We start from the raw sequence: 72,089 nt of genomic DNA on the forward strand, positions 1-72,089 counted from the left end.
GAAAGGAGGTCAGCAGGTACTGCTGGAGGTTGGGATGGAACTGTGGGCCTGTGGGGTGGTCCAGGAAAGGAGTCGGTGATTGACAGTGGGGCTGCCTCTAACAGCTTTTGGCTTGCAAGTCTTCCATGGTGAGGGAGACCAGGCATGGGGTAGGGAAGACGAGGAAAGACTCACTGAGTAAATGGAATTACTGTGTGAGAAAATAGGAATGGAGTGTGGTGTCCTTTAATCCCAGCACTTGGGAGTCAGAGGCAGGTGAATCTCTGAAAGTTCGAGGCCAGCCTGGGCTACACAGTGAGTGAGAGATCCCATAATGGAAAAGGAAAACAGGAACGTTTTGCCGCCTAACTACCACGTCAAACACTCTAAAACACAAGCTAACAACGGTCATTGTCGTTGCATCCCAAAAGTCGGTTACGAGCCAAGTTCTGGAGGAGACACCCTCTCCCCAGTTTCTTGCCACTGGCCTGTATACAGCCACCGTCCAATAGAGGCCAGCACTGAGCATCCAGTACTTCACCCGCTGAACCTCTGCTCTTCCTCACACCCTGACAAAATGGAAAGCACCCCATCTAGAGCATGCACAGGAGCATGCACTTGGGCTCTGCACCCCTGCAGGGCAGCTTAACCTCCGCTTCTTTGTTCCCATTTGCCCCCTATCCTCCTCACTTGCCACTCTTGTCCACTCCTGGGGCGCAGCCCATCTCCTGCCTCCCCTGTGAGCCACCCTGGTGTTCCTTCCAGCATCTAGACTCCTAAGTGCTGATACAGCCTTAGCTCTCCCAGTGTTACCCTCTCCTGTATACAGAAGTCATGTCTCCTTACTGGGATGTCTCATCCCTAAGACCCTGACCACCAGTTCTTATTTGTCCTTAGCTCTGCCACAGCATAAAAGGGGGTGATGGAGAGTGGGCGTGTCGCTGGCCCAGCACCTGAGCTGGGATTTCCGTTCTGCCACACTGGACAACGTGGATCAGTGGTGACATCTATGGTCAGATAACGCAAGGTCCATGATTAACCAGAAGCTGCTGTGGCTTTCCCTCATCAGAGTTAAGGGGTTTGAATTCTAATGCTGCTACCTCTGCTGCTCCCAAGGCCATTTATTTAATCTTAACTTCCTCATGTGTAAAATGGGGATAACTATTAATATTGCATCAGACTGTTAAGAGAATGAAAAGAGTTTGTTTTTATGCAAAACACCCAGAACAATCCCTGGCACCTAGGAAGTGCAAGCAAGGGTGCCGTCTTTACTTTCTTGTTATCTTAGGACATGGCCCAATGCACCACACCTACTCTAAGTGTTCCTGTGAAGACCAATGAGATCCCATGGAAAGAGCCAGGCACATCAGGCTTTCCACAGGCCACCCTGCCCCCATCCTCTTCAGCCTGGACCTGTGCCAGGCAGAGCCAGAGGTTTGTAAACATTTGTGAACAGTCTGACACCTTCCCAGAGCCCTGTCTTTTCTCACTTAAAGGATACAAAGCTTTTCTTTATACAATTCCTGTGGTTGCTTATGCCCATTTTTACAGACGGAAGCACTGAGGCCCAGGGGAGTAGTTAATGGACTAGGCCACTCAGCTAGCATGCGTCAGACACAGGGCACTGCCCATAGCCGATGCTTTGAAACCTGTGCTGGTAGTCATACACAACCCAGCCAGCCTCCTGCCAAAAATCCCCAACCGAGGGCTCCAAGATATCATTTGCCACTGAGTTCATCATTTCCTGAGTCTCTTCTAATGATAAACATTAAGTTTGGGACCAGGAAATTACCAGGTGCCAAGTCAGCCAAGGTCCTCAAGCCATAATCGAGGGACTTTTCTGGAAGGTGAATGTGCACTGTCTGTCACCATGGGGATACCCTGTTCAAAGACGGTGAAATCCTCTTGCCAAAGCCCCTTTGATGTCAGGGTGGGGCCATGAGTATCTGTTACCTAGAAGAGCCCCTAGGAGACCCAGGGGCTGGCAAGGAGGGGCCGTCTGGGAAACCAGGACTGTCCGTTGGAAGGTGGCCAGCTCCTGAGCCATCATGTATCCCGATCACCCTCATGATGCAGAGGACCCATGGAGAGCAAGAGAGGTGGAATGTGGGGTGGTGGGGACAGTGGGGACAGCAGGGAAGCAGAGCCACCGGGGAACAGAGCCAAGTTAGCCTCTCACAGAGAAGTCCAAGAGTAATTTTTTTTTTTAAATGGCGAATTACCTTCCCAGAGCCTGCCCACTGCAATCCACTGACAATGTTTGTCAAATGAAGAGTCAAATAGGCAATAACAGGCAGCAGTCTGGCTATGAATGAGCCCAGCATCTGCCTTCCTGTTCATTCCTAGGGTCCTCATCATCAGGCTCGAGGGCATGGGTCACCTTCTCAGTCACTGGTCCCAAACCCCACTCACTCCACCCCCACTGATGAAGGAGGCACCCGGGGCTCACCCTTACTTCACAGCCCTCTGGATAGGTCCTGAAGCTCTAAGAAAGAGCAGAGCACACAGCCTATCAGAGCCAGGGCCCAGGAGCACTGGAGGAGATCTTGCCTTCCTCCCACACACCATCAGTCAGAGCTGACAGCTTCCAAAAATGTTTAGCAAGTACGGCATCAAGAGGGACATGCTGATGGGTCTGGTGTGGGAGTCTGTGTGGGGAGGGCTTTCTCTGACTCTGCGTTCCAACAGTCTGTCTCCAACCAGCTCCTAGCTCCAGATCCTCCAGCAGAAAGCTCGGAATGTGTCGAGCGTTAAGTGCGATCAGAGAAAGCTACAGAAGGTAGAGACGGTAAGCAGAGAAGTAGGTGCCCAAAAGGTCATCTAGTCAACTGCCACTTCTCCCACACCAGCTCCAAACTGTCTCCCTCTCTGGCTTCCCGAGGCCTCTCCTCCCCTCACAGTGACAGTCACATCCGTCAGGTCGGCCTGTCCCTAAAAGTCCCTGCTGACTGGCAGCCAAGAAAATACAGCATGCCCCTGTTCCCTCTTGCCAGAAGAGGAGGAAGGCAGAAGGCCAAGAGAAACTGATTGGCCCTTAAGGATTTCCTTAAAAGAGATTGCCTGGCCAGGGCCTGTCACCCAGCCCAGTGGGGGAATGCCTCCTCTGCCCGGAAAGGTAGAAGTGGCCGGTCCTCTTCCAGGCATTCTCTCACCCTCACCAACATCTCCCTAATCACCAGAGCCACCAATACTGGCAGCATAGATTACCCAGGAAGGAGGGGCTTAGCTTCGGCAGCCATTCTGAGACATCCAAGCCACCCCTATGGCAAAGGCAAGCCCAGTCCCTGGCTGCTCCAGCAAGCTAGCAGTCAGTAGCACCTGGCCAGATCCTTTCTCCCTACGGATGGATAGGAACAAGCCTTCTTCAAGCCAGGAGGCGGGCAGGTTCTGAGCAACCACCCTTGTCCTGGATCTCATAGCTGGGCCAGGTGGTATCCAGTCTAAAGGGACACCAGACCACCCCTTTATGGGTTACAACACGAGGAACTGACACAGACACACATCACAGCAGCAGATACTGTCTCATTGGAGTCAAGCACTCAGTGTTCAGGCCCTACCATTCCAATGTCAGCATGTGCTTTTTGAGACCACCTCTACACCTGCTTCAAGCCCAAAGAAGCCGCAAGGCTACCAGCATCCCTTAGCTTTGCAGAGCTCCTTGGGCGAACCTCTGGCACCCTGGCCACACCCACTGACCAGTGTATCCTTCCAATCTGCCAGCTAAAGGGGTATGCTTTTTCTTCCCTACTACGTTATGGTAGTCTCTCCTCCAAGCAGCCGTGGCCCTCCCCCGTGAAGGACCACCCATCATCACCACCCCCAACAGTGCCCGGGCACACAGCACCTCTCACCTGGGTATCGAACCCGTTCTCCAAAGAGCTGCTTTTCCGCAACGGGAGCCCCTCCCCTGTCGGCTCCTGCAGACCCTGTGATTTCAGGGGAATCTGGCTGGTGTAGGCCGTCTTGCTCACCTCCACCTTGCTTCCCAACTTAAGGTAGCAGGGCTGAGGACCAGTCCGGGCCGGGGGCACGTGCAGGATGGGCGCGGCGCTGTGCACGGGTTTGGGCAGTCCCGACTTCATTTTGGAGGCTACCAGGATGGCCGGCATCTTCTCCCGGGGCTTAGGCTTTCCCAGCACGTCCCTGGCAGCGGCTGCGGAGGCGACCGCTAAAGGCAGCGCGGGCAGCCGAGTAGGCGCCGGGCCTCGGCCCACGAGGCGCTCACCAACAGTAGAGGGAAAAAAATAAGAACAAAATCCCCAGGTTGGGGAGCTGGTGAAATCCTGCGAGCGCGCCGGCGGGGTGGCGGACTGGCGGACTCGTCACTGCCCTCAGCGGGTCCCACCTGCGCGGATGTCGCAGCGGGCGGCCTGCTCAGAGGCTTAGGGAGGGCCGCCTCTGGCAATTCTTCTCCTGGGAAACCGAAGCGTGGACGCCCATATTAACTTGTCATTGCATCTCCGAAGTGAGGAGCTTCCTTAGGAAAAGACAGGCTAGGGACGCACACGTCGCGCTCCGGAGGCTGCGGGTGTGAACTGCGGAGCAAATGAGCGGAGGATGGGGAGACTGAGGGAGCACGGAACGCAGGAGGTCTCAACCGCGAGGCGGCTGTCACCCTGCAAGCACGCCGCAGTGTCTGTCACCCGCGCCGAAGCGGTCGCGCGGCGATCTCCACGGAAAGGTCTTGTCTGGGCGTGACAGCCGATCACCGCTGTTCACAAGCCCCTGGAACATGCAGCACCTGAGCGCCTGTGGATCTGCCCATGCTCCGTGCGCTCAAGAGCAGCACGGCGGTGGCGGTGGCGGTGGCACTGGCGGCGGAGCGCGGGCACCGGGACACGCAGTTGGCCCGGCTGTTTGCGCCGCGCAGCGCTGCGCTGAGCTCCCGGGAAGGCAGCGCGGGCTGCAGGGCTGGACGCAGGGGAGGATCGGCTGCGGCGCGCGCTGACAGCCCGGGCCGTTCCCGCGCGGCCATTGGTTCGCGGCGGACCAATCTGCGGTCGCGACTCGCACTGCAAGGGGGCGTGGCTTCAACTCCCGGGGCCGCCACCGAAACTCTGGGGCCGCGCTTGGCCGCAAGTACAAAGCGAGCTGGTGGCCGCTCTGCGGCACGGCCCCGGCGCGCGCCTCCCTGCGGGCCGCCACCCCCTCGTCCCCGGAGCCGCCCGAAAACGCCGTTGGAACGCAGATTCCCGCCTTTCCCCTCCCCCCTCCGCCCCGACATGTGTAGGGAAAATCGGTTTTCCTTTTTCAAAATGGCTTGGGTCATCTCAACGGTTCCCGGGTTCCGGAGGCACGCCCCAGCCTCCCCTGCACCTTCATAGGGATTGACAGGGCAGGTCTCCTTGTCCCCTGCCTGAAGGACACTCCAGTCATTTCTCCTTTCCGGGCAGGCTCAGGGGCCTCCCAACAGCTTCCTCTGGGACATTCAAAGGTTGCACATTGCACTTAAGTATTTGAAGTATTTATAGGCTGATACAATGGCCGGGGAAGCTTCGCGCCCCAAGACAGCTCCTCCCGCCACCTACCACAGACTGTAATTAGAGTGGCTTGGTGACCCGGGCAGGCTGAGGCCAATCCTGCCCCGGTTTCGTGGTTTCATGCAGGCCTGCCTGCCTGCCTGGTTGCTCCTGGGACTTGCCAAGATCACGGATTCCTCCACTCCTCTTGGAATCGCTGGAGGATTCCTTCCCCTCCGACAAAGTGTGAGGGCTGAAGGGAAAATAGATAGATGGTCCAGGCAGGCTGCTTCGGGGCTGATTGTGGAGGAGGCCCACCTGGAGACTGGTTTGGATTTGAATTGGGAAGTTTCTCCACCTTCACAGACCTTCTAAAACTGCGGGTGTTTCATGCAGTCAAGTGGAGGTTTGAGTATATTTCTCAAAAAAACTCTGTCCGGGCTAAATGAGATAGTGTCTGCTAGTATAGTGGACCAGAAAAGACTGTCACTGTTATTTCTGTGCCTGCCAGCATGCCCCACCAGCATCTCTATAGGCCACTTTCTTTGAGTCTGGGATACAAGTTGTCACTTCGTTCCTACCCTATAGCTTGATCTACAACATCCACAGAGTTATTTTTCAATCATTCTGATGCTATTAACTACATCTGTGGCAAAATTCTAATGTGTCCAGAAACGGTGTTGCAAGCCTACAATTTCTGCTACTACTGAAGCAGGAGGATCCCAAGTTCAGGGCAATTTTATGAGATTCTTGTGTCCAAATAAAAGTAGGAAAGGCCTGGAGATGTCGCTCAGTGGTAGACAGCTTGCTTGCTTATCGTCTGCAAGAATCTGATTTCAGTGCCCAGCACTGTAAATAAGCATCCTGATTCTGGATTTGTATCAGGCAGTGGAGCCTTTGGGAGGTAGTGAGTACCTGACCAAGGAATCCTCATGAAGGATCAATGCCCGTGCTCTAGGAGATGGGATGAAGATAGATGATTCCTTTCTGGCAGTGAGATGGCAGCCCTTGACAAGAATTTGACCATGGCTACAGCCTGGTCTTAGACCACCAGTCTCTAGGCCTAGGAGAAATAGATGTTTGTTGTTTAAGCTGTCCTGTCTACAGCATTGTTGCTATAGTAGCTTAAACTAAGACCCCAGACCAAAGTCAAAGTTCAGTTTTAAAATAGCCTCAATGAGATGTGAGATGGTACTGTACTCCCCATCCGTTCTGTTTGCTGGGCCTTTTTACCCTCACTGGAGGAAGATGCACATGACCTGTTTTAGCACTTAGTTCTGCTCTTTGAAATTAAATCACAAGTGGTCCCTGGCACAGTGCACTCTGACCTCGCCCATCTGAATGATCTCCTATGTTATTGTCTTGCTTTATTCAACTTATTTATTATTTCAGGCGTTCTCTTCTAAAGGAATAAATGTTTTGAAGAAGCATATTTTTGACTTTGATGAGATTCTATCAGAACTGAACAGAATGCTACCCAAATTGTTACTGAATGAATGCATGGTGAGATTGCCTTTTAATAGGAATATACCAAAAGGAAAAGGGCTTATGCTACGTTCCGCCTTGAACTCCAGTTCTCACAGATGTATGAAGAGTTGTAGAAAGACATGGCCATTATCAGCTGTTAAGGATTGTGGGACTACCCCCAAACATCCCCAGAGCTCAAATGCAGTGAGTGTCCAAAGTCCGCAGAGCAGCGGCAGAAAAAAAACCTCTAACTCTGACACACTCCACCCCACCCCATTCTGCTGAGTGAACACTCCCAGAGTAGGGAATGGGGGACTGGCAATCTGTGTTTTAATAAATTCTTAACAAGGGCATTTTGATGCGTACTAAAGCTGAGAATTCTAGGCAAAGGAAATGTGCCTTCAGTGCACTTCCGCTCCCCCCCCCCCAAGTCCTCATATGCATAAGAACAACAGATTCCAATTCAACAGGTCTCCAAGAGGTCTGGCTTCCAAATGATTCCCAGGTGATGGCTATCTCTGCTGAGAGTCTGGAGATTCACACTGCAGGCTGTAAGGTTAGGCCACTGTCAGCAGGGGTGTAGCAGCTCAAGACTCAGCTGAAGTTAAGTGGTTTTTGTAACACTGCTCTAAAAAGCCTCAAGGTGCCTCCAGCTAGCAGGAGACAGCAGCCTGGTCCATTGACAAAGTGTCCCACAGACACAGAAATGGAAGTAGTGATGTCTACAATGTGTATTTGCCAATAAAGCAAAAAGTGAATTCCCAGTTAAATCAAAACTGCCACAAAAAAATTGCCAGCAAAGCCATTTTGGGGGTTCAGAGACAGTCAAATATGTACAATATAAAAACCAGTACATTCTTTGCTTTGAATTAAAAGCACTTGCAGACTAAGGGATCACTCAATAGGCAAAATGCTCTGCAAGCACAAAATCTAAGTTCCTGCTTGTTTTTAAAAAAAAGTGTGTGTGTGTGTTTTAACCTCTGCCCTCCACATGCACACACACATAGACACACACTTCTGCACACACTTGTGCACTTGCACACTCCAAACCACTCATAATGTTATTGTTTGGTAAGCAAAGGCTCACTATTCGCCTTACCTGCACATTATCTCTAAGACTGAAGTCTGATGAGGTCTCAGATAACCGAAGCCACACACATCTTCCTGTAAGCTTCCCAATGTCTTCCTCAGCTTCCTCACTCCTTCAATAATTTCAGTTGTCTTTTTTCTTGCAGCTTCTTCTCCGTTTTTTCCTCTCTTTTATTTTTTTCCTACCTAAAGTAAAATATCTTACCAATTAGGCAAGGGAGGAAAACTGTGAATGGGAGGCCCAAATGAGGGAATTACAACACGTCTTTCCTAGTGAAACCAGATTATGGCCAGTTACAAAAATATTCTGTAAGTATGCTGCTTCCACACGGCTATTATGTTAGCATGAGAAAAGGTAACTTTAAATCAACGCAGTTAGCAAGCACTGGTAGCCTGAAGAGTCAGTAGTTCAGAGAACAACAAGCTGGTCTGGAAAGAACATCCCATAATTTTAAAGAACATTTGTCCACTTGACATGCAGTATAGACAAAGATGCAAAACTGAAACAGGCCCTGTTTTAAATCCCCAACATCGACAACATTTTCTTTTTGTTCTCCTACTATAAACTTTCAAAATTGCCCAAATGTCAGCCATAGGCCAGTTTGAAACCTACCACCAAAGCAGTCAGGACCACTGGAAGATCTTGAGTTTGGATGTCCTCTAGGGGCAAGAGCTGTCCTCCAATCAGGAAGCACCAACTGTACCCCTCCCTCTTGATCCTCAACATCAGTTACTGGTGGTTAGCTAAGTGGGTACAGGGCTTCAGTGTTGACCTATATGTGACCAGCCCCATCAACCCATCATTCATAGAGTTACAGACCCCATCTGTCTGACCTCCCAAGAAGACTGTACTGCAAGGAGCCAAAAACATCTTAAACTTCAGCCTATGGCGGGGAGGGGATGCAAAGAGAGTCAGCTGTCCCCTGCAGACTCTCGGCTGTAAAGGAGAAAGACAATTGCAGTGCTCTAAAGAAATACAAAGAGCAAAACATTTTGTAAGTCTATTTGGGAATTTTTTTTTAAAACATATTTGTCCCTAGTTTCCTAAGGCATAAACTGTCAGTTTAGGACACATATGCCAGGGATGGCACAAATGTTCACTCTCAGTAGTAGTGAGTGAAGAGCTCACCCATCCTAGACCAGGGAGACTCAGACCTCCAGAACCCTGCCTATCTACAGGTAGACAGTACTGTCCTAGTACTGTGGCCGTCTTTGTAAGACCAGCTGTATCTGTTTGCTTTAGATCACCACAGCTGGGCTTGTTAATCCTTGACATTCTCTCACGGAAGGGGGTGGAGTAGGGAGAGTCACTGGACCTTCCTGAGTATTCAGCCACGCCTCCCAGCCTGTCATCTGCAACGTTGCAGTTATGCACATGGTCTCAAGGATCTTGGAGAGGGGGTGGAGTATATAAGCTGGGAAAAGGAAGAGGCTCCATCTGCACAACCCTGCTTGAAGGTCTTTTTTTTAAAAAAAAAAAATGATTTATTTACTTTTATTGTATGTACATTAGTGTTCTGCCTGCATGGATGTCTGTGTGAGGGTGTCAGATTTCCAAGAACTGAAACTATAGACAGTTGTGTGCTGCCATGTGGGTGCTGGGAATTGAACCTGGGTCCTTTGGAAGACAGTCAGTGCTCTTAACCTCTGAGCCATCTCTCCAGCTCCACTGCTTGAAGGTCTTGATGCTCCCACCCATAACCACACACATGATCCCTAAGTAAGTCAAATAAAATCACTGGTTCCCCAGGTTCAACCAAAGCTCACATCCAATGAAACAGTGGCTAAAAACAAATAAGAAGTATTGTAATCGCCATAGAAAACATGTCTTACTCAAAACTTAGACTGGCTATGTTGCCCCTGTAAGTGGAGAAGTGACATAAATGGGAACATGAGCCACATATCACTTCCTCCCTGACAATGACACTGGTAAACCACAGGAGTCTGAGAGCTCATACTTGCTGGTCCAGGCTGCCCAAGAGTGAGCCTCTGGATGCATGGCCTCAGTGACTTTTGAGTGTCTTGTCATCTGAAGAGCGGGCCCCAAATGCAGGGGTCAAGCCGTTGTCTTGTGACTCCGGAGTAAGAACTATTCTGTTCCCTGACATGAAGGGACTTTGTAAGTCAGAGCCAAGTGCAGACTCCTTTGTACCTGAGATAAGACAACTTGAAAGGAAGGTTTGTTCAAACTCATGGTTTTGAATGATTGTACCAGTGGTGTTTTGGTCCTGTTAATTTGGGTTCCAGGTAGCATAGAACATTGTCACAGAGTGTTGAGGGCCAAGGCTGGTCAGAGTGGCCAGGAAGCAATGACAGAGAAGAGGATAAGGTCCTGGCCTTCTCAGTGACCTGACTCCCTTCTACCAGGCCACACCTCTGAGAGTCTGTGCCCTCTCAATGGTGACACAGGCTGGGGATGAAGCCTGCAACTCACATCCTTTGGGGGACACTTGTCCCCACCACATCACAAAGTGAAGCCCCGTACCAAGCTGTGACTCTGAGTGACTACATCTTTCCTTCAATCGAGGGGAACTACACCCCATGTATATGTGAATGCCATAAGGAAAGCTATTATTTTGTAAGCTAGTTTAAAGGGAATTGAAGAGAACTATAAACAAAGATCCATATGTTGAGTCTGGGTTTGTTTAGCAGCAGAAGGACGAGAATGGGAAAAAGGAACAGACCCAAGAACAGCCCAGTTCTAATGGGAACAGGAATCAGAATCAGGGAAGCCCAAGGATATAAACCTGGGCTTGCTCCCCACCCATGTGCTCCTCACTCCTGAGCTGCAGAATCCTGGAGTCAAGTTTCCTGTTGGGCTTAGGGCAGGATTATCATGGGGATCTGTCTTTCGATAGGGGCTGGGATGATGGATGAGTGGTAACTGTGTGAGAGAACAAGGAGGTAAGAAAGAGACTACCCACGCGGCAGGCAGGCTGAGGCTGAGGCTGCACTAAAGGCCGCACATTCAGCCTCTTGAATTCAGGGTCTCCACCCTCAGGAAGCAAAGGTGAAAAACAAATCGTCTAATCTGTCCAGACCTAGGCTGATCCCACCTGCAAGCGTTTTTGTTGCTTTTCAAAGCTTTAATTCTCCACCTGCTTTTTCACAATCCCTCTTAAAAATGAGGAAAAAATATTATATATATGTGTGTGTGTGTGTGTGTGTGTGTATCATCAAAGGAGAGGCCTATTTCATTCAGTTTCAAACTTTATTTGGTTTTTGTTTGGTTGGTTTTGTTTGCTGTTGTTATTTTGTTGAGATAGGATCTCATGCAGCCCAGGTTGGCTTTGAACTCCCCACATAGCTGAGAGTGACCTTGAACTTCTGATCTTCCTGCCTCCACCTCCAAAGTATTGGAAAACAGAGGTGCACCATCACAACCAATTTTTATGTAATACTGGGAATCAAATCCAGGGCTTCATGCATCCTAGGTAAGCACTCGACCAACTGAGTAACACTGCTGACCTTCAAACTGGTCTTCTAACAAATTGTCCCTTCTATAGTAGCCATGCTTCCCACACATCAGTCTCTACTACCAGAGAGGCCCAATCAGTGATGCTGACACTGGTAAGAAGTACAATCTGTGTGGCCCAATCAGTGAGGCTGACACTGGTAAGAAGTACAATCTGTATGGCCCAATCAGTGAGGCTGACACTGGTAAGAAGTACAATCTGTGAACCTTTCTTACTCCATGCGGGGGACCAAGGTCAGCACTGTGCACACATTACCTCTGATTCTCCCAATGTCCTCATTGGATGAATGGTTTTTGTCATTTTCATCTATAAAAGTGGAAAAGGGCCCAGAGAGCATCTAGCATCTCCCCTAAGCTACTATAGATAACTAAGTGGACTGAAATCACCCCAAATGCTTGGACCCTGAATACCAGGCAATGTACTATCCAAGGAGGGACAACCATGGGCTAATGACAGTAAAGTCATGCCACAGCTCGCTGCTTCTAGTGAGTCCCCATGACACTCTCTTACAGTGAACAATCCCCATAGCACCCTGCAGCTGAGACAGCAGACTAGAAGGCCAAGGAACCACACAGGTTGTAAAGGGCAGAGGCCTTATTATGTTTAATTTTACTTAATTTTATTTTTTGTATCTGGGTGATTTGCTTGCATGTATATACTACATGTGTTCCCTATACTCATAGGAGTCAGAAGAGGTTGTCAGATCCCATGGACTTTTTGGAATCTGCCACTATGTGGATGCTGTGAATTGAACTGGAGTCCTCTGGAAGAGTGGATAGTGCTCTTAACTGTTAAAGCTGCCTCTCCAGCCCAAGGGCAGAGGTCTAAAGCTAATAGCAATCAAGGGGGCATTTGAGAGTTGCTCAGTCTCCGAGACAGAGCTTCTTGCTGCTATTCAATGGACCCAGACTCTTTAACCGTGAAGCTTGACAGTTACTTGGGAGAGTGCTACAGGCCTTATGTCCTTCCAGCATGCCTAGAATTCAGACTCTAGGCATCTACATTTAAAACAAGCCCTCAAGTGACTTGGAACAAACGAGTCCTTACTCTCAATATGAAGCCTTGGTCAAACATTGCAATTCTCCTGAGAGTTAAGAAAAATCAAAGCTTCCAGGTAGCACTGCGCACCAAGGAAGGCAGCTCCTCGGTAGTGTGGCCCAGGCAGTGGCATGATGTGAAACATACTGGGCAGTGCTGCTATAAAGGTGGCTGGTGAATCAGGCATGTAGCTTAAGGGCTGAGTCCTTGCTAATACGCACAAGGTCCTGGGTTCAGTTCCCAGTCCTGCCAAAGGCAAAGCAGCAAAATGGAGATGGAAATAGGGGTGGGGCATGCGTGTGAGCAAAGTACGTTGTATTCTTGTGGAGGTTTATGTAGATCACCAACTTGGTGGAATCTAGAATTTATTATTTATATAATTACCTCCAAGAGTTAATCTTGGAGATAAATGTCTTGGCATGTCTGTGAAGGGTTTTCCAGACTAAATTAGCTGAAGTGGAATGACCCATCCTAAATGTGGGCTAAACCATTGCATGAGCTGGAGCCCTGGACTGCATAAGAATGAGAAAGTGAGCTGAGTACCAGCATCCATCGCTCTCTCAACTTCCTGACCTCACACACAATGTGCCCAGCTGCCTGCTCTTTGGCTCCCATGCCTTTCTTACTATGATGGACTGTGCCCTTAAACTGTGGGTTTATGTAAACTCTTCCCCTTTAAGTTGGTTTTTTTTTTTCTGGTCAGGCCACAGCAATGAGGACAGCCACTAGTGCTACACATGAATGAAAATGTCACCGTGAAATCCATCATTTCGTGCAATTAATATAAGCTATTAAAAGAGAGGAAGATGCTGCAAAGGCTTTATTCTCATGGCATTTGCAATGGGGGGTGGGTGGTACCAAAGCTAAAGCAAGATAATTTTAATTAGCGTTAAAAGCCAATCTGAAAAGCTCCAGGGTTTCTGTTACTTCCTGATTAGATTTGCTACTGGAGAGAAGACACTCAGCCACAAGTAGCCCATGCAAGGACAGCAGCCAAGCGGTGGTACCCCACAGCCTGCAGTGGCTGGGTGCTCAATGCTCGGTAGACCCCCATGCTCCACTCCTCCCCCACCCCCTTGACCACACTTCCTTTCTGGTTACTGCTGCCCTCTTGGAAGCCTGTGTGCCTACCCTCTGATGGCCAGTGTGTGACCTTCAGGGGTGGGGGAGGGAGCCGAGGCAACAGGACTCAAAGACAACTCTGTAAGTTAACTCTGGGGGAGATCCACACTGATAGAAGGGTTTGCTGGTGCAAAAAGGTCTCTGCTGGATGTAACTGCTAAAAACTCAGAGTACCTTTTGATTCCCTCCTTTATTGGAAATCCTGGTTCTCCTCTTGTTATTTATATTCTATTGGCTTACTGAATGCACCAAATTGTTTCCTGAAGTATTCAGATTTGCCTAAACTGTCTGATTGTATATGTGGACATGATTGTATAAAGAGAGGGGAGAGGAGGGGGCGCTTACACCCATCCACTGTAAAGAGCTTACTTCTGTGATGTGAGTTAGCGTCTGTATTTATTATCCATATCGTTCTTCCAAAGGCTCTGAATTACGGGGTGACTTTCAAGTACTCCTCAGAGGGATTGTCTGTGTTTTTTCAAATGCGTTTGTTTGAAACTTTCATTTATCTAAGGAACTCTCGGTAAGCCCCATCTAAACCAGCTGCTGTGCCAGTATTGGCCTTGGTGATGAGTACACAGCTTGCTTTGTGTCTGCCTTCTATCTTTTCAGGGAGCCGCTTTCCACACCCAAACTGGCCAAACCAACAAAAGCACAGTGGCAGTTGTCCATGTACCAAGGTCACTAATAAGGTCTCTTTCTGTAAGACACAGAAAGACTTATTCTGGAAGCCTTGCCTGAAGGTGGTTCTCAGAACCGTTTTTCCTTTTCTTTCTCCCCCTTCCCTTTATCCTCTTCCTCTTCTTCCTCCTAATCTTTATTCTTGAAACAAAGTCTCACTATAAAGTCCAAGCTGACTCCCAGCCAGCTCTTTCCTACCGCAGCCCTCCCCAGTGCTGGTACATACAGGCACCATCAAGCCTGGGCCCCAACGGCCTCATTCACTTCAGAAGTTCCAGGGTTACCCTTGAACAGAGAGGCACTAGAAATAATTCTAGTCACTCTAGAAATAATCGTCTGTGACATCAAGGATGCTGGCCACAGAAGAAAGAGAGAGACAGCAAGGATGGTGAGCCCAGAATGCCAAAGAAAACCAGGGCAAGTGCAGAAAGGAATCCATTACCATCGCCCTTGGCCAAGCTCCAGGGTGGGCTAATACTTGTCAACAAAACAGAGACACCCATGAGGATCTTTGCACTCCGAGATCATCTCAAGCTGTGTGAAGAGTCAAGATCACAAACAGCTGCCTTGGTTTCCGCTCCCTTCCCAAATGCAAGGCAAATAAAACCCTGGAGCTTGATGGTGAGAAAGGACAAACATACAACGATTGCCTTTTATATTTTGGCTTAGAAAGACATTGTTTCTCAAACCAGGGTGGGCCAGATACTATTACATTATTTTCCAAAATACTTGTCTGGCAGTGTTCTTACAGCTCCACGTGGCACAAGAATGTTAGACGTTCACAGACGAATTGGTCCGAGTTTTCTCCCTCCAGGCAGTCTGGCAGTTGGCTTCCCCGAGGCTGTGCCGCAGACTAACAAGCACCACCAGCCCGCCTCCAAAGACCATCTTTGCAAACCAGGAATGGGAAACGACTTCCCACAGTCTCCAGCCTGCCAGGTTCCATCCTCAAGTACTGAGGAAAGAAGGGAGTGGAGAGGCGCGTCCGACTAGTGAGGGACTTCTGACGAGCTACTGAGAGGTCAGAGAAGCTTTCCATAGCCCTTTCTGCATCTGCCTTACTGGGATCCTTTGCCCTGACTTTTGGTCTTGTCTGGGCTCCTCTTGCAGGAACCTAGCAGAGCTCCTTACAACCTCTCTTTCCTTCTGAGTGAAGAAAGGAAACACAAAATGTTGGTGTCAGGCAGGGCTTCGGGGGAACCCTGACTTCACCTCTCACTTCTTGATCGAGGTCACCTCACTTCTGTGGTCCTCAGTTCCTTCATCAATAAAATGGGGACAAATGCCATGGTTTAGTGAAGTTGTCACAAGAATTTGGGATGACGAGATGACAGCCAGGGATGAATCTAGAAACTTACAGATCCATCAGTTCAAATGACAGTTTAGTGCTAGCAAATCTAGGCACCTTGCTAGTCCATATAATAATGCAGCAAAAGTTCTTTTATTTATTTTATGTATGCATAGGTTTTGCTTGTGTCTAAGTGTGCCATGTGCAACCCTTGTGCCCAGGGAAGTCAGAAGAGGGCATCAGATGCCCTGGAACTGGAGTTGTGGATGGTTGTGAGCTGCTTTGTGGGTGTTGGGAATGGAACCCATTTCCTCTATAAGAATAGCAAGTAAACCTTCTTTTCCAGTCCCACAAAGTTCTTTCCGCAGGAGTTTACACACAGGGAAATAGACAGGAATTGCACGAAGACAGAAATTGCACGAACATAATAGTGACTATGTAATCACTAAGTAAGGGAAACATTTATCGGTAGATAAAGGTCCCAGACCCCTCTGACCATGGAAGCTGCTGAGACCTCCCTGTAGAAATGACAAACAGGGTAAGATCTGAAAGGCAGAGACAGGAAGGCAGAAATGGACCGTTCCTTTCCGTCTGCCAGTGTGATGAGGGTGGGTGGAGGTTTGCACAGGAGAGGGAAGACAGCTTGGTCCCTAGCCCCTTACCTATGGGGTTAAGGGCTATGTCAGAGTCTGGAGTATCTCTCTGGAAGTCATTTAGGGGAGTGAAAATCACACAAGTGTGCACAGGCATTCAGCTGGTGGAGGCCTATGAACAGTTCTGGTTGTCAACTTGACCAAACTTACAGTCACCTGAGAAGAAGCGATTGAAGGGTTCCCCAGCTCCAAATAGCCTGTGGGGCATTGTATTGATAGCTGTTGTTATAAGAAGGCCCGGCCCCTATGGGCAGTATATATGCAGGTGGTCCTGGACTATATGCAAAAACAAGCAGAAGGAGCCAGGAAGCAAAGCAGGAAAGTGGCTTTCCTCCGTGGTTTTTGCTTCAGATGCTTGCTTTGAGGGACTGCCCCGATTTCTCTCAGTACCGGACTGTTAGCCTTGAAGTGTAAGAGGAAATAGGCCTTTTCCTCCCCTAGTCGCTTTTGGCTAGAGTGTTTTATCACAGCACCAGAAAGCATTCTAGGTTTGGATGTGCCGACTCTGAGCCTTGGTTCTCACTATACCATCAGTGAGGTGTACTCCTTAGGATATGGAGGGGAGATTCAGCAAGGACAGTCCACAGAGGAGGGTTTTACACCGTGAGTTTTGTTAGACAGAGTTGGGCCCTGCCTCGAAGTCACAACTTGACCTTGGACAAGTTACTAAACCCCTCTGTGCCTGAGGTTTCTCGTCTGTAGAGTGAGGTTGATAACAGCACATCCCTCTTAGAGTCTCTAGAAGGATTAAATGCGCTGTGTTTTCAGCCCTGTTACCATCACAGCCAACACATTCCCGAGCACATCACCTTCAAGCCCAGCTCTTTCCTTGCCTTAATCAACCAGAGTGTGTTCTGAGTGTGTGGAAATTTCCCTGTGGAGACCACAAGTTGAATACCAATTAATTAACATTTTTTTTGAGACAAGCTGGAACTCACTTTTGTAGCCCAGGCTGGACTTAAACTTGTGGTGATCCTCCTGCCTCAGCTTCTCAAGTGCTGAGATTACAAGTATAAGTTACTGCACTGGGCTTTAGGCCCTAGACCTGGAGATCCCTGGCTTTCTGAGAGGGGCTGGGGGCATCATCTAATATTCTGGGAAAGCCATCTGTATCCTCAGACTTGGGATATATCCAGAATGATCCAGACAGGGAAAAGAGTCCCCCCCCTCTCTCTCTTTCTCTCTCTCTCTCTCTCTCTCTCTCTCTCTCTGTGTGTGTGTGTGTGTGTGTGTGCATGGTGTATTAAGGACCCTCTTTATAAACATTCTGCTGGTGGATTCACCCACAGGTCAGACAGAGCATTGAAAACATTCCACCTCCCTCCTTGGAGCCCCAGATGCATCTGCCCACTCCTTCCTGGCCTCTTGCCTGACTCCATTCATAAAAGGGTGTGTGGTCAGGCTAAGGTCTGTTTTATCCAAGGAATCAATTCAAGGTGCTGCCACTATCCTTACACCTGAGTGTCAAATGCTAATATTCCCATCTTCCCCCAGCCGCTGAGTTAGTCCCTAATGCCTGAGGTGACTGAGACTCACCTCAGGGAGGCAGAGCAGCTGCCCCCCCCTTTTTTTTTGAAAACAGGAATTGTTTCCAACATTGTCTCTTTATCTGTTTTTCTGATGCTCCCAATAGTGAAAACCAAATCACCAGGACCCACACACTGCAAACCACTGGAAGTGTCAGGGTTTGGGAGAGAGTGAAATAATTATATGGCAAGATCTCCACCTCATTTATTTCTTCAAGCAATGCTTGGAAATAGTAAACCCCCCCCCCTTTTTTTTACAATGAAGAAACAGAAGCACTCTGGTTAAAGAGGTCACTTAACTGACAGCCACACAGTTAGGGAACAGAAGGCCTGGAATTCAAAGCCTCAGTTGTCTGAGTCCAAAGTCTATGTTTCCTCCTGATGCTGCACTAGACACCCACAACCTGAAGCTGCTGCTGCCTGTTTGCTGAAGACTGAGCAAATCTCTGCCCTTGTCAACAGGGGCGTTGATGCTCACAAGGGGGCCTCAGAGCAGGGCCTGTCCAGCTACCCTTGTTCAGGCTGTCCTTTAGCCAATGGCAAGAAGGGCCCAAATGATTTGGAGGTGGGGGAGGAAGAGAGCCAATCTGCCTGCTTCATGGCCAAGGTGCAGGCTGCCTTATGGACAGAGACTCTATAGGACACCTGTGTTCTTCTTCCTCTTGCTCCCTTCCTTCCCCCATGCATACATACACATGCACACATGCACACTGCCCTCATGCAGCTTGCAGCTGTTGGGAAAGCATGCCAAATGAGGTGTTGAAATCCACAGAGAGCCAGAGCTTGGCACCTGGGGAGTGCTTTTCAGCACTTTGGGAATGACAGCTTACTCATGCACACAACCTTCCCAGAAAGGTCATGCCTGGGCCACTGCTTGCCGGGAGAGAAAATTAGAGCAGAGGACAAGGGTGATCAAGGCTAGTCTGGAGATGAACTTGTCACCCCTGTAGGTGTCAGGAACCCCAAGACCTGTTTGATGCCACTGTTCAAATTCCCTGGCAAAGCCAATGACTAACCCTTTTTCAGGCCTCAGTTTCCCCACCTGTTAAAAAAGGAAGGGTTTGACTAAGACGGGCATGGGAGGCAGAGGCAGGTGGTTCCTTGTGGGTTCGAAGCCAGACTAGTCTACATAGTGAGTTCCAGGGCATCTGTGGCTATGTAGAGAGACCCTGTCTCAAAAAACAAAAAGCAAAAATAAAGGGGCAGTGTTGGGCTAAGGAGAGTTCTGCTGATAAAGTGCTCACCATCCATTCATGGCGACATAAGCTGGATTCCCAGAACCCACCTCGGCTTGGTGGTGTTTGCTCTGGAATCCCAGGAGTGGGAATGTGGAACTGCTGGATTCTTGGGACTCACAAGCTAGCCAACCTAGCCAGGCCAGTGAAAGACCAGTCTCAAATAAATTTTAAAAAAGAGGTATATGGCAGGAACCTGAGAAGCATAAGTGGGTTTCTATGACCTCCCCCACCCCCGCACACACATAAGGGAAGTCAATGACTCTCAATCTGAGCTGTCACACAATATTCTAGTGGCAGGGATCCAGGAATAGTATCAGCTGTTGGTACTAAGGGCTTTAAACACATTTTTAGATGTGTGTGAATACATTTTGCGCCCCCAGAATCTGAGACAACATTTCACTATATAGCCTTGACTCTCCTGGAACTCACTGTGTAGACCAGGATGCCCCCAAATGCAGAGAGATTTACCTGCCTCTGTCTTCTGAGTACTAGGATTAAAGGCTTTCACCATGCCTGCTCATCTTTTTACTTTTTTACATTTGTGAGTGTGTTTGTGCGTGTGTGTGTGTGTGTATACACACATGCCGCAGTGCAAGTATGGAGGTCAAAAGACAATGGCAGTTGAATCTCTCTTTTTATCACATGGGTTCCAGGCATCAAACTCAAGTATTGAAGTTTGATGGCAGGCACCTTTAGTCAACGAGCCATCTAGTTAGCCCCATTCCCTCTTAGAACAACCCTGCAAGGTAGGAAAGACTAGCTCATGTTTTAGGTGAGAAGACAACTCACCAGAGGCCAGGGAGTTGCCCATAATCACACAGAAGGCTAAAAGAGCCAAGATTTGAACTCTGGCTAACGAGGGCCACTATTATACATGCCACCGGCCTCTTAGGCAGTTGGTAGCTTTTCTATGGCCACCTTGCTGGGGCTCACCCTGTGCTATGCTGTGCCGAGCTGTCAAAGATTTTTGTTGGTCTGATGAACAAGAAAGGGTTCAGGTGAGCAGGGGACAAGGCAGCACAGAGCCAGCTGCTCATGACTGACCCTGAAGTTGCCCCAAACACGTTGAGTTTATATGAAAAGGAGCAGGCGACCTTCACACTCCTCCCTGCTAGGCAAGGAGGAGCTGCTGTCAAAGACCATTGTCGTCACTGAGTGCCTGTGGCTTTGGTCTCCTGAAGACGCCAACCTGCTTTTTGTATAAATGTATCCGTAAGAAACGTTTCTTCCTCTGATTGTCACAGGTCAAGGCCCCATCTAGCCATTTGTAGAAGGAGCTGCAGGCAGGCCTGCTTTTCATCCTGCCCGGCTCCTGCATGGCTAGCTTTACACCCGAAATAACAACACACAAACTGTATTCATTTAAACACTGGCTGGCCCATTAGTTTCAGCCTCTTATTAGCTAATTCTCATATCTTGCTTAGTAATGTGTGTAGCACCACAAGGTGGTGGCTTACCGGGAAAAATTCAGCATGTCTGACCTGGTGGCTGGCTTCATGGCAACTGTCTCACTGAGGAGAGGCATGACGATTTCCTAAGGTGACTGCCTGAAGCGTCTGACTAACTTCCCTTCTTCTCAGCATTCTGTTCTGTCTACTCCACCTATCTAAATCCTGCCCTATCAAAAAGCCAAGGCAGTTTCTTTATTAACCAATGAGAGTCCTCCATCAGCCATTGGAGAAACCATTCTTCATTTCTGGGACTCCAAGGCACTTCTTCCCTGCCTTGCCCCTCTTCAGCTTCCTCTCCCAGGTCTTTTTCATTTGCTGCCTCCTCCAGCCATCGTTCTATGCATCACCCCTTTTTCTTGCAGAGGGAGAAGAGGCCAGGAGTTCCCTTGGTCCTCCTCTATTTCCTCTGTGATGTAACCAACCCATGCCCCAGTTTCATCACCACTGAAACCGCTACAGTACAGCTCTCCACAGACACCTATAGACGCCTGTATAGTGACTGCTTATAGGATTAGTCTGAGTTTTACAGAAGAAAATATAGCGTGAGGGCAAAGATCTATCTGCTCTGTGGCCTGTGGGTCCATGGGTTACAGGATAGATAACAAATGCAGCTCAATACACTGTAGACCACAGCACCATGTCACAATGTCAGAAGTGTTGGATCCCAACTGGAGTACTTTTCTAAAACCTTCCAGGCTGGCCTGCTGTGCAGCTAGGATTGGGGACCACAGAGTCAACAAGGAATCTCTAAGAGATGCATGCGAACGTGACCTGTGCTTTGCGTTCTTAGTGCTTAGGTAGCGCAACACCTGGAACAAACTTCCTTCCCCAAAGCCAGTCACCAGTTACTGTCAAGGGCCAAGTTCTTCTGAAATCCACAAACCACACGGGCGATGACTGTATCACAAGATCCTTCTAAGAGTAGACACCCCAAAGTGACTCCTGAACAAACTGCATGAGACGCGACATGTCACACACAAAGAGAAGCAGGCTCCATTCAGGGATAGAATTGGGGGTAACTCAGTGTTTGGATGTCTGGGTTTCTTGGTTTTGAGTCTGCCCAAGTACAGAGACCATGCCAAGTTCAGTTGATGGGCACTTCCTGAAGCCTGGCACCGCATTCCAAGTGGAGGCACATCTACTCATACTGCCAGGACAGAAATGGCTCAAAGCACAAGGGCATGGTGGAAGAAGGGATTCTCATTTCTTCTTGTTCTTCTTCTTCCTCCTCTTCTTCTGTGACTGATGTTCAATCGGGTTGCCGAAAACTAGGACACTGTGTGTATGTGTGGGGGAAAGGCGGAGCAGGCCATGCCCTGGCCTCTCAGAGTTCACAGCGTTTTTCCTTTTCTCTCAGCTGGACTTTCTAGAAGGCCCCACAGAAGGAGTCATTTCCATAAAGGTCAGAAGGGGTTCAGTGGAGAGGGCTGAGCGTTAGCTTTGCATTCGTTAAGATCAATGGGAAATAAAGTAGGGCATCCCGTGTTCTCGAAAATAACTCAAGTGGTAACCTATAAAGGACAATACTCATGCTAATAAAGGGTACCTTTCTCCAGCTTATTCTCTGCACCCAGTCAAGACTAGCACAATGAGATGTATCAAAATGCCCAAGCTGGCCAGGTGTCAGGGAGTTGGTATGACAGCAAGAAATGCCAGGAAGGCCAGTAGGTGGGGAAAGGGCCAGAAGAGGCACTTCTCAAATGGCCCCTGCACAAGGTACCCCTACCTGGATTTTAGTCTTTGCAGTTAGAGGGTCACTATCCCTGCTTACAGATGGGAAGACTGAGAGGCCAAGAAGCAGGCACTTTCATTAGGAAGTGGCTGAACTCAGCCGTAAATTCTGACGGCAGACTTCAAGGTCCAGCCCTCTTGCTTTGTCTTTTCCTGGGACAGAGAGCTCTGATTCACACCCACAGGGAAGCCCATTTCTGGGTGCCAAGTAAGAGCGGGTAAGGTGAGCAGTAGCTGAGGTGGTCTCTAGGTGTTGGACATTTCTTTTACGTTGCAGAATTGTTTCATGCCTTGAGGCTGGGAGCCTGGAGTCAGAGGAGAGGCTGCAGGGACGATATGGGAACACAAGAGCAGATCCCATGAAAAGGCCCCCTTCCTGACCCAGAGAGGAGCAAGAGTCTCACCTCACTGAACAGACTTCAACAGACTATGGCTGTCAGCCACAAGGGCAGCATCAGTCCTGCTGTCTTCATGAGCCAAGGAGACGCTAAGGAAAGGAAGATCCTGGCATCACCAGCTTGACTAAGGACACTGGAAAGGACCTTGGGAGACCCACATAGCTGCCGGCTGAGCAGGACAGGGCTCCTGTACTAACCTCTTTGCAATCAAAGCTCAGTTACTTTTATTCTGTTTTTATTGAAGACTAAAAGTGGCCCAGTGGCTGTGGACTATTTGATAGATAAGATGGTGATTAAACGGACACCCCAGTGAGCCTTGAAGATGCTCTGCCCAGGGACCATTGGAACCATCTTCAAGTGATTCCCTGCCTCCCAGCACACCCCATGCTAACCTGCTCTGTGACCCAATTTTAGTTCTGGACTGGGGCAGCCTGAGGCCCATGATGGAATATCAGTAGATGAAAGCCCAGTGCCCTTGCCTTGATCTGGGGCAAACTCGGAGGAGTAACTTAAACTCTGGAACTCTCCACAGAGAGGTTAGGGACCAAAACCACATGCTTTCTTGGATTAATCCCTGTCCTGTTCTTACCTGTCCTGCCCTGTCCTGACCCATCCTGCCCCGTCCTGACCCATCCTGCCTCGTCCTGCCCTGTCCTGCCCCATCTTGCCCCATCCTGCTCCATCCTCCCATATTTGTTTCCCCTAATATCTTTACCAAACCACAGCCCTTCTCCTGGCCTCTACAGATGCTGCTGTGTAGGGAAGGTAAAGGTTCACACTTCCTGCAATGTGCCTAGTTACTGCACACGGGCAGTAACTGATGGTCGCAGATGCTTATTTGTAGATGAAACCAGAAGAAACTACCAATAATGACTACTTTGACTCTAAAAATGGTGTTTTCCCATTGACAGGTTACGGTATGTTCTCTTAATCTACTGTGGGAAAGACAAAAGCGCTAGGGAAGAGCCTGGCTTGCTGTGGCAGGCTCCAAACCCTTCCCTGCTCCCTTCCCCGTGCTTACAGTGTGAACCTCTAATGTCCTAGTAGCTGGTGTTTTACTGCCTGGCCCTGGGTGGGACGGTAGCATTTGTTATTTAAGCAGAAAACTGTGCAAATTTGGGCCCCACCTAAAACAGGAGAGAGGGCAGAGGTGAGGGCGGGAAGAGCAATCTGTGTTTGTCGAGTGGAAAAGGTCAGATCAGAAATCGGAAAAACACACTGTCAGCTGCCCCACGTGCCCCTGGGGCTAATATTTTGTAAATATGTTTGTGTTTCCCTTTCCCCCAGAGGTGATTCTGCGGCCTCTTGATGCTGGCTGCTGGTAACCTTCCCTTTAATGGCTCTGGTGTATTTATGGCTCATTTTCGTTATAATGACCGGGCAGATGAAACGTGTATGTTGGTGTGGCCAGTGGCATAAAAGGGGCCTGGAACTTTGTTGTTTATATTTCCTCTGCGTATCACTGCTCCGATGACATGGCGATCCATCCCCGTATCTCCTGAACACACCATCCATCCCTTTCCCATCACGAGGGGATCCCGTAGAGGGGGAGAGCCACGCACCAGAGGTCTGAGGAAACCCAGGACCCAAGCAGAGGCAGGCTGGTAGCAGATAAGCAAAAGGGAAAAAAAAGAATTGGAAAATATGGAGGTATTTGGTTAAAAACTTGGGAAGTTCTAGCTGTTGGGAGCTGGGAACTAATGCACCTGGAGCCTGGCTGCCATGTGGTGTCAGGTTACAGCCGGTCAGGTACGCTGCAGTCCAGACTTCACAACACTGGCCACCTGGAGCCATTTATGTGCTGCTTTTTTGTCATTCATCCCTGCCCCCCCCCCACCCTAATACACATGCACATATTCAAAGCCTCTGCACAAACAAGGACTTCCTTCTGCTTCCGTCTCAGGCTCAGGTGCTCCATACACACTTGTCCATTGAATGAATGATGTGTTCTCAGTCAATAAACAAAAACACTCTGAAGGCAACTGGTGCCCCTGGATCAGTGTATCACAAAGAACTTTCTGGAAGGGAAAAGAGTGACCCAAGTTCAGGAGGCTTTGCTACGACAGGGTAAAACAAGGAACAGTTTGTGCCTGACCGGCAAATACCATTTATGGAGTATCCCCACAGATGTGCTGCTTTTTCTACAGGCTACAACACATTCGAGTTACCCAGATCTTTGTGTATTTGGCATAAAGCGGTAACGCGGTGCATGAGCTTGCAATACCAAGGACGGCTCTGAAGCGTCACGTGACCCTGGCTTTCTGGACAGACTTTCAGGAGGTTCCTGCAAACAGAAGAGCCTGCTAAGTCACAGGCAACTCACAGGTTAGGGAAGATGAATGTGGGCTCTATTCTCGGGATCCTGGCTGCTGTGAGGGGAATCTCCTCCTGTGAGTCTGCCTGTGTTGCCAGAATTGTGGGGTAGAGTCTATTGATGTCTCTCCAACAGAAGAACCATCCCCAAAGTCACAGAGGGCCCCCACATGTCATACTGGCACCTGGCCATGGAATCACAGCCTGTATGTTTCATGGTCACACAAAACCCTTCCAAACATGTGACCAAACGAGGCAGGGCACAAGCCATGTGGAAGGCGTTTTCAGCCCTGTTCTTGCATTGAACATGGGGCAGGTATACCCTCAGACACTGAGTATGGGTATGCAGGCCATCTGGTGGGCACAGGGCTGTGCTACTCCTAATCTGTGCCTATATCAGCCTGGCCACGCATTGCAAGGACGTTGGGGTAGGCTATTTAGGGATATCTTGAGGAAAGTCTCAAGAAGATAGAAGGTCATATTTGACCGATATAGAGGGCAACGAAGCTACTCTGAGATGATCTAGAGTCTGACTACAGGTACTGGCCACGCAGAGGGGTTGCAGATGGGAGATCTGACATTCTGGGCAGAGACACGCTCTGAGTATAAAAGACACCAAACTCCAAAGATCTCAGTGGGGGGAAATGTCAGTTGCATTGATAATTTTTATGTTGACTATATGTTGGAATGGGCCTGATTTTGATAGTTTGGGTTAAATGGAATGCATTATTGACATGAAGTCCATCTGCGCTTTCTTTTTCTTCTTTATTTCATTTAATAATAATTTCCCCCTAGGCTCATGACCTATCTAGTCTCAGGTTCCCAGCCACATCACCAGTGTCAGGTATGGGTTCCAGCTCATGGAGTAGGCCTTAAATTCGATTAAAGATGGCTGGTTAGTCCCGTGACAGTTGTGCCACTATTGGACCATCTGTTTCTTAAAGAGAAAAAAATTTAAATTACACACATATTTTTTTCAGCCTGTGATGGCTTCTGACCTTTAGCTTTGCTGTCCTCTGAGACAGAGCAACAGCAGCAGCAGCAGCAGCAGCAGCAGCAGCACCACCACCACCACCACCACCACCACCACCACCACAGGAAGATGCCCCCTCCAGACACGCAGAGCCCCAGGCCCCACCCAGACCTATCCTAATGCCAACCAGTATCTGCATTTTTCACAAGTTAAATACTGATTCTAGGCTGATTTGGATTTTTAACTATTGTGAACAGTGTCACAAGAGCGGGGATATGAAGGCATCCCTTTGCATGCTGACTTCATTTCCTTTGGCTATAGATATGTGACCAATGCACACTATAGACATGTTTGGAGATAGCCTAGTGAAAGCATCCATCTGTACATTTAATATGTGTTAATACAGTTAGATACCAAACAAACTTACATAAAGAAGGAAAAGGATGCTTGACATTGCCTAGTCAGCGAATTCCCTGGCTTGCATGGTGTCACAGTTCTCAGGCCCCAGAGCGAAAGCTGATCTGAACCACACGCTATGGCAGCAGACTGTATTTGAAAGTAGGAATTTGGTTCTGAGTAACTACATTTTGTAATTGCTGTGGTTAAGTCACTGGGGCCAGCTCTCTCCTCCCTGCAAGTGAAAAACTGGACCAGCAGGCCTCCAAAGTTCCCAAAGGAACTTCTTGTATCAGCTGGTACAATTGAACCAGCACCTTTATCAAGGTATACAAAGAGATCCAAGATCCTAGGGAGCGTGTTATCTTGCTTCCAGCTTGATTTTTGCTTTGTTCCAATTCAGAGTTGCTACCTACAGCAGGGAACTAGTGTCTACCTCCCCAGTATCACTGCCTCCTCTGAGACCTGCGAACTTCACTTTAACACACTGAGAAGTTCCTACGTCTTGGAAAGACTTCTGAGTGCTTTACACATGTAAGCTCATGTTAATGCTTGCACGACTCTGAGAAGTGATGCACATGACAAACTTTTAAAGATTGATTTTTGATTTTTTTTATTATTTTTAATTATGTGTTGGAGTGTATCTGCACGTGGTTATGTGTGTGTACCTGAAAGGTCAGAGGTGACAGGTCCCCTGAAGCTGGAGTAGTTATGAACTACCTGGTGTAAGCGCTGGGACTGGAACGCAGGCCATCTGGAAGAACAGCGGTGTTCATAACTCCTGCACATGCTCCAGCTCCACAATAAACATATATATATATATATATATATATATATATATATATATATATATATATGAATAAATTAAAACCCAGAGTAAAATCTCCCAAGATCACATTGCTAGTAAGTGGTCCGTGCCTAGGGTCCTTGGACTTCAATCATGTAGTCAGGCATAACTGGACGGAGGACAGCCCAAGAGTGAGATAGCAAATACATAGGGTCTTAAACAACACACACACACACACACACACACACACACACACACACACAAATCAAGTCAACATACAAGGTGATTTCTTTTACTCTGCCATGACAATCATTAGCATGTATCTGGCTGCCAGGCAACCGAGCCATTCTAATTCAGTGCCCTCAAAATGAAAGTCTGGAAGAAAGACACCTTTCTGCATGTCTGTATGCTACAGTGACATCAGCCCCGTGTCCCCTCTCCACTTATCCACTGGGCTCATCCTGAACCCCTACTTCCTCTTCCTAAACTTGCCTTAATCCTAGTCTCCACCTCTAATGGTGTCTTTGCACTTAGCCCCTAGAGCCGACTCTGAGGTGCCAACTCCCCTGTCTATAATCTGCATCTTCCCCACAGACTGTCAGAGGCTGGCTTAGTTTGATTTCTATGCCTCTGTCCTGGAATCGACACAGCCTTTATTCACAGCAAGTTTGTCTTGAGCAGGAGCTTGTATGGAACACTGAGAAGGGCCACACTAGACCTCCTCCTCTAAGGTCCAGAGCCTTGAGATCTTCCTGCTAGGGAGTGAGCCTAGAGGCTGCCTTCTCTTACCCTTGAGAGTCACATGGTATGCATAGCTTTTCATCCAAACTGAACTCTTTGGACGGTGCGATTAATGATTATGACTGGATGGGGGACACACAGGCTAACTTTGGAGTAGCCTTGGTCACAGCTATAGTCCACTATGTGGCAGATGACCCCCATTCCTTCTGTGTCACTCCTATGTGTCCCCAGAGGCTGGAAAGAGCAGAGGAGAGCTGGTGGACCCCTTAGTGAATGGTGCACACATTTCCACAGAGCAGACTTGGCTTTGAAATGTGAAAGGGTGTATCAACTTTGCCATCAATTATAAAAGTTTGCTACTTTATTAATACATCTTTTTCTCAATTTTTACTCTGAAACTGGTGCCCAGGAAGATGCTTGTCATATGTTTGTCCTCATGCTTATCACATCTGGGTGGGGGGGCAGGGTATGACAACAACCACTGGGGGTGGAGGGTGGACACTCAACATGTCCAAGGTGCTTGCTACAATACACACGGCCTGGCTCTGGGTCTGGAGCTGCTCTTGAGTTTTCCTTCTTTCTGTTTTACCTTGACTCTTAGGAAACTTAACTGGGGTACAATGGGAGGCATTTGTGCAGTTGTTATGGCCCTTTGCAGCCCACTCAGTGACCTCTGTAGAAACCAGAAAGCAAGTCCTACAGCATCGCAGACCTGGGGTTTGGGGGCAAACCTGGGGTATAGGGGGCAGACCTAGGATGTAGGGGGAGACCTGGAGTGTAGGGAGCAGACCTGGGGTGTAGGAGGCAGACCTAGGACGTAGGGGGGAGACCTGAGATGTAGGAGGGCAGACCTGGGATGTAGGGGGCAATCCTAGAATGTAGAGGGGAGACCTGAGATGTAGGGGGCAGACCTGGGGTGAAGGCTTGTTTTCTTAGTACTCTGAGCCAGAGGGAGTGAAAGCACTCATTCCCTGTGTTCCTGTGGTGACCTTGGGCTTGTGTGACAAGGTCTGCCTGTCATGACACACAGATGTTCTTTTTCTCTCTCTCTCTCTCTCTCTCTCTCTCTCTCTCTCTCTCTCTCACACACACACACACACACACACACACACACACTTGCATACACATGCACACACAATGACAGTCTGCCCCAAGAACACCAATCCCCTCTCTCCTTTCTCTGCACTCTGCACCTGCACTAATTTCTTGTGTCTGAGGGCTTAGCTCATCTTGTGCTGAATCTATCCCCCCCCCCCGCCCCAGCCCCCACAGTCCTTCAGACTTCCAATTTCCCTGGAGATGAAAAGATAATTTGAAAATTAATTTCTTCCAACCTTTCTCCACATCCCCAGGGACTCTTCTCAGCTGAAACCACATAGTTCCTTGGGAGGTAATGAAGGGGAGGCAGGATGGGTAGTCTGGGCTCTGGTAGTACTCCTCATGTTTGGATCAGGGTGGTGGCCACATGGGCCTGCTCTCTTTAGATGGTTCCTGTATCATACACTCTTTTCTGACTAAAATGCAGCAGTGAGAATTGAACTTTAGAAGCAAGCCCAAGCCCTAACTCCTGCAGCTCTTCTGCCCTCTAAGGGTTAATGCCACTCAGAGCTGCTGTATGCCTGCCTGCCGGGGCTACTGTGGCAGAGAACTGGAGTGAAAGTCCCATGGCTCCGTGCTTCCCTGGAACATGTTGGACCCATAGCTAGCTCTTCTCAGGCTCTGGACAGATGTGTGTTCCTGGGTAACAGGATCAGAGCATCCTGTGAGAGGAGGCAAGGTGGAAAACTCTGCAGCTGGAGGCAGAGGACAAACCTGTCTTCAGACCCGGGCTCTGTCTAGCCATGTGACCTTGGGAAAGTTACATAAACTTTCTAATATTCACTTTCCCCATCTGCAAAATGGAGCTAATAACAGTGCCTGTTTCGTATGGATGCTGTGGGAATCACCTGTGGTGAATATACAGGTCTTAGCCCAGGGCCTGCCAAAAAATTACAAGTACCCATTAGAACGGAATGTTATAATCGAGTACCACCCCCTCACTTTATGTGAGTTAACTTAGAAGGAGCATCTTGTTGAAGTTTACAGAGCCGGCATCCAGGTCACTCGGCATCTTAGAATTATAGCTCTTCCATAGAACTTGCTTTCCCACCCCCCACACTTGGTACCATAGCCTTTCATCATTCATGGAAAGTGGTTTCTATTGTCCAGCAGAAACTGATGAACCTTGTGCACAAGCTGGCAGGAGCTGGAGGGGTGTCCACCAGGCCCCAGGATGCTCCCCACTAGGGCACCAAGGAGGCTGAGACACATACAACCAATGCAGACTGCCTCCATTGTGTGTGGAGGCTGGGTGACATGGGAACAGGGATCCCCTACCCCTGGAGCTTACAACCTGAATGGGGTCAGAGGGGATATGTCGAAGGACAACTATGAGAGATAGGCTAGACAAAGGTGAAACGAAGATTGCATCTCACAGAAGAACCTGGGAGGCCAAGGCAGTGACAAACTGAACAGGAGGCACTTTAGTGAAGGGAAGAGGGAGAAAGGTCTCCTGGGAAGATACTGGGGACAGTTCAAGGGACCAGGGAACAAGAAGAGACAATGTTGCTGGTGTTTAGGAAGTCAGGTGATGTGGGCTAGATGGGCATGGGAGAAAAGAGATTGCCTGACAACTGGAGGCCGATGCCACCACAGAGCTGGACCGTCATCCTGTGACTACTCAAACAGAAATAAGACAGACCCACTTGGACTACCTCAATCCTCTGAGACAACCCACTGGCTGCCAGTTGATGGAGGAGGGTCATCTGTCTATGTGTTACTTTCATTGGTTAATAAAGAAACTGCCTTGGCCCTTTAATAGGACAGAAAATTAGGTAGGCGGAGTAGACAGAACAGAATTGTGGGAGAAAGAAAGCAGAGTCAGGCAGATGCCTCAGGCAGACGCCATAGCTCTCCTCTCCGAGATGGATGCAGGCTAAGAATCTTCCCTACACACATTATTAGAAACGGGTTAGTCAAGATGTGAGAGTTAGCCAATAAGAGGCTACAGATAACGCGCCAGGCAGTGTTTAAAGAATACAATTTGTGTGTTGTTATTTCGTGTGTAAAGCTAGCTGTGCTGGAGCTGGGCAGGAACGCAGCCCGGCGCTCCTTCTATAGCCATTTGTTTCATGAGAATGCTATTTCCATGGCGTTGGCCTTCAGAACTGACACTTTCCTCACACATCTGACTCTACGAATCCTCTAAGCATCACAGGACACAGATGAGAAGCAAACCCTGTTTCAAGAAAATCTCAAGCCATTGCTCGTCTCCCCAAGGTTTTCATGCCTTAACTTGTGAATAAAATTTCCTTCCATTAAAACTGACCCATAAGGCAACCCCAGATCTGCTGACAGGGTGTCCCTTGAGAGTGTACCTCTGCTCTGTAACCACACTGCATCCCAGTTCCTCGCTGAGAACTGAGTCCTGTGGGCCCACCCTACCCCACAAAGGCATTTAGGGAAGAGTAGAAGGTTCCTAAGCCTTGCACATTTCTCTGGACTGGAGCAGCAGGACCTGTACTGACGGATGCATCTTCATTTTACAGATGGGGACACTGAGGGTGTAAGAGCAAGAGTGGCTTTGCCAATGTCACTCAACAAACCAGAGGCAGAATTAGGTCTGCTTTCCAAGTCTCCAGGCCACACGTCCTTGCACCCTGTCCTTCATCACTGTCTCACAAGTTTGTGCAACAGCTTTTCAATTCTGGTCGAAAGCCAGGCTCTCTGCATGTCCTTGTAAGATTTAAGGATTCAGGCACCTCGTGGGGGATGCTTGTCCTCCCATCTGCTTGTTCTTTCATCTCTTTCTTGGCATTAACCTGAGCCATGCTGAGCTTGCCTCTCCTCCTGGACAACCCTGAAGCCCTGCTCAAGAAGATCAAGGGAGGCTGTGGCCCCAGGCTCCGATTCTAGCAGGGGCTGCCTGAACTCGATCCCCACTCTCCTTCTGGGGTGTGGAGTTGGCCAGGCTCGCTCAACTGGTCCCAAATGACAGATGTCTTACCAGTGAAGGTGACTTTAAGGCAAGGAAGAGCCCCTGCAAAGGATGAGTAAATCTACTCATCCTCTAGGATGAGGATACTATAAGAAGTTCTGGGAGTGGACCCAAGGTGGTTATTTGGCTCCAGACCTTCAGTGAGAGTTCTGAGCAGGGTCAGCATTTCAGAGTCCCAGAGCCTGGTCTAAGCCTGTGCTAGGAGGGAGTGGTAACTCAGGATGGGAGTGGACAGATGCCATGCCTAGGGTGATCCTAGGCTGCAGATGCACAGCTTTTGATGCTGTATCAGCTGGGGTCCTTGGGTTGTAAAGTCATCTAATTTGGAGCTTGAGGTAGGTCTATTCCCTTGAAGGGAATAGATGTCTCCATTGCTGACCATCTTGGGAAGGGTCTGAAATGGGACAACCATGAGGATGGGATGGGAGAGAAATGTTCCCCTCATCGTAAGATGTGAGGAGTTGTCCTGAACCTTCAATGGGCCTGGGGTGCTAAGTTACCCTAAGACTGGTGGAAGCCACCTGGGACCCTCAGCTCCACTATTCTTAGTGGCCAGAGTAGTTGCTACAAGGCAGCAAAGACAAACAATCGAGATTTAGATAGTGCCCAGGGGCACCCCAAATACAGGGACTGTGTCTGGGAAGCTGCCCCACTTCGGAGAGGATCCTGGGCTTCAGGCAAGAACTCTCACTTCCTCCCCCACTGGTTAGAGACATTCAGCAGCTGCGATACTTTTGCCCAGAGTGTGAGTCAAGACCCCGGGAATCCCCAGAGATGATGGAGGATGTTATAATAAAGGTGATGTCCAGGAGACCTGGGCCATGGCAGCTGGAATGGAAAGAAAATCCTCATCCTGATCTTCGGATCAAGATTTTCTACATCTGGGAATTGAACTGAGCAAAGATGAAAAATATTCAGAGAAAAGGGGGTCTGTAATGAACATGTGTAGATTTTTTCCCCCTTGTGATTGGTTCCTAAACCACATGGTTCAACAACCACACAGTAGCTATGATTGTGTTGTATCTCATAGGGTGAGTGATCTGGAGTTCGAGGCTGCCGGGAAGGTGCTGCGTTTCTGTGGGAATAGTCCACTACTTTACAGATAGTACTTCAGCAGCTGTAGAAATCTTGTCATTTAGAGGGTTTGAACCAACCCCCATGGAGACTGAGGGGTCAATGCCATATTTTACATTAAGTTCAAGGACAAACTGAATTCATATGACCTCTCTTTCTCCATCACCAAGCCTTTCTTGGGAGAAAGAGGTCACTATCAAGATACTTCGCAGAGGAAACACCTTTTCAGGCATGTTGTCAGGCGTGTCTAGGTTTTATTTTGTCTCAGGTAGTGCTGGTTGACCTTAGACTTGCTATGTAGCTGAGGGTGACCGTGAGTTCCTGCTCCTTTGCCTCCCAGATACTCAGATTCAGGTGTGTGTCACCATGCCCACCTGAGGGGTTCAGTGTTTGGATAGTATAAATGAGCACCAAAAACAAAGAAACAACCAAACAAAAACCAACCAAACAAGCAAACAAAAACAAAACAAAACAAGAACAAAAAAACTAGGAGAATATGCAGCTTCCTAATTTGTATTCAGTTTCTCTAAGCAGTAGGGAATTTTCTTAAATTTAAAATAGTACATTTAAGCTGGGCATGGTGGCATGTGTCTCTAATCCCAGCGCTCAGGAGACAGAGGCAGGTGGGTTTCTCTGAGTTCCAGGATAGTCCGGCCTACCTAGTGGTTTCCAGGTCAGCCATGGCTACATAGTGAAACCCCGTCTCAAACAAACTGAACAAAAAAGTGGTATCTACACTCACCATCACATTCTTAGCATACCTCAGTGTCGAAATAGAGCAGACTGTTCGGTCAGAATAAAGGCCAGTCTTTTCAACTCAGTGCAGTGATGCTATGGAGATCCTACTGAAAAGCCTTACTTCTCATTTCTCTGGAAACTAATGGAACCTACCCTTGACCTTACGCTGTTATGTGGGGCAGAAGCTGGGACCCTAGAAGCCTCAGTCATCCAACTAGGAAGGGGCAGAGTCTTTCTTCACACCTGACACAGAGTCTTGCCTTTTGGGAAGTCCTGCATGTCCGCTCTCCCAAGGCTACAGCAGTAGAGACTTCCAGAGCCAGCACAATGTTCTGCAGACACTCTGAGCAGCCAGGCCTTGCCTGCTTTTCTCTAAGGATTTGGCCGAGAGCTTTGCCAGCACATCGGCACAGGAGGCTGGCTGAGCTCAGGACCTGGAGTCCTTGTACCACTTTATGGTCCATGAATATTCAGTCCTAGCTGGAGTTGGGGTACCACAGGTGATTCGCAGATTGTCCAACCTCTTCACCCCATTGGGTGACTATGGGCAAACCTGCAGCTCTCTGAAAGATGGCTCCAATACCAAGTTCCTAGGTTCTCAGGGGACTAGTCAGACCATGTGTATAAGCCATGGGGTGCACGACACTTGTCAGAGCTCAGGTTTTCCTGTTCGGCCGTGTGCTCATCCTCCAGAGCTGGGCTCCCATCTTCTGAGTGGGGATAAAAACCAGATTATACAAGACAGTGCAGTTTAACAGAGTCCTCAGCCATGGGAAGTGTGTGGAAGGAACTGTTGTTATCATTTTATCACTACCAGCCCCTCCTCCTAGTACCCTTTTTCCCTCCCAGGATTCCTAACACTCAATCTAGATCAGTAGGCCTGTCCTGAGCTGTGTGTGTGTGTGTGTGTGTGTGTGTGCATGTGTGTGTGTGTGGTGTGGTGTGTGTGTGACACTCTGTGTGTGACTGTGTGAGTGACACTCTCTCTCTCTCTCTCTCTCTCTCTGTGTGTGTGTGTGTGTGTGTGTGTGTGTGTGTGTGGTGAAGCCACATGATGGGGTATGACATTACTCTGCCTGAGGTTCTCACAGTGGCCCATGAGGCCAGGTCTATTTCCTAGCTTACCACCTGTGAGATGAGCGACCATGGTCTCTCTCAAACACACAAGCTATCCCAACAATCCAGACCTGCAGCTGTTTCCTTACAGGGACATTCCTTTATGTGGAAGTATCTGTCAGACTCCTGAAACGGTCTGTCCTCACAGGAAACCCCACTTGGTGAACCTGCTGATCTTTGCAGAGCCACTTCCCAGACCCCAAACCCTGGACCCCATTTTGGAGATTGGCCAGAGCTTGAGAGCAGAGACCACTGCTATGAAGGACCAGGAGGCTCATCAAATGGGATCCCATTGCCAGCTGCAGTCAGAGATTGAAGCATTGCAGACAGAGCAGAAGACCAAGTCAGTCCATCCCGATTCCCACACTGCTCACATGGTGCTGGAACTATGCTCCATTCGAAGATCCTTGGGTTCACGTGTCAGCTCCACCACTCAGATTGGGTGTCTCCTCACTGTGCAAAACCTCAGCTTCTCTCCATAGGACAGTGGAACCACATAACTGCTGTGCACATGGAGCTGGGCATAAATGACACTTGAGTTCCTAGTGTGGTATCAACACTCGACAGTGACCCCTCGCCATGAGCCATCCCGAGAGAACACAGTCTTTAGGTGTGACATGAGCACATTTGTGTTCAAGTCCTGGCTCTATCTCTCATTAGAAAGTTAGCTAACCAATGCCAGCCATAACTAACTTTAATCCATTTAATAATTTACTGTAACATGCTTTGCATGGTACCTGGAACATAGCAAGTGCTCCATCGGTGGTTGCTACTGACAGGACTAAGTAACAGCATTGCCAACATCTGGCTTTGACAAGGCTACCATTGTCTTTGTGAGGTGACAGGGGGACGGGGTCTGGGGCACACACCTTTCTGGCAGGTGTGCTTGCTCATTTTGGATCTAAGGAGCCACACTTTATTTTTATTAATTCCCTATAACTGGAAAGCCTGCCCTAGCCAGTTGCTTTATAGATACAATTACTTGAAATAAATGTTATTATCCCCATTTTATAGAAGAAAAATCAAATTTAAAGAGGTGGAGTGAGCAGCCCAAGGGAACAGAGCAGCTAGGAAAACATGCAAGATTCTAACTCAGGCCAGCCTTGTCCCTGTAAGGGTAAGGGGCTCTGTGGCTCTCTTCTGGGTATAGGTTGTGGGGAGGGTGTCTGGCAGCTTCCTAGCATTTATTCAACTCTGTTAGCCCGCTTAGGGTAGTTGATATTCAAAAATTCAAAAGACTGGAAGCCAAGACCAAAAAAAAATTCAAAACAATAAACAGTGATTCAGAGTGAGTCCTCCCTTGACGGTTACGGGAAACAGGGGGAAGTGACAGCTTAGTCACTTTGGAATGGCCCAGTTGTTACTCATGGGCAGCAGGTCACACTGCTCAGGACAGAAGCCAGCAGGGCTTTTGGTGCCAAGAAGGCAGGAAGAGGCTCTAGCCAGGGGCACTTGACGGGGAGGGGGAGGGGAAAGGCAAGCTGAGCAGGAGCCATTCTGGAGGAGGTTCAGGCCTGCAGGACTTCTAAGCTCCCCAGTCTGCTCCCGACCCTCTCCACATTACCCCTGCATTCCAGCCTGACCTCTCTGCATTCAGACCCAGCCAAGTGGGAAGACTGCCCTGCCTCTTCCTGCCACTAATGCCTCACTCCAGGTGACACTTCCAGCTTGGCATCTGCCTTAGGCCCCTGGGGGGGGGGGAGAGAGCTCTGTCCTTTTACCCTCTGTCCCATTCTCCAAGTACACGTGTGTATAGCAACACGTGAGAAGGCCCTTGTCCTCAAGAAGCTCACAGCAAGGATCCGTGTCATTGGGGAAGTCACAGATGTGGAGAACAGTTGCATAAGGAGGGTATTACCACTGGTAGCATAAGGCACTGAGGTAACCAGAAGGATGCCCTGGGGCTCATGATGTTTGAGTTGGACTTTTTAAAAAAATTAAAATTTGCTTTTGAGAGGGCTGGGGAGATAACTCGGTGGTTAAGAGCAAGTACTGCTCTTGCAGAGGACCTGAGTTCAGTTCCCAGCACCTACATCAGGTGGTTTACAACCATCTGTAATCTTTGGATCCAGTGCCTTTTTTCTGGACTTCATGGGTACCTGTTCTCACACACATACATCATACACACATAGACACACACACATATACATACATAAACATACTTATAGATAGACACACACAGATTTTTAAAATTCCCAAACATGCTATGACTATTTTGTTTTGTATGCAGCAATCCATTAAAGAATGTTTCACATCAATCAACATTAGTCCACACAAAGAAAAGGCCACTTTCTGCTGGCTTCTGATTGACCGAAGGAGGGCTGATTCGCTGTGTATTCACACCAGTGCTGGGAACTGTGTCAGGCCCTCCTCCACAGATCCACCTTGCATCTTAGGCAAATGAGACTTGCTTCTCTGGGCATCTGGGCCTTGCATTTAAGCTCTGACCTTAGTGTTTGAATCTGGATCAGGATGCTCACTGATCTGCCACACGCCCCAGCGGGGCTTCCCCTCCATCACTACCAATTTCCATCACGGCCAGTGAGAGATCCTGCAGCCATTGCCTTCTCTCCATACTGATGGCTTCTCACAGATTCTGTCTTTGCTTCACTTCTGTCCACCTCAGAGCCCAGCACAGCTAGCTCCATATTAACTGGGGTTAATATGCCAATTCAGTACACACTGATGGAGGACAAAGGAAAGCCACGGGCTCACAGTTTGGTCTTCACAGGTGGATGAGATGCCCTCCTTCTTCCAGGTTCTATGCCTAAGGTCACACCCACTGCCAACACATGCTAGATGCTGTAGTTTGGATGTTAACCCGAAGAGGTGGGGTCTGGAGCAGGCTTTGGTCACTGGAGCCAAGCCCAGCTGGAGTCCTGCCCCTGATGATTTTGTGGGATTTTCATTTCTCCTTTTCTTTTGCTTCTCGGCCTTGTAAGTCTCCTTTTTTTCGGTGATCAAACACTGGAAAAGAATCAACTTCAGGGAGGAAGCCTTTATTTTGTGGTTCATAGTTCAAAGGGACACGATTCACCATGGTGGGGAAGACACAGTGGCCAGACAGTACTCAGGAAAAACCTGAGCTTAGGAAAAAACTTAGGTTGAGCAAAAAAAGATACAAGTCCCATGCCGAGGGACCCGTTACCTTCACCAAGTGTCCACCTCCGAAATATTCTACAACCTTCCAATATAGTGCCACCAGCTGAGAAACAGGTACCAAACACAAAAGCCTAAGGGGGACTTTTCACATTTAAAGCACACACAGGCTGCCAGGGAAGCAAACTGCTCTATCACATGCCTCTTCCCAGACAAAGATTGTGTCCTAGGGAAGAGGAAGGCTTCTTCCCAGGCCCCAAAGCAAAGGACCAATCAGCTATAACACCTCAAAAACCCAGAGTCAAGTAGTCTCTTTTATCAGTTGTCTTCGGTGTTTGCAATGGAAGGTTGGTGAACACAGTAGTCTTGGGCAGGAACTTAGTCTTTCTAAACCTCAACTTCTTACACCTTAAATGGGAGCACTTTGTCCAGCTGATGTGGGATTCCCCTCTGTATGCTGTGAACCTGTTTTATTACCATTGGTTAATAAAGAAGCTGCTTTGGCCTATGGCAGGGCAGACTATAGGCAGGCTGGAAGAGATATATATAGAGAGAATAGGTAAAGTCAGGGAGATGCCATGTAGCTGCAGAAGGAGAAAGACACCAGCTAGAACCTTACCCGGTAAGCCACAGCCTTGTGGTGATACACAGATTAATAGGAATGGGTTAATTCAAGATGGAAGAGCTATCTAGAAATATGCCTGAGTCATTGGGCGAACAGTGTTGTAATTAGTTTCTGTGTGATTATTTGGGTCTGAGCAGCCAGGAAACGAAAAAGCCATCTCCTCCTACATCCAGCTACCCAGGTTACCACAAAGTCTCAACCCTGCATTCAGTGACTTTGTAACAGAAGAAGTGCATAGTCACACATCCAAGCCATTGTTTCTCTTCCAGGCATCTTCTTGTTGTGTGCTTTCTCCCGATATAAGCTGGGACTCCTGACTCTCCTCAGAAGAAGGCATCCTTTGCCCTCTTGCTTCCTTCCCGTTACTGATGCAGCCTCTCCCTGTGGAAGGGCTCTCTGGTCAGGGCCCAGCCTGACTGCGCAGACCGAGTGCCTCCTCAGAGAGGAAGGATGTTGGGAGTATGGCCAGCATTTTCAGGCTTTTGGAAAAACTTCAGAGGGCTAGACCCGGGGTCAGAAACCTTTTCTATAAAGAGCCCCATAGTGAGTATTTTAAGCTCTGTAGGCCACATGCTCTTTGCTGTATCCACTCAGTTCTGCTGTCCCAGCACGGAGGCAACCATAGATAATATGCAAATGAGTAACCATGGCTTGGCTCTACTCAGCTTTACAGAGCATAGCCAGCTAGGATTGGCCCATGTGCATCAGTAGACTGCTGTCCCCTGGGGAGGATAGTCACCAACTCATGTGGTCAGAGCCTAGGAAGCTTCCTCCCTCCCCATGTTGTGACCTCTTTTCCTCCCTGGACCCCAGTTTTGCTGTCTCTGAATGGAGGAGACGGGATAATGTTTTTCAAGAGCAATTCTTTCTCTAAATATATTGATTGTGTACCTGGTAAACTGTGTGACAGAAGGCCGGTGCCTCTCTGGGCCTCATCTTCCTTCTTTGTAAAATAAAGCATTGCGTCACTACCAGTCACTGGCCATGCACCTATAGGACTGGGTGGGGAGGCTCCTCCTTTTGTAGTAGGGATCATTTCAGGAGTTCAGGTCTAACAATCCTAGGTACATCTTGGCCTTCCCAACCCATGGCCCTGCTTCCGATAGCCTCAGATCTCTATAAGCAGTGAATCTGGGCTGGGCTAATATTTGGCCATACTTTTGGTTGTTCTTGGAAATCACACACAGCCAGACCACAAAAACCAGCTTGGCTTAGGCCAGGTCCTGCTCTGGATCAGAGCACAGCATGCTTCTTAGGCCATTGAGGATGGGGAAGCTGTCACTCTTCAGGGCCAGCTGGTCATTCTTTGTGGCATCTTTCAGTCAGCGGCATTGCCCTGCTTCGATGTTGCTGACATGCACACACATGTTTAAGAATGCATAATCATAGGACACGCTGTGACCTTTGCCTCCTAGAAACCATCTTCAAGATCTAAAGAGAGTCAGGAAGCTCTTTGGACCCGACCGAACGCTGCTTGCTTTTATCCCCATAAAAAGAGAGGCTAGCTTTTCGGGCTTGACCACAATGAGACTTCCTTAGAAGATGAGTTGGGTCGCCAGTGGGAGGCCACAGCAACACTGTGGCCTGACCACAGAAGGACATGCCTGGACAACCCAGGCAATTCTGCCTTGCAATGCTTCCACCCCATGGAGTTTGTGACGTCCCTGTGTTCCCTGGGGTATTGGGACAACAAAGGCTGTGTCCTAGGGCCATTGTATAGCAGGGGAAGGGCGGAAATTGGACTGCAGGAAGCTAGTTGCTATGGTTTCCTTCAGTGTAGTGCCATAGAAGTTGCTTTCTAAATTTTTGTAAAAAAAATGATTTCTGTTTCTTTTTCCCTACTCTGCCTGTGTACTATAAACTGGGCACCCAGCTAGACTTCAGTCCTCACAGCAAACCTGCAGGCTTTGGTGGTACTATCTCCCATTTGTAAAGGAGAGTACGGAAGCACAGAAGGTCCAAGATAGCTGCTCGTAGACATGCAGCTAAGGCAGAAGAACCAGTGTTGACCCTCCATCGTTTGAATGCCCTGCCTCTTCTCTTTCCCAGCCAGGAATCCCTCAGTCATAACGTTACTGTTACAGAGCTTCCGAATAGGGGCTGGGCTGGAGAGCAAGGGGTGGAGGAGAGCTCAGACCACCAATGAGTGAGGCTTCCGGTGACTTCCAGAGGAGGGGTGCTGGAGTAAGAGGCCCTAAATGTCGGGGCCCCAGCGCGGTGAAAGATCTGTTTCCACAGAGGTGAGGAGGGGGCCCACAAGCATGGCTGCCTGGTAAGGTTGCGACAAGGACATTGAAATAACAAGGTCAAATACATGGCACAACACCCAGGAAAGTCTGGCACACTCTGCACGCCTCACTCATGGAGGTCTCCAGCTTCCACCTGATGCTTATCCAGAAGGTTCCTTCTCAACCTGCCTCCACCTTTGTTGGAAGAGATAAGGTGGGCCCAGAGAAAGACCCCCAAATAGGAGCAATCTCATTATGCTTTTGTAAAAATTGCCTTGCATATTATGAATTGTGCAAATATCAACCACACGAAGGAAGCCTTGGACACCGATAGCCTGAACCAGTGTAGGGAGGATGGATGGACACTCAGGGCTCTGGGAATGGCCATATAGATGGCACACCGTCCAGCTCACTCATTATGCATGGTGGTCCTGACTTATTCCTGGCACGCATTGCTCAGTTGGATCAGTGGTGCACTCCTCTACCGCAAAGGAGTTTACCAAATCCCTAATGAGGCGGGTGGGATGCTTCCTGCTTCCCAAGGCTTAGAGACTATTCTAGAAAGAGAAAGACCGTTCACACGCACTGCTCCCTCACAGGTTGATGCCTCACACACTCACACTCTGTCAAGAGACACTCTGCTTGGAGTGTGTGCACACATGCGTGTAAGAGTGTGCAGTGTGCATCAGGGAAGAGTCTTTGAGGGGGTACTTACAACAAGGCCCAATAGACAGCTAGGAGTTTACCAAGTGAGAAGTGGGGAGGGGAGTGGGACCAGGGGGGGAAATACCTACAAAGACACTACTTCCGACAACTGTAATTGGTACTGCATATCCAGGGCATGGTATCAGAGAAAGCTGAATGGCAGAGGAGGATGGGAGATGAGGTGGAGGGGAGAGCCGGTTCCCGTTACACTATGCTAAGGTTCCAAGACGGATGAACGCAGGTATGGCACGAAGGCATGCCGAGGCCCTGCAGGCTTATGGGAGAGCCGCTGGCCTCTCCAGGCTCTCCCTGTTCTGGTGGCACTTGCCCGGCTCTGGCGGCGTTCACTGCTTTAACCCTCATGAGACCTCCACAAGGTGGTCCCACTGTTCCCTGCTCTGCAGATGGAGAAACTGAGGCTCGCAAAGCCAGCTCTCATCCGGGCATCTGGCTCTTGCCCTTGTGAGCAAAAGATTTGGGACAGGGAACTCAGGAAAGAAGCCCAGGGCCCAGGGAAACCTGCTCTCTGGATGATGTCACTCACTAAAACCTCCCTCTGGCTCTGCATGTCTACAGAGAGACCTTTCCAGGTCTCTACCTTGTTTGGAGGAGGTAAGCCCGACCCATGTAAGGTGGAGGGAGAGTGCCTGAAGAATTCACTTTCTCTACTCCAGGGGACTGTAACCTTCCACTGACAAAAATTGTTGCCATTCCTGGCTGCTGAGGTAGCCTTGACCCTGAGGCTGCAACCTTCCACATTGCCCTCAGGCAGAAAGCACCCAGAGTAAAAAAAGGAACCCAGCATTTGGGCACAACCATCCTCAGGCTGGTTCTGGTGGGTCTTAAGGTAGCTCAGGGGAAAAGGACTTTGAGGGACTGATGCAGAGCTTTCGGGGGGTGTGGAGCTAGCAGGACAGAGGTAGAGGAGAGGTTGATGCCGGGCTCCATGATCCTTCCCCATTCTGGGGAAGGCGGCCAGCTACACCACCAGGCTTGCCGCCCAGAACTGCCTTCTAAGCCCGCCTGCCTTGCTATTTCTTTACTAGAGCCGGCACCATAAAAGGCTGGCTCAGCTTGGAGGAGGTGCCTGGCCCCAAGAGCAGCAAATGAAAGTGTCAAAAAAAAATCAGCCCAGGGAAGAAGGGACAGGGTGGGAGGGTAAATTCATATCCTGAGATACCCTGGGTGTGCTGTTCGTAACAGCTTTTGGTCACCCCAATCTTCTAGGATCTTGGGACGCTGCCCTTCAGTCCTGGTGGCTCACAACCACTGCCATGCTTAGCTTTAATTCCTCATAAAGAGACGATTTTAGCCCCAGGAGGAGAAAGGTATAAGTAAACCAAAGACTTTGAAGCACACGCTGTTTGATGGGGAGAAGACTTTAGTCAGTGAAGATGTTGAAGTACATTGTTGTTTGATGGGGAGACAGCTTTAGTCAGTGAAGTGCCTGTCGTGGAAACATGAGGACCTAATTTCAGAGTCCCAGCACCTACCTAGAAGCCAGGCCCAGTGGCATGCATCTGTCACCCCAGTGCTGGGTGTGTGAGGGAGTAGTGGAGACAAAAGAATCCCCAGAGCTCATCGGCCAACCACCCTCGCTGAGTCAATAAACTCCACGTTTACTGAGGCAAGCCTGCCTCAAAAAATAAGGAGCGGCTGGGAGATGGTGGCGCACGCCTTTAATCTCAGCACTCTGGAGGCAGAGGCAAGTGGATCTCTGTGAGTTTGAGGCCAGCCTCATCTACAGAGGGAGTTACAGAACAGCCAAGACTACACAGAGAAACCTTGTCTCAAAAAAAGAAAAAAAAGGTGTGTTGGGAGTTGGGATAAAGAAAGATACCCAAGGCCAACCTCTGACTCCCCCATATATGCACACGCGCGCGTGCCACACACACACGCCACACACACACACACACACACACATACACAAACATATACATACACCCCCCACACAAACATGCACATACACCACACATACAAACACAGACATATAGTGCACACATAAAATCAAAATCAAACAGAAAACAGTATACAGCTTTCACCCTCTGGATCTGATTTTAGTGCAGCTAGCACATCATTGATCAGCAGCCTGCCTCCCCACCCAGTGAGAGAAAACGACTCTAAAAAAGGTGGTGCAAAGAAAGTGTGTTCCCAGAGACCCTGGGCGGTGAAAGGAGCTCCTCTGGGCTGCTAGTTTGACTGAAACACTTACTACCTGGTGCCACCAAGAAAGTCAGTTCTCCCTGCTCTTCGTGGCTTCCGTCTCTGTCACGTGAGTATAATAATGAGGCTGGCATCCACTTCCTAGGATGGACAGGAACATTTGAACTCTGTGTGTGTGAGGCACCCAGAACCCTGCCTGCCACGAGCAGGTGCTCAGTAAGCAGGCATGTGCAGCTCTAGCTATAACACACAGTATGGAATGGAGACTCTAATGCCAGTACTACAGAGTGCCTGCTGGGAAACTCCCTCTGTGATGGTGATGGTCTCCCCTCACATAGCCTCTGTCACTCAAGAGAGCAGAGCCATACTTACCCTTTCTCCCTCCCTCCCTCTTCCCTCCCTTCCTTCCTCCCTCCCTCCCTCCCTCCCTCCCTTCCTTCCTTCCTTCCTTCCTTCTTTTCTTTCCTTCCGACTTCCAATATTTTTTGTTTTTTTGAAGCCTGGTGTCTCTCTACATTCTAGACCAGGCTGACCTTGAACTCAGCCTCCCAAGTGCTGGGATTAAAGGTGTGTCACCAGCATTTGACCACACCCACTGTTTCATCTAGCTCTTGACTACAGTTCTGCCTCCCTTCCTTTTCCATGTATTAAGCATGTTATGTGCATAAAATTCATTGTAACCCATGTCATATTCTTTTTGAAGAAAGTCCAGAAGCAAATACAGAAACCCAAACCAGTGGTCTGCACCATGGGAAGCCATCTGTTCCCCCGCCTGAGATTTGCATTCTTTGGGTTTAGAGATACCACGTGCTTCCAACCGGGAGTGTCATGGTCTCCTGGCTCTAGTCTCCCACTGTTCCTGGTCATTGGGCACTATGTGTCCCCAGTCCTTTCTGAGTCCTAGCTGACATGGGAAACAGCTCTTAGCTTCTTCCTAGGTCCCTCCCCACGATCTATGTGCCCACGAGTCTATGCCCACCCCCTCAGCACATCTCTCCCATCCTCCGTGCTGTGCCCCAAGCAGATGGACAAGAACTCACTGATCACCACTTGGGGGTCACTTGCCAAGTGTCCATGGCCTCCTGAAAATGCCCCAGTGAGGCAGGTCCTATCATTACAGCTTCTTTAGGAGGATAATTAGCACATGGGGAAGTAGAATAATAAGCCCCACCAAGAACAAGAGGCAGCAGAGCCACAATTAAAACAAAGGTTAAGACAAATGTGCCAACAGCACCACTTGGACAATCACAGATCCCCACGTAGACCTGGCTGGCTGCCGGAGGCTGTGCTGGCCAGTTTTTCATCCAAACAGGCTGCCAAGGTACCTAACCAGCAAGAGGAAACCCTGATGTAGGCCCAGAGTCTCAGAGTCTCAGCCCATCGCCAACTGGGCCCTGGGGAGAGGGCTGGGGTCCCAGAGCTCCCTTCAAGGGCATGCTCCTGTGCCTCAGGGACCTCTCTGTAGGCCTCAGCTCTTTAAGACGCCTCCACCTCTCAACAGCCCCATCCTCTAACACTCGACCTTTGGAGGCCCAGACTACTGCAGGACTATGCACAGATGGAGGCCTCCCCTGTGGCTTTATGAGAATAAAAACATGGAGATGAAGTGGCACAAATTCCAAATATTTCCTAAGCACTGACGTGAGAGGTGACACCAGGCTGGGGCCAGGAAGTGTGGCTATTCTGTGTATTGTAGTTTATTAAGCACTATGTGCCTGGTCCCACGCCCAGCACCCTCCACCCAGAGTTCCCTCCAGGTCCTCACTTGCTGTCCCCACCACTGGCTCCAGTTTCTCTTCTGCTCTCCATGTCCTAACTGCTTAGATGCAGCTCAATGATCAGTCCCAGCAGGCCTACTCCCACTGTGTGCTCGCCACCCAAGTCCCAGGGACCTGACGGGGAGTGCCTTCCTCTGATCGGGCATTCTTTACAAACATGGAGTCTCCCTCAGCCTCTGTTTCCCATGGGTAGACAGAGTTAAGCAGAGAGCAAGCGCTCCTGAGCTAGGAATGAGTTTGGTTGTGTTCCGTGGTCAGGTCCAATCTGTATTTTCATGGCTCCTGAGCTAAAAATGTGACCTTGTGAAGGGATCATAAGCAAATACTGCAGGCCTGTGAATACACAATGGAGGTAGTCCACCGGCTTGTGGAGCCTGAAATGTTTACAGCCTGACCCTTTGTGGGGAGACCAAGGGAGTCATCGTGGCTCAGGGCCTTAGACTGATGCAGGGTATGGCTAACTGGTTCAGCAGACAGCTGAGAAATAGGGAGAAGGGAAAGGGTCACAACAACCTACTATCTAAACAGAGGATTTAGGGAGTCTGTGGTAGGAGACTGTCCCAAGGATAAGCAACATTTCCCAAGCCATCCTACAGAGAGGTGACCCTAGCAGAGGGGCATGACCTAAAGGCTGAATGAGATGGGGGGCATTGTAAGAAGATGCCACTACCTGTGAAGTCACACCCTCTAAGATGGAAGGATGCACAGGCCAACGTTCCAGGACCACCAGATGTGAGGATTAGGAAAGTGTCTACTGATTACCAGTGTGACACAGCAAAAGAAAAGGTCCAGGACACAGATCAGAGAGACCCAGTCAACAACACAAATGACCAACACCCTCTTGAAGGACCGGCTCCAAAAAAGCTTTCAAAGAATCTCAGCCTAAACCCCATCCCATGTTTTTGTAGCACCCACAAAGCAGGAGAAGTATCTAAATGGCCATCTTTAGAGTGCCCAGAGGTCCCAGCATCTTGACAGACGACAGACTGTCAGGAGAGGGGGTCCTGGAGAGGATCTTGTCTCTCAGGGCACACTTCTCTGGGAGAAAGGAGCTGGAGAGCACCCCGAGAATTCCCCTTGAGCTATGCTAGCATTCCAAAGAGGCCGTGGAATCACAGCACGGCTGAAAAATGCTTAGGCTGCTGGGAGGCAGGGTGTCATTATTTATCCACACAAAGTGTGCTCTGGTTATATCTTTATTAACAGCTTCCTGTGGGCTCAGTGGTGCCCACAAGCCATGGCCTCACCTCGTTGGCCACTCCTGCTTCCCCTGTGGCTGAGCTACAGCTTCAAAGGTTGAGCCTTCCCGTGGTTGCTGAGAACCAGGTAATTAGCACCCGCCCCATCCGTCCCTCACCTGCCCAGTGAGTCAGAGATGCTGGCTCAGCAGTGTCATCTGGCCTGGCCTCCAAGGAGCTTCCGACATTCTTGGGGACAGGATGTGGGCTGCCACAGGTCGGGAGCTGTAGCGTTGCTGCCAGTTCTCCCTGACATGTGACAGGAGAGTGGGCTCTGTCCCCTCTGTGCTGCTCTTTGCGCAGGTATATCAAAGGAAGGTACAGGCACCCATGCCTGGACTCAGGTGATATGTAGTCAGTACCACAGACAGTCTAATGTCTCCCACATATGTCAACTCACAGATTCAACCCCGACTCTGTGAGAAGCAGTTATTGTCCCCTGCACACTGCTGACACTGGGACTGAGGTCTGGAGGGGTGACTTGCCTGAGGCTGAAGAGCTACAGAGCTGGCCTATAGGAATGAATGAGTGAAGGGCAGAAAGAACAAGGAATCAGTGGCCTCAGGAATAGGGAAGAATTAATGAAATGGAGTGGAGACCGAGGGTCATAAGTGCAGATGTGCAGCAGCCTACAGCTGATGGGGGTGGGCAGAGGAGGCCATCCTGCACACCGAAATGGTTTTTGCTAAGAAAAAAAAAAAGCTCAGGATATCTTAGGGAGCTGGCAGCACCTTTTCTTTTTGTAGCTGACGTACCACTAGGGTTTACCACATCTCTTATTGACAGATGTGGCAGTCACATGTCCATCTACCCACCTGTCCGTCATCTGTCTGCTAGTCCTTCACTTTACTAGCATCCCGAGAGGATGGACCAAAAACTGAAGTCCAGGATGACTCCCTCACTAGGAACAGTTGTCCCCTGCAAGCATGTCACATAGAGTGAATGACTCCAGCAGGATTAAAGAAGGAAGTGCTCTCAGTGTTGTACTCTCTGCCACCACAGAGGCCTTTAAGACCACAGGAGAGAGTGGGGAGCTAACAAACTCACCCTTGGCTTTGCGAGTAAATGAGCTGATGAGAAAGAGCCAAGACACCGCCCCGTAGTCAAGCTTGGTCATTGGGACAAAGCGGCTCCATGTCCCTCATCAGCTTCAAAACAGGGATGAGTCAAGGGCCTGAATGAGGATAGACAGACAGAGGGGACCCCGCCCTGGATGGAGACAATACAAGATAACAACAGAGCTATAAACACAACTCAAGTCACCTCTGGAGATCCCAAGGTTGCTTTCCAAGACCACTGATGAAAATGATTCATAAGAAATACACTTGCAGGGCAGTAGTAGTGCACACCTTTAATCCAAGCACTTGGGAGGTAGAGGCAGGCAGATTTCAGTGAGTTTGAGGCCAGCCTGGTCTACAAAGTGAGTTCCAGGACAGCCAGGACTGTCACACAGAGAAACCCTGCCCCAATTCCGCTCCCCCAAAACCAACAAAAACAAAAACAACAACAACAAAATCCACTGATTTTTATGCTAGAATACAAAAAAATACTCCTCTTTATATCCTAAAACTTTGATTCTGCTGCCACCCCTCTATGTTTGTCTTCCCCCTCCCAGGAGGAGTTGCTTTGTCAATGCTGTCCTGGTAGAGGTCAAGAAGAGGGGGAGTTTGGGAGCTCCTGAGCAGGCTGAACCTCACTCCAGGGAAATCAAAAAGCTACAAGGGCAGGAGATGAAAGATGTGAGTATCCTTCTTGGTGACCAAAAAATTCAAATAAAGGGCTTAAGTTACATTGAAATTTCTGTTGACTTCTGAGCTGATTCTAATCGTGGACCACTGCTTCACCAGTTCAGACTTTGAGGTAATAGCATGGCATGAAATTGCAAACACGTACATACATGGATACTTGCCCCATCGGCTCTCCTGTTCCCCAGAGGTTAAGCATTGACTTACTAGTTTATCATCCATCCATTTCCTAACAAGTTCCCAATAAGCACCTGTGCGGGGCAGAGGGAATCCAGGATGCTAGCTAGCCCTTTGGGTCCCTGAGTTTTGCATTCCTCCTCATCTGCTCTTTCTCTACCTCCTGGTACTCACAGGAGGCCATTCTTGCTAGTATCCTCAGGCCTGAAGAGAGTGTGCCACCCACCACAAGTGCATACAGTTGGATGTTATAATGCAACTCTGTTCACTGTCTTTTCAGCCTGACGTAAGTATCTTAAGGCCAACGAGCACATCTGCTTAGCTTTCCGTGGGGAGTGCAGACAGCCCAGCACGAGCTCTGGCCCCAGAGCTGGTGGCAGTGAATAGCTTCTGTCTTTCCCACCAGCTTGGTCTTGCCATGTTGGTTAGTGGGCAAAGACAGGGCATGTCCGGAAAGGACTATAGCTGAGTACCTGGCTCTGGCAAGATGGTCCTTACCACTCTGTCCATGGCATCTTCCTGAGAATTAATGACAATGCCTAAGCTGAGAGGGGCTGGGTGTCTTCATATGGGGGTGGGGAGCTGCGGTGGGAGGAAGGGAGGCTGGGAATGGCTTCTGAATTCACTAGCACCAGCAGCTTTTCCCAGTGGTTATATGTAAAAATAACCTGGAGTATGTTATAAAAATATCAATGTTGGCCTCGCATCCCCCAGATTCTGACTGTGAAGCCTGAGTACCAGCATCTTAAAAGCTGTTCTGCTGGCCACCATGAAAGGTCAGGTAGGGTTCAATAAGCTAGATGAAGGTGTAGATGAGGGAGGGGTAAGGGAGATAGGTGAGCAAGAATAGCCTAACCAGCATGTGTAAGGTTTCTCAGTATCATCTAGATTAAAAAACAAACACAAACAGGCGGGGAGGAAGGGCATTATCGCAACCTCAGCCGGCAACACCCACTGAGTCTTTTATAATACCTTGTACTGTATAATCTGAGAGGACCCTACTCAACTCCACCTAGGCTGGAGGCCATCACCTCCTGTCTCCCTGGATGATGGCAGGAAAGCAACGGCTGATCCCCCACTGCACACACAGGTTGCTGGGGCAGGCGCTGCACAGAATCTAAGAGGAAGGGACCGTGATGGCCCCAGAAAACATAGCTGTCTTTAGTAAATGCTTAATGCGACCTGGCTCCACTGTGCTCGGTATTGATGAATGTGTGTCGGTCCTCCTTACAGTGTGCTGCGTGAAGCATCGGAAGCTTGAGCACAGAGTGCGGAGAGGATGGAGGATGTGATTTTAAGGCCACAGGGAATTGCTGCTGTGCCAGCTGAACCTGCCCAGCTATTTAACCCCTTGGAAACTCAGTTTGAATTCTTTGCAGGAGGAGGGGGTAACATGCATCTCTCAAGCATGCAGGGGAGTTGGAATTGAACCTTACAGTGTGGCAAGGCCATGGCTTGGGATGAAGGTTCTCAAGACAAGGATGGGAGTGGGGGTGAGGAAGATACCAGACATGTTTTACTCTTTGATTCCTAACCATGGGATGAGATCGTCTTCAGTTATGCTTGTAACAGATCATTAGTGAATTACTCATTTCAAGAGTTTGATTTAAAGAGTTATTTGTTAAAAAAAGAGGATAAGAACACTTAGTCAAATATTTCCTTATTAAATGGATCCAATCAGACATTTCTGTTCTTCAAAGAGATGATGACAAATCTCTTTAAGGATGGGGGAAGTTCAGGTGGCTGGTCCTTGAATCTTCACATTATGAATCAGAAATCAAGGGGGGCAATGACAGTGATGAACAGCTCAAACCTTTTAGGGATTTCCCAATCATGCTACTAAATGCCAGCTACAACCCTTGAGCTGAAGACCAAAACCCGCACTTTGCAGGAAAGCCATGAGTTTTTCCTAGGTTGAGCTTCTTACAGAGTAGGAGGGGGAGAGCAGCAGAGCTGTAGGGAGGCTTGAATAGGGATGTCAGGCACCCACCCCCTCAGTGCCATCTGCTTCTCAGCATGGCTGCCTGGGAAACAGCATCAGCTCTGAGACCCAGGAGGAATGCTGGGAACAGAGGGCTGGGGAAGGAGGGGGTCCCAGAGAGGACTAGGGCCAGAACTGCTGTCCCCTGAATGGATGTGACCTGCCACTGTGGGCTCGGGGTAAACTGTCTGGGCTTGCTCTTTTAACCTGGACTGCTCTCCACAGACATTTTGCTCAGTCTTGCAGGCCCAGGGCTAACCATCCCTGAGCAACTCCCACAGGAAATGCAGCCAAGTAATGGGCTTCTTGAACCCACAATTCCTAGGTCTGAAGCCTAGTGCTGGCACTAATGTACCAGCTGGGTGGTTTAAGTAAGCTCCTTGATTTCTCTGAGTTCTAGGTTTTTCCTAGGTGGGGTGGTTCTCTAAGACAGCTGTTCTCAAGAAGGAATGTGAGCGTGACCTCAAATTACAGGCACATATTAAGCGCGTAATATGGGCTTATTCACATGCCCCCTTCCTGTCTGCAAACAGACATGATGCTCCACAGTAGGCCACCTGGCAACCTCAAGCCCCTAGGATGTGGCAAATGGTCTAGACTCAAGTCGGATAAGGCCCAAGAAATGGGGGTCACCTGATGTCCGTTTTCTGTGGCAAGTTGGAACCCTGTCACCTGCTCCCTTTGAGTCTTGCTGGAGGATGCTTTAAGGATGGCAGGACGACTCAGCAAAGAGCTAGGAAAACTTGTTGTTCTGGGAGATACACTCCTCTGGCCAAGCCTGTTGTCATCATTTTGGCTTGGAGAATGCCTTTCCATAAATGGCTCTGAGTTAAGCTATGACCTCTCCATGAATGTGCAATGGGCCAGTCATACAAGTCAAGATAGGAAGCACGATGATTGACAGCTCACAGACAGCACAGCAAAACAGGTAGGCCCATGAAACGGGTGGGGTTTCAGTTTGGAGTCACTGATGGTTCCTCCATGTTCACCTGTGAAACCGTATCCATGTCATGAGGCTCACTTTCTTCTCACACAGAAGAAAGAATCCTCCACCCCAAAAGACTAGTCTAAAATCAGTGGAGGGCCAAAGAAAGGAATAGATTCTAGTCTCGGGTTTCTTACCAAGTTCTGGTCTCCTCCAGTGATTGAGATTGGGTTTGGCCTCCCACCTTCAGTGGTGGGTGGGCCACCTGTATGTCAAGAAAACCCTGAAGTCTAAAGTTAAGAGAACCCTCTGGAAAGGAAGAGTGGAGGTGGCATTTCCTACAAGAGACTGGGCAGGTAGGGAATGGCTCTGCACTGTGACTGTGGGCCAGTTTGCTTCAAGAGGAAGGAGTGTGGCCATTAATTAGTGATGTCTGCCTTGGGGCTTAGGAGTGGGAAGTGGCAGCCACATGCCACACAGCTGTCATCCCCGCCCTATGTCAGAGAATGTGCATTGGAAGATGAGTCTGCAGGCCTTACACCAAAAGTATGTGTAAATACACCCAAGTTCCTGTATGGTGGACTTTCTGTTCTGCCGAGCAGTTTGATGGTACCCAAGATGGAAGAGGAAGTAAAGCACAAAGGGCTGGGAAACTTGAATTGTATTGACAAAGGAAGGGAGAAAATAGGAGCTTCCATGCTCGCGTGATGAAGGAGGACAGGGAGTATACGCAGAAGTGGATTATAATGGTTCACACCAAGATGTGTGAAGCTGGGAAGCTGAGACAGACGGCTCACCGCGAGGCCAACCTGGGCCTCCTAGTGAATTCCAGGACAGCCAAGGAAGCAGGGAAGGGGTCATGAGCATTCCATAGACATTTCCTCTGTGATGTTCTCTTACACACCCTTGTCCACACTTGACCCTCGCTTCTTAACATGTTAAGGACTCCGAGACATGGAACGCTTGAGGATCTTCTCCCAGATAAGCGGTTAGCTAGGAGGTAGGGCTAGGACTGCAGTCTAGGTCTTCTTGGTCCTTCCAACTTCTGTTTTACTTTTGAATCTTGTTTGCAAAAGCCCCATGACATGTGAAAACACAGGATAAAAGGGAAGACAGCCCTGTCTTTGTTGTTATGAAATGTTCTTACTTTGAATTATTTTATCAAATCATTTTACCTAGTCTAAAAGAGGAATCACAATAATGATGACGACAGTGATGATGATGATGATGATGATTCAAACAGAGGCAAACCAGCTGCCCATTGCTGACTGAGTAAAGAGTAAAACATTGTGTGCCCTCAGAAGGGATGCTTTTGGTCTTAACAAAGAAGGACATTCTGACAGGTGCCAAAATATGGATGGACCTCAAATAAGATGCAGAATAGAATAAGCCAGACATGAAGGGAGGAAACCATGTGTGATTTCCCATGGACATTGGAATAGTCCAAGTTGTACAGATACAGCATAGGAGTGCATTGTCAGAGGCTGGGGATTAGTGGGCACCTAGCCTCAGTTCTGAGGGCCTTCTGGAGATGGGCAGTTGGTGAAAATATGCAACAAAGTGAATGTAACTAGCATCACTGAAGAGTAAGCCCCAAGTGGCAAGATTAGATAATCATCATGTTGTATATATTTTATAATTAAGAGGTTGGCACTCTACAAAAGCTACATCTTTCTCCAATGTTAAGAGCATGTGCATGGGCCAGCAAGCTGGCTCAAAGGGCAAAGGGGCTTGCCCCCAGTCCTGGGAGCCGAGCTCAGTGTCTGAAACTCACATGGTGGAAGGAGAGAATCCACCCTTGGGGTTGTTCTCTGACCTCCACATGTGCACCATGGCACTACAGACACCTCTCCCCCTCATTACCTCTGCCTCTCTAGCTAGAAGGACAGCTCCCATGTGCTATTGGCCACTCATGCTCACAAGAGACTCTTACAAAGTAGCACACGTGGGTGGCTCAGCAATTGTATTCAAGATTGTGATAGTTAACCACGACTGTCAACCTGACGGGGTCTAGCGTCACCTAGGAGACAAGTTTCTGGGCGTGCCTTTGATTAATTATCTATGGTAGGAGAGATAGGAAGATCCATGCTAAATATGGGTGGGGCTATTCCATGGGCTGGGGTGGTCCAGGACTGAATACTAGGGGCGCTCTCTGTCATGTGACCAGGCAGCTTCCCCCTCCTGCCTTCATGCCTTCCCCACTGTGGTGGAAGGTATCTCCTTAAACCATAAACCGGAATAAACCAGGCCTTCTTTAAATTGGTTCTTCTTGGGAGTTTTGTCGCAGGCATGAGAAAAATAACAAAAACAAACATTTATGTTTATAGTAGAAATTAGGCTAGCCAGTTCCCTTTGTAATTCATTGTGTCAGTTTCTAGGTTAGTGGGTCATGGAGTCAGGGGACGAGAGACATGGAGTTCGAGTTGACTTCTGTTAAGATCTGCAGCCCTTCCTCCTTCCCTCCGCACTCCCAAGGCCCCACAGACCTCTATTGTCACGTGACATTATGACACTGGGGTACTACTGTTCCTTCATGCCAGCTTGCTGCTTCCTGGAGGCCACCTCTTGTTGCCACCTGATGTTAAGTTTGGGAGTCTGTGATCCACAGAGCCCAGGCTAGGATGGGGATAGCGACAGGGGTGACTCATCCCTAGCCGGTCCAGTAAAAAGACCAGATAGCTCAGGTGTCCAGGTCCTACCTCCGGGGAAGGCCAGCCCTACCGGGTAGCCCTGGGACACCAGCAGCCATGATCCTGATGAGGTCAGCAGAAAGTCAGCCTATTTCCTCTGCTGGCCCTGGAGGCTTGTGTGGACGCCACCATGTTGCCTAACCTGGTATTTGCTGTAGCTGGGAACCTGTGTTTACTTTGAACAGCTTTGCCTGCCAAGTTCATGCTGGGGGAAGGGAATGCAAACACTTGGAAAGAAGGATCCTCCCCAGGGTCCTGCTCTGCGGCTTTCCAAACAAGGGCCATTGGCCTTGAAAGTCTAGTTCTTAATGGTGGGGCAGAAACCTACCAATAGACTCCTATTAAGAGCACACCTTCCTCTGCGTGGCATCCGCTCTGCTCGGGCGTGAGTCTAAACACTTTACACGGAGTCCCTTGTAAAGCCTACAGACAACGCGATGAATGTGTTGTCATCTCCATTTTACTGATGGGGAAACTGAGACCCTCAAGGGCTGAGTCACTTGCCTAGGGCTAAAATGGAAGTAAGTAGAGGGTCAGGGTTTGAACTAAGGAAACAGTTTGGGACTCTCTCTCATCCTCAACATCTGAGAACCTGGCTAACAGCTGGCTCATCCTCTGTGCCACCACCCCCTCTCCCTTGAAGTCCCCATTGACTCATCAGCTCGCTCTGGCATTTGTACTTCCTACATCCTTCTCCAATGGGCCTTGGCGCAGCCCAGCTTACTGCCATCTCTCACTCTTCTGGGAGCTCCTGACATACCCATGCTTTCCCCTGATCGCTTTCCTCCAAACCTACTACTTTCCCTTAACACAGCACACGGCCGCCCCCATCCTTTGAGCTCCCAGGACTTCCCCGGAGCAGCCGTTCCCATCTATGGCCAGCAAAGCGCCACATCATCCACTATGGCCCCGTCTCGCTCTCTCCTTTAACTGCTGCGCACTTCGCCTGCTCTGACCTCTAGCAACGGCCCACTTTCTTGCCAGCACTTCATCTTTGCCCACATTATCCCATCATGGAGGAACTCCTCGCTCCTTGGGAGCTCTTGGTTTACAACTGCAACTCTGAAGTGTGGTGTAGTGGTGTGTATCTGTAATCCCAGCGCTCAGGAGGCCAAGGCAGGGGGATCTGGAGTTCGAGGCCAGCCTAGGTTGTACATTATTTTAGGCTACACAATATGACCCTGTCTCAGAAGCAAAACCATGTAAGCCTACTCTTCACGGGCACCTTCGCTGACCCATCATGTCATCTGATACTCCTGTATCTTCCATTGCATCTCTCTCTCTCTCTCTCTCTCTCTCTCTCTCTCTCTCTCTCACACACACACACACACACACACACACACACACACACACGCACGCACACACACACACGCACACACTCACTCACTCACTCACATACTCACTCACACACACACGCACGCAGACACGCACGCACACACACTCACTCACACACACACTCACTCACTCACACACACACACTCACACACTCACTCACACACACACACACACACTCACTCATACACACACTCACTCACACACACTCACTCACATACACTCACACACACACTCACACACACATACATACTCACACACATATACACACTCACACACTCATACACACACTCACACACATACACACTCACTCACACACATACATACTCACACACACATATACACTCACACACTCATACACACACTCACACACACCCATACACACATATACACACTCACACACACTCATACACACACAAACTCATACATACACACACAGTGTCAAAAATCTCACTATGTAGTCATGGGTGGCTTGAAAATCACTATGTAGACTAGGTTGGCCTTGTCTCAAACTCAGGGAGATCTGTCTGTCTCTGCCTCCCAAGTGTAGGATTAAAGGCGTGTGCCACCACGGCTGGCACATATTTATTTAGTTTCATTCCTCATTATCCATCTTCTCCCACTGGTCTAGGAGTGTCCATTTAAATCACTCAAGTCTAAAGTGATGAGGGCGGTGAATTGGTGAGCTAGAAACCCAGCTTGAGAGCTTCCAGTCCCCTTGGCACAAGAGCATTCCTCGTTCCCAGATCTACCACCTTCCTTCCACTCCGATGGACACCCCTGAGTCTGACGTCACTTCAAGTCTGATCTTGGTGATCGTTGCCACTGCAGATTTCTGTGATGTAGTGAGCCCAAGGTACAGCCTGACTGCAGAACTGGGGAACACACACACATGGCTGCTCTCATCTCTTCAGAGCCTGTTCCAGCACACGGCAGCCACTGTCACAATACAAACCAACCTTATCTGTAGGGTGGGGACGGGTGTGTGAGGTTTCAACAGTCTGACTCCTAGCTTGGCCGCATGGTATGGGTTTGCATGGTATGGGTATATGGCCAATGGTTAGAAGTTTGGACATTTGTTTCCAGGAGAGACCCTTCAACATCCTGGCTCCTCTGTTTCCCAGCTCTGTGCTCTTGAACAAGTAACTCTCTGAAAACTATTTTTTTTTCTAATTGAGAAAATAATGCTCATTTTATTGTTTTTTGGGTGACTGAAAGTACTTAAATGCAGTTATTTCCTTGCGGGGGGGGGGGTGAGGATGTTACCAGGGTCCTTCTTGAGGCCCTGCCCGTCTGGCCTGCACTGGCTGCTGTCACTGACCTCCCTGATGGATGTGGTCCTAACTCTATTAGGGAGTTGCACACTGCCACAGGGAGTGGCATTTGGGGGGCAGTAGCTATGAGACACAATGCAGAGGCATGTTTCCAGGTACATACAACCTCAGTGACGACCAGTCAGTGTGGCATAGTCAGAGGAAAAAATATATATATACACAGGTGTTAATAACTGAGTTGAGCTCATATCTGTAACACGCATCCACACACCCTCTTTGGAGCACTCGTGATGGTTGGTTGTTTTTTGTTTTTTCATTTTCGTGAATTAGATGCATGAAATGACTTCTAGTTGCTCAGCTGTGTACACACAGAAGCAAAGCACACACCCACCACAAAGAGCACACAGGCAGAGAAACAATTCTGATGGCCTAATTCTGCTCTCCTGCCTTTTCAGCCCTATCAGAAGGTCAGAGCGAGTCCTGGCTCTGCTCTGCTCCAACTGCTCTCATGGATTCTCCTTCATCTTGGACCTCAGCCTGGACCCCACTGTAACTGTGAAGCCAACTTCCCATTCCATGGTGCCACGGCACTTCTAGAAGTTCTGGCAGCTGCAGCACAGCCAGAACTCCCCCCTTTTCCCCATGACCTTCACCTCTGCCAGTTGCCATCCACCCAAGGAGCTTGGGTGGAATTGGACATTTCGCCTGAGTCTTCCTTCTATTGGGCCTCACATTCAAATCACAATGCTGTTGGCCCTGCCTGCTCACTACACCCTGCTCATGTCTCAGTCCTTCCATGGCTGTGACATGGACTGTCACCGGTGTCCAGAGGACATGTCTCCCTTGGGGCAGTCCTACAGAAGAGACAGACTTGAGGTCACCGGTTGGGCTGGAACGCCGGGCTGATCTGTCCCTAAGCCCCCCCTTCTCCCACCCTCACCCTTTAGTCGCCCGCCAGCAGAAGAGAGGTCACACTAGTATGTGATCTCACACTCACAGAAGCTCTGCACAGCAGAGAGATCACACTAGTACGTGAGCTCACACTCACAGAAGCTCTGCACAGCAGAGAGATCACACTAGTACATGAGCTCACACTCACAGAGGCTCTGCACAGCAGAGAGATGAGCTCACACTCACAGAGGCTCTGTGCAGCAGAGAGACCACACTAGTACATGAGCTCACACTCACAGAGGCTCTGCACTTGCAGCCCTGATTTTCCCTGGCCAGGCTCCCCAACGACGATGGCTGTGGTTTCTCTTCTCCTCTGCACACTGCCACAGTGATCCCCTTTTTGCTCTGCAGCAGACCCAGCCACCCCAGCTGCCAGCCTTAGTTTCCCATTTGGTTTGCTAGCTGTTCTGCTGATAACGGCTGTGCCGGAGAGTTCCTAACACAAACCAGCCGGAGGAGCTTCTGGGGAGCTCATCTCCATTGCCGGCTCTGGCCCCAAACCTCCTGCAATCGTCCTTCTTCCCCAGCTGGGATGTCCCCGCAACCCCTGTCAGGGCTCTGCCTTCTGTCATTTCTGTTTGCTATTTAGAGAGACACCTGGCCTGGAGCCGTGGAGTGAGATAAAGCTCACTGTGGAAAGTCTAACCCACTCTGCCCCGGCTCTGCAGGAAAAGCCACCCTGAGCTATGGCTCTCAAAATATTAGTTCCATCGGTTGCATCAAGGAGCAGCTGCTCTCTACCTTCTCCACCAGGGGCCCAAAGGAGCTCAAGAGTGCCCACCCATGCCTTAGTCACCCTTGAATTGTCCCTAGGTGGAGTATTGGAGTGGCTCTGTTCAGGAGAGTCCTGGCTCAGCTCCCAGCTCTGCCGTGAGGGTTGCATCACCACAGGGGCGACTTAAGCGCTGAGCCTCTGCTCCTGGCCTGTAAAGTGGGTATAGTTGTGGTCATCTCCCTCAAACAAGTACAAGTATATTCACACACACAAAGACGCTCAGGACGGTGCCCGGCACATGGGAAACAGTCATAACCATTAGCTATTGAGGTCATCCAAGTGCACAGTCATGGGAGTAGTATAGTCCGATGGAAATATTGTGAGGTTTTGCTGCCAGGTACAAGTCTCAGCTCTGTCTGTCTGTCTGTCTGTCTGTGTATCTTTAGGTAAGTAGTTTCCCACCTCTTTTCTCATACTCAAGGTGGGTTGTTCACAGCAGCCTGGCAGGTGGGTGCTGGGAGCATGGTGAGATCCTTGGACCTTGGGGGAGGCTGAAGAGATGCTAGTCCTGTCTCCTCTCCCCCGCTCCCCTCTGAAGCTTGTCTCTGCACTCACAGCTCTTCTCTCTTTGCTGTCACACTGAATAAATGAATACGCTAAGTTAGCCTGAGCAGACACTTTCAGAATCCAGGCTGGTGCGTTTCCCAGGTTTCTCCGCCATCCATCATGAAACATTAACAAGAGCACTTACAGAAACGCATCAAGGGTAGGACTAAGCTCCTCTGCAGCTCGGTGGCTCTTGTGCCAAGTGTCACATGCTATTAAGGACGAGGGCAGGAGAGGCTGAGCTGAGGGAAGAGCCACAAGGGGCCAGGTGGGGTGGAGGGAGGATGGTGACTGAGAGGTGGTGAAGGGCTGGGGCTTGTTGCTGGATAGCCCTCAGCCTTCCCTGGAGCTTTCACAAGTGAAAAACAATGCTTTGTAGAACCGAAGAATGGGCTGAGCAAATTGCAGTCTGTGTAGATTACCCAGCATGTCGCATCCATGAAGGAGAGAGGAGGAAATCTACATGAGCTGCCTTAGAAGCCACCTGGTGAAGGGGACGGAGGATGCTGGGTAGAGTCTGGTTCTCTTTGTGCTGGAAAGTTCTATGGTTTTACATGGGCATACACACACACACACACACACACACACACACACACACACACACAGTATCACAAATAGCCACAGGCACCCAGGGAACAGGGGGAAGAGCCTCAGAGCAGTCACATGGTGGGAGCAGGGGCTGAAATGCCACTTTTCCTTTCTTGCTACACACAGGTCTCTATTAGTGATTGCTTTTCACATGCATTACTTTGGGATTTGAGAGAAAAGAAATAAAATGAGGAAGAGAAAATGAATAGTCTTCTGTCCATGCACGTATGCCCATGTAGGCAAGGATCTTGGTGTCTGTGAAACCCCACTTCCTCTCTGCACATACGGACTTCACAGCCTCAGCCTTGCCAAGACCCCTCCCAGCGCTCTGGCAAAGTGCCAGAGCCTGCTGAGGATGCTGGAGGAAGGCTTCCATTAGCTGGGGGGCAGAAGGGCACACAGACAGTATATCTTGCAATTGGCATCTTTGAATAGATTGACATGTCAGATTCAGCTCACGCGGTTAGGATGAGGTGAGCTCTTTCCCCGCCACAGGAAGCTTGGTGACTCGCCGTTCAGAATGCAGTTCAGCCTCTTCACTCGGGCACCTAGGACCCCCGAGACCCACCCAATTAGAGCGCCATCCTTCTAAGGTTAGGAGAAAAAGCATGTGTGGTTCTGTTCTGTGGCACGCCCTGCCAGAAACGGCGCTTAGAAACAGATGGTATCTGCCAGGATGCCCATCTGTCCCGTCTTTCCTGGAAGGATGAGGTGGATGACAGGTTCATCTTCCCAGGTTCTGCTTCCAAAAGGACCTTCCGTCGGCTTTTCAGTCACTCAAGTTACCAACAAGCTCCTGGTACCAGGCTTTCATCTCTACCTCAGGCACTGCTTGACACACTTTAGCCAACTAATTCTTTACAGTGGCAGTTCAAAGTCAATGCCAGGCACTTCCTTGATAGGTGTGGAAACTGAGGCCCGACAAGCATATGGTAAATGGGGCTCTTAAATTCTAGGCACGATGCCCCACCTGCAATGGTCCGAGATCACTCCCTCCAGAAAATGCTCACGGTAGACACGGCACACGATAAGCCCTGCTAGTCGTGCTGGCATCCTGTCCACCTGTCCCCAGAGTATGCTCTCGGGCCTTTTCCCAGAGATCTGGTAAGCTAAAGATGCCTGAGTTTAGATCCTACTTACTCTCCTTCTTCCCAGGGCCTCCTGAGAAAACCCATCCTCCCTTGAGACCAGCCATGAAGAACTCCTTCCTGAACAAGCTCTTCTAGGTGTGCAGTGGGCCCACACAGTGTGCCCCTTCAGCAGATTGGAATGGCACAGATATGTCTCCCAAGAGCCCATGACTCAGACTTGGAAAATGATGCTTCAGCCCCTTGTCACCCGAGCAGGCAGCTCTTCCTCTTTAAGACAGCCATGCTGAGCACTGACTTACATGGAATGAGGTACACCCATTGGAAGGGTTTCTATAAATGTGTGGCTTCTGCTGCTGTCGCTGTCGCAATCCGGATATAGGTGTTCTCGTTACCCCAAAAGCTCTCTGAGCTTTCATTCCTAGAGCTTTCATTTCCCTTTTATAGAATTTCGCACAGATGGAACTATTCTACATGCAGATTTTCTCCTTGGCTGCTATCTCCTGTATAATGTCTTTGAGACCTGCCTGTGTTACTCATGTGCCTGAAGGTTGGTCCTCTTCGCCGCTGGCTAGTATTCCATAGAAGAATACACAACTAGTATACTCACTTATTAATTGTTGGGCACTTGGCCTATTTCCAGTCTGGACTTACAGCAACTGAACTTGCCATAATCACATGTACATGTCTTTGTGTAACTGCCTGTATTCTTTTTGTGTACCTAATACCTGAGTTTGTAAGGGTTCAGTCCTATGGAGGTCTGTTCCCTGGCTAAAGGCAGCCATGATAAAGCGCCACAGCTTAAGGTAACAGAAACTTGCTGTCTAACAGCTTTGGAGCCTAGGAGTCTAGAGTCGAGGAATCTGCAGCACCAAGCTCCTTCCAGAGCCCTATGGGAGGATTCTCCTGTCCTCCAGCTTCCCACAGCCCCGTCTCAGTCTGTAACCTGGGCAGCATAACTTCATCTGTTGTATGAAAGAGGCCCTGGGAGATCCCTGTCTCTCCCATCCCTGAAGGACCTAGTGAAGGACCCAGACACACGATCCTAGGCACAGTGCTGATCTGAGACAGGCCTGGGGCCTCCATTGCAGGGTAGTCTGCAAAGTACACAGCCTGTATGCTCTCCAGGACACACAGAACAGTTGTGATCTGCAGCTTCTGCTGTGAAAATCCTCCCGCTGTGGATGATTTCATGCTTCTGTATGACCGCGTGGAGGAGAACATTGGAAAGACATGCACGTAGCGAACCAATGCATACATGCATGGGCTGCAGCAGAGCTGAAGACTCCAGCGGCACAGAGAGCAAAACCACCGAAATGGATGACTGGGGGATTTACTGCCTTCACTTTCTGATGTAAAAGCATTTAATCGTCAGGCAATAAAATTTAATTTTTAAAATAATGACTGTCTTTAAAAAGTAGCCCACAGAATTCTCTGGAAGCAAACAGTTGGCTTTTGCATCAGAGTATAAGCCCTGGTCTCGACACACTACTCCATGTCAGTTACAGTGCCTCACAGCGAGGTCACCCCATGCACACTCACAGAAGCTAACAAACCACCTGAGCCTCAGGGCTGTCATTCTATGTAAGAAGAAACAACTACTAACTCACTCAGGGGCAGCCAGTCAAAGTCAAAGCACCATATCTGGCCCTTATCTGTTGCTCAGTGAGCATTTCTGAACTTCTGGAGCAGGCATAGAAAGATCTAGATGCAAGTCCCATGAGAGTCGTCCCTTGTCCTCTCTCCCTTTCAATAACAGAAAAGGATGGATAGGAGGCGGGGCTGAATCAATGGCCAGGCTCCCCACCAAAGTGGCTGGCTGCAGACAGTAAGAGGTGGGAGACAAGTCCAGGTTGAAAATTCCAGGTACAAGCCTCTTCCTTGCTCCCATCCCTTCCTGTAGCAACTGTCTAAGCCACTGAGCCTCCCACAGACAGATGAAACTCGCACTGCCTCAGAGTTATAAGGATGAGGACTGAGGCTGATGCTGGAGGAGAGGGGCCCAGATGCCAGCTGTCCAGCAGAGTTCACTTTGTACTGCAATTAGGGTTTTAGATTTGCAGGCCTGGGAGGATGGAGAAGGTGGGACCACACAGGAAGCAAAGGGGAGGTTTACCGGTAGGTGTGTGATCTGACGGCGGCTCCACAGCCTGCCATGGTGAGAGTGGAGGGTATATGGTCAGCTTCTGCATGTCCACTGGGAGCCTGTCTTGTGTGTGCTCAGCCCTGCCCCCAGCAGGACTGCGTCTTCCGTGTGCTTCTAGCAGCAGGACAAGGGGACTATCCCTGACCACAGCAGTCACTACAGCTAAAGACAGAGCCCCAAAGCCCTTCCACACATCCTCGACTTGGCAAAGAAGGAGACGGCATGTCTGGGGATCCCTGCCACCTGTCTATAGCAGATCATTCATTCAGGCAGTCGGTAGTATCTGAGGACAGACACAGAGTAGGTCAGCACTGAGTTCAAGTCCTGCTTCCACCACACTGAAGCTGTGTAATTTTGAGTTGTTCTGCATCTCTGGGTTTGATGAGAGGTCTGTGCTTGCAGCACAGCTGCTATTCGGGAGTTGTTCTGATTTTCTCTCAGGCCTTTTCTTTAGCTACTGGTCCTCACCTTAAAAACATTCTCAGGCATAACCCATCCTGGGAAGCCCCACCCCCAGGCCCTGGACTCTAACTCTGTGGACACTTAGGTTCCTCCTGCCCTCTGACCTCTCGCAGTTTGGAGGATATGGCACTGAGCTCTGTGGAGACGAGGCTCAGACAGAGCTGTCTCCTCCCTTCATTACTTGCCATGTGAGGTTGCCCAGTGCCCATCAGCATAAACTTCCCAAAGCAGAGGAGTCAGACAGGCAGATCTCCCCAGCGCAGGCTAAAGGGCCTGTTGTCATGATGGGAATATTTGTATTTACAACAGATTTCCCACCTTACACCCCTGGGTGTTCTCATAGCCCCTCAAGGTCAGTCACAGACCGTTGGAATGCAAGTTACGTCCGATTCCAGTGACCCTCAGACACTGGGTGTGCATTTTCTGGCCTCTGCTAGGTAGGTTATTAGCATTTATTTCTGCTGACAGGGCTGAAGTCCTCAGCCTGGGCCTCTCGCTCAACCCAATTTACAAACTCATGGGATAATCATCTGGGTGGGTTCAGGCCCAAAGAGAAGCTTGGGGTCAGGCGCTGTCCCAGTATAATGCTGAATCACTGTCCTGGCAGCCAGTAAGAGAATCAGTCTCATCATAGGGCATACAAGAAGGTACCCATACTCTGTCTCAGCCACAGTGATTCTCTGGAGTCAGATTTGGCTTTACATTTCTGTTCCGTTGTTCATAAGCTGTGTGGCCCAATGGATCGCATATCCTCTCTGTGTTTCCATGTCCTTGACTGTAAAATACCGGCTCCCTCCTCACCTAATAGGAGTTGTGGTCAGGGTCACATCAGACATGCCTTGAGCCACGGCGAAGGCTCAGTAAATGTTAGTTCCTCTTATTACACCAGCAGCCATTGGTATTCCTTGCAGTCTATATTGGTAATTAGTTACCAGACTGAGAGACAATGAGTACATCCTGTTCTTGCCACCGCTCACCCCTACCAGGGTCTGATGGTTACTGTCAGCCTGACTGGATTGAGAGACACCTAGCAGATTACCAAAGCAACCTCTGGGTGTGTCTGTGAGGGCGTTTTCAGGGAAGACCTGTGTGGGATAGCAACCAAAGGGGAAGGACCTGCCCTGAGTGTGGGAAGCACTGCCCAATGGACTGGGAGCCTGGATGGAACTGAAAGGGAGGAAGGCAGAGATCCATGGGTGTAGGCACTCCCTCCTCCACCCCCGACTCTGTTTCTTGGCTACCAATAGGTGAGCAGCCCACACCTTTCCAGCAGGACATTCTGCCTTAACGTGCCTAGAAACAGTTCTCCAGGCAACTGTACACAGAACCTCCCTAAACTGTTGACCAAATATATCCATCCTCCCTTAAGTTGTTTCTGTCATGTCTCTGTGATGAACAGTCTAACACGGGGCACTGTGGCAGATATCACTAATCCATCCATCCCTTCTGTGGCAGGTGGAATTATGAACCCTAAAGATAGCCACATTTTAACCTCTGAAGCCTATGGCAGTGTGGCGTGGTATGGTGAAGGGGATTTTGGGGACCTGATTGGTTTAGATCTTGAGAGAGGGGCTTATCTTGTATGGTCTCCTATGGTTTCTAAGCAGCAGCCTACGTCAGCTTTTAGACTCTATAGCAAGCAAGGGAATGGGGTCTCCCACAGCCCCAGGAAGGGGCTGGGTTTTAGCCTAGGAGACCTATACTGACTTCCGCTTTTAGAATTTAAGAAGGTAGATTTCTGTTACCTTAAACCGATACAGTGACAGAAAACAGCCCATCTACCCTCTTTGCCTTGAGAATGAAGTGGGCCTGAGATTCTTGTCAATATGGTGCTGCAGGCAGCCAAGCCCACTCAGCTAGGCCCTCACCATGGTCAGGGATGACTCAGCTGCCTGTTTAGAGCATAGCGCTCTGGAGGCAGGCTGCCTGTTCTAGAGCAGGACCTAGTCGGGTTCTGTCTCTGCTACCTGCCTAACAAGATGATGTCCGACTGAAACCTTCTCTCTGCCACCTCCAACAGACCCAGACCCTTCCCCGGCCCAATTCACAGTGGCTCCTTCCCAGAGCTTCCCCTTCCCCATCTCAGCAAGGACCTGGCTTTGGCAGGGGCTCTGTGACCCCAAGCTGAAGTGTGTTCTGAGCAAAGGAACCCACAGTAATGGCTGGATCAGATGCTGCCCTGAACCAAAAAAAAAAAAATCTTCCCATCTCCCACTCCTTGAGCTTCTGTAAAAAGGCCGTCCCCACGGGGGGTAAGAATAGAAGCATGAATTTATAACCACCAGTTTAGGGCCACTGGTAGGAACAAAGGCAGCTTCGGGAACGAGGAACAAAGGGTCTCAGAGAGACATTTTTCTTCTTCTTGTGCACACAGAGACGCCCCATCGAGGACAGGGCTCCCGGGGTGTACACCAAAGAGGAGCAAATAATGACTTCCAGTTCAAAATGTTCTAACATCAAACACCTTACCTCCAGCATCTGCTTTTGAGTTCACCCCCATGCAAATGTAAACACATTGCATTTTCCTGCTGTGTGCATATATACCCTTCCTCCAGCTGCAGAAAGGCTGCCAAGAGTGTGTGTGTGCAATGTGCATATGTATGGGGCATCTTAGCAAGCCAAAATATCGCGAGATACTTGAAAACACAGTTCCAAGGAGATAGCGCTCAGAGAGGAAGGTACCACAGGTACCCACAGAACTTTGTGATTCTCCGCCCAGGGTGCAGCACGCCTGCCTCCATAGAGAACATTAAACACCTTTGTCACAGGATGCGTGTGCTCAGATCCGACAGTTACTTAGGATTAGAAACTTCCATCTCTGGCACATAAAGAATTGTGCAGAGGATCAGCATCTCAAAAGCATGGGGGGAGTCCCCTCCACATGGCACCAAGAGAGCCATGCAGAAGGTACGCAGATGCGTGATCTTCAGGCAGCTCACGGACAACAGGCAGAAGTCACAGACAGAAGCCAAGGCCTTCTAAGCTTTTATGGCTCCAGCAGCTCTGCCACCTGACTTAGGGACTTGACTGCCAGGAACTGCCCACTCTCCACAGCAGGCAGCCATGGTGAATATGGGGTTGTCGCACACGGATAGCACAGCGATCATTTCCCAGGGGTCATGGTTGCCTCCCTGATACGTACACACAAGCATGCGCATACTCCATCACGCGCACACCCCTGACCGTTTGCAGCTGCCTTTTCTTTTAACATGCTCACAATCCAGGCCCCCCTCTGACTCAGCTATTTCGGGAACTAGCAAGGATGCTGTGAGCAAAGATATTATTCCGAGATGTTCAACAGAGATCAAAGCCGCCCAATCAAAGCTGCCAACTGGGGACATAGCACCTTGGCTTATCCAGGTGGGGGAAAGAGTCCAGAATTAATTCCATAGATGGGGATCCAGGCTTTGTGTCCGAGGTCTTGTAGCAACCAGTGGCCAGGATCAGACGAGCTAAAAGGAGGCCATCTATGTCCTTGGCTCTTCTCATCCCCAGACCCAAGTCAACTTGGAAAGACCCAGAAAGAGAGTCTCTGCTAAAATGCCCTCCAGGGAAGAAAATTTCCCAATGTTTAATGGAACAATTCTTACACTTCAGAAATAGCTTTTCCTTTAGGTAGAAGTCTAAACTCTAGAACTATCTTGGAGCGAGACTGGCTGGGGCTGGTAGGGACTTGCAGCTGTAGGTGGTGGAGAAGTTGTGGGGCCTGCCTACTACGGAAAGTGGAGACAGGGTATAAGGGCCACCCAGGAGAAGAGGTGGAAAACTGTAGGCTTTCTGTGGGTTTGTTTGTTTTAGAAGCTGGGTCCCATGACGCCTGGGTTGGGCTCCGATATGCTGCCACCTTCTGAGGCCTGGGATGGCAGGTGTGTGCCACCGCGCCTCGTTTTATGTGATGCTCCATGTTGAACCCAGGGATTCAAGTACGTTACACCCTGAGCTACATCTCCAGCCCCTCCCGCGGGAGAGTCTGCACACATGTTCTTCAACTAAAGTTTTCAAGGGAGGGGGTCCTTCTGTCCCTCAGCCAACACAGAGCAGTAAGCAGTGCATTAGCTCACCAGCCTTTATTAAGGACTTACTGTATGCCAAGCCGTGTTTTAAGTCGAGACAAAATGGAACCTACTTCCCGGCAGCAGTGATGGGAGAAGACAGGTTACACTCTGAATGAATATTCTGATTGCTGGAAGTTCTGGGAAGAAATAGAGTCCTAGAGAAATGAAGGCAGAGTGAGTGGAGGCTGTGGGCACAGGCAATGTGTCCTCCAGGGGATGAGTCAAGCCCCAGGAAGGTCTGAAGGTAATGGGAGCCAGCTTGTGGGTATCAAAGAGGACACACGTGCTGGCCATGGGAGGGTGGGAGGAGCCAACACTGGCCATGAAGGCTCTGGATGATTACTGTGGCTTCCTGTAGGGTGACTGCCCTTATTCCACAGGCTATGCTCGACTCTGGTACAGGAGGGCAGGAGGAAAGACAGCAGCTAAGTCTCCGGCTCTCCAATCTGAAGATGATGGGCTCATGAATCAGGTCAGTCATGGTGCCGGAAGAGGGTAGGGATGGACTGGCAGAAATCTCATTCTATAAGGGGAAGTGATAACTCTATAGATTTAGAAGCTGAGGGGATGGGAGAATGGTGTCTGCATCCTTACAACATCAGGGTACCTAAAATCGAAAGTTCCAGGGCTGAGACGGCCTTTGTGATCCCTCTCTCTTCTGTTGTGCTTCAGGCCTTGCTTCCAGGAGTCAGCACCAGGGCCTGCCTGTTGCGTGCACCACAACAGTCCCTGCAGGACTTTCCTCTGGTGGACAGGTCTTTGACTCTTCAAAATGCTTGCCCATGGTACCAGGATGCTCCTCCCCGAGGTTAAGAGGCAAAGGCCATCCCTTCCCTGGTTGGAGACTTAGAGAAGAGCAGACAGTACCCATGTCACCTAGGCCATCAGCTCTCTGGGCTAAACATCCCCAGCATCTACAGTGCATGGGGGCCAGCATGTGCTTGACACCAGCATTGTGATATTCCTGCACAGTGTGGCGTCTGCTGTGAGTCTTGGATGTGCACACATTCCGGTTCAGAGGGTCCCTGGAGAGTCAGAAGGGAGATTTCACCTCTCCTGAGGTTAGCGTTTAAATCCCTTAGCTCTCAGTCAAGCAAGGCAACTCAGAAAGCAGGCTGCTAAATTCTGTCCCTGCAGGCTCACTTTTCTTCCCCCAGAACCACCTTTGCATTCTAAATGTCCCTGTTAGTGTTGGAGGCGGGCAACCGCACGCAGAGCTATGTCCCAGTGCAGGTCCCGAAGTGGTGGGTCCACAGGATACTGCATGGGAAACTCCTTGATGGGTCCCAGCATCTAGGATCTTCATCTGTGTTTCCTGCACCTCTCTTCACTTCCTTGCCACACACAGGACCAGTTCATGTGTAACCACCAGCTTCACCGGGCAGGTATGGGAGGACACCTCAGGCCAACCCTAGCCCTGGCCCTCACTGAGTATGATGCTGCCGAGACATCCAGAAAGCATGCCGCTGAGTCTCTCCCCCTGCCTGGTACCCAGCATGGAATCAGATAACCCTGAGAGATCCTATTGGCAAAGGTTTATTTTTGCTCCTGTTGATCAGCAGGTTGGTACAGTTGGCTCCCCAGAGAATCCACCTAAAAATACATCAGCAGAAAGCATCTCTCCCACGCAACCTCTTATTCAGAAGAGAGAAAACTTCTAGGAATAAATATGCCCTTTGTTGCTAAAATACCTAGGAGTGTTGCACCACCCTTCATGGGGTGTCAGCCCTACAGCTCAATGGTTAGAAGGCTAAAAAAAGCAATGGCATTGGAAGATAGGAGTTCAGGGAAGGTAGAAATGGACATTCAGGTTACACTCTCCAAGGATGATCCTTCCAGAGGGTCTTACTACTTTACAAGCATGCTGTGGCCAACACACTTCTCCCAAGTTGTGAGGGAACCTCACAAAGTCAAGCAATAAAGCTAAGAGGAGATGCACGGGGGTCTTCAAGGACAAGTCATACTGTTTGAGCACAGATTTTAGCATCATGAGCCATCCCTATCATGGAATAGCAGAACTTTCAAGACGTCCCTGTCCTTAGAGGCAGGCTGAGAGCCAGCCCTGAGAGCAGGGCTGTCCAAGGATAACAGTCTTAAGCCTGCCATGTTTGTTTTTTTTTTCTCTTAAAGAGCAAGTATTCCCTTCATGTCCAGATCGGTAAGTTGACCTCAACAGATGTGTTCAAGCAGTGGCATACATGTGGGGGCATGCTTGCCTCACTGGGGCCTTGGTTTTCTTTAGGCTCCAGAATAAAAACCTTCTACTATCATTGTGATGAGAAAATGAGTCAGCGCATATAACCTCCTGTGTTTGAATCATTTGGAAGAGTATCTACAACATTGCACGGACTTGGATAAATACTACTACTAGTTAGTATTGTTGCTCCAAATCCTGCGTTACTTCACTGCATTATGGCTTCCAGAGAGTTCTGCTCTCTCAAGCACAAAGCTTGCATTCTGTGTGGCAGAAAGCATGGTTATGTAGGCCCTTGGGTTTCCCTTACTCCTTTTGTGACACTGCGTGAAGCTTCTCTGCTTTCAGACTCGGGGATGTGCTTCTAATGAAGGGAAAGAGTCGTACTCCTCATCAATGTGCTCACCTGCAGACCAGTCATGTGGTCTCAGAGTGGGACTGCACAGGAATCTAGTAGCCATTGTTAAGATGGGCTTGTGAGGGGACTCTAAGAAAAGAGGGTTCAAGGCAGACAACCCTATGAAGTGTTGACCACAAGTGGGGTAGTGTCACACATCTCCCAGAGTTAGCTGAGTGTGTAATAGGATAACACACAAGACTGTTTAGCACATAGTAGGTGTGTAATAACTGAAAGGCATAGTATTCTGTAAGCAATCTGTGCTTACCTTCTGCTTTATATGCTGTGTGAGTACTTAATCCGTGGAATAGGACGCTTGTGTTCAGGATGAGTTTTCCCATCTCAATTAACCTTCTCTTTGGAAACCCCTTCACAGACAAATCCAGAGATGTGCATCCTAGGTGATTCCAAATATCACTAAGATAGCAGTTGAAACTAACCACCAAACACCTCATTTGGCCCATACAAATATTTTTATCTTCTAATACTGAAGCTTTTTAGAGGAAGTATATCATCACATTTTGCAGGGCATAGTCTACTCAGGTGGGTGGGTTCCAAGTCTACTTATGCATTAGCCTGAAAGCTTGGAGGCAGCCCTCATCCCAGCACCTTTCAGAGACGTGGAAGGAGACAATGCTTGCATAACTCCTTACTCAAACCAATGGGAATTGAACCATCTCCTTCAGGATGAGGCGAGCCTTCAGACTGTGTCCAGTCATTCCTGGTTAATATTCCCCTTGTCAGATGAGCTACAAGTTGGACCTTCTGGAATATCTTGAACAAAGTGATCTACTGAGCCTGAACCCTTTAAAAACATTTAGGCTTCTTTTAACCTTATTGATGTAGTGGTTTGAATAAAAATGGTCCCCATAGGCCCATAGGAAGTGGCACTATTAGGTGGTATGGCCTTATTGGAGGAGGTGTGTCACTAAGGGTAGGCTCTGAGGTCTCAGATACTCAAGCCACACCCAGTGTGGCATTCTCTTCCTTCTGCTTATGGATCCAGATGTAGAACCCTCAGCTCCTTCTCCAGCACCATATCTGCCTGCATTTTTCCATGCATTCCACCATAATGATAATGGACTAAACTGGAGAAACTGTAATCCAGTCCCAATTAAATGTTTTCCTTTATAAGAACTGCTGTGGTCATGGTGTCTCACAGCAATAGAAATCCTAACTAAGATAACGTGTTTATTATTAGTATATGTATGTGTGTGTGTGTTTGTGTGGAGTAGGTTTGTGTGTAAGTGTGCATGCCCCAGAACATGTGTAGCAGTCAGAGGACAATGTGTGGAGTTGATTCTCTCTTACCACTTTTATTTTTTTTCACTTTTAAAAATTTATATATTTATTAAAAAACCCATCTTTTCTCATTTTACATACCAATCCCAGTATCCACTACCTTCCCTCCTCCTACTCCCTCCACCTTTTCAGAAGGAAATTTCAGAGGGTAAATTCCTGAAAAAAAATTATCCTATTGACTGTTGCAAATGAAGTTCTACAGTGACTTGAGTCTCAGCTCCTTTGAACAACTGTGGAGGAACAGTCAGCCTCTTAGTCAATTATGTTCTTGGACGAACTCAAGCTTTGATGCAATTCCATATCAATATTGCCTGTCTAGGTACATAGGAAGTATTCATTAATCTCCAAATGTATAGAAATAGGCTGAACTAATGAATTAGAAAATCTCCTACTTAGGTAGATTTTTCTGCATTCACTCTTGACCATTTGTCTTTTCTCCTGTATTACATACTGTTTCTCTTACCTTTTGGTGTTTTATTTTGTTGTCGTATATGCACTCACTGTACACCATATGTGTGGTTAAATGAATGAGTCCCTGACATACAAAGTCAAATCATTGCTTTACCACTTTTATTTATATGTGACATCTAGATAGTTAAAATAATCTTTGGTGCTGAAGAATTTATACTATTTCTTCCATTGTGCATTTTCATCTCTTATAAAGGAAGAAAAATGCTTTTTTGGACTTATCTTGGTAACAGGCTCAGCAGTATTGCTCTTCTTCAATAATTAAAAATTCTAAGACCCCACTGTAGCTTGGAATGCAAATATGAGTAAATCCAGGGTAAAACTATGTAAGTAGAAGATGTAAGTCTAACATAATATGGTTCTTCCAGGAAAAATGAAGATGAAAGC

The sequence above is a fragment of the Arvicola amphibius genome, chromosome 12 (assembly GCF_903992535.2).
Source record: "Arvicola amphibius chromosome 12, mArvAmp1.2, whole genome shotgun sequence".
In the NCBI taxonomy this organism is placed as follows: Eukaryota; Metazoa; Chordata; class Mammalia; order Rodentia; family Cricetidae; genus Arvicola; species Arvicola amphibius.